The following is a 72,089-nucleotide window of genomic DNA, read 5'->3' as shown; positions in this document are numbered from 1 at the left end:
TAGGAAAAGGTTTGCTGATCATGACACCATGTCATAGCTGATGAAGAACATTCAGATCAGAGTTGGCTGTGAAATGAATGTCCCATGAAAATGTAAGGACCGTACCATAAACGATCTCTGCGGACAATGCAGACATATCTTCCTTTGGAGCCATGCACTCTCCCAATAGAATCCATGGCAACTCGTTGACCTAATTGAGACCGGTGAGTCAGGCCTTAAGTTTGACTTCAGTTGCCGGTGGAAATGTTCTATAAGGCCATTGGATTGTGGGTGAATTGTGCTCCGTGGTCTGAAGTAATGTGGGTCTGAAAACCAAATCTAGCCATCCAATTGACAATGAATGCTCTGGCACTTATCTCAATGTCACTGGATGGCAACGAGATGGCCTCTGGTCAGCGCGTGAAACGTTCAACAATATAAATATAAATATAAATATAAAGGTGGATAAGTCTCCGGGACCAGACGGGATCTTCCCCAGGACATTGAGAGAAGTGAAGGAGGAAATAGCAGAGGCTCTGGCGGTAATTTTCCAAATGTCATTAGATATGGGGATAGTGCCGGAGGATTGGCGCATTGCGCATGTGGTTCCGTTATTTAAAAAGGGTTCAAGGAGGAAGCCTGGCAACTATCGGCATGTAAGTTTGACGTCTGTGGTAGGTAAATTAATGGAGAAAATTCTTAGAGATAGTACTTATAAACATCTGGATAGACAGGGTCTGATCAGGAGCACTCAACATGGATTTGTGGGAGGAAGGTCATGTTTGACCAATCTGATTGAATTTTTTGAAGAGGTGACTAGGAATGTGGATGAGGGTAGCGCAGTGGATGTTGTCTATATGGACTTCAGTAAGGCCTTCGATAAGGTATCACATGGAAGGTTAGTTAGGAAGGTGCAGTCTTTAGGTATAAATTTTAAGATAGTCAAATGGATTGAACATTGGCTGAAAGGGAGAGGCCAGAGAGTGGTAGTGGATAATTGTCTGTCAGGTTGGAGGCCGGTGACCAGTGGTGTGCCTCAAGGATCTGTATTGGGCCCATTGTTGTTTGTTATATACATTAATGATCTAGATGATGGGGTGGTGAATTGGATTAGTAAATATGCAGACGATACTAAGATAGGTGGAATAGTGGATAATGAAGAAGGTTTTCAAGGATTGCAGAGGGATTTGGGCTGCTTAGAAAAGTGGGCTGAAAAATGGCAGATGGAATTTAATGCTGATAAGTGTGAGGTGCTTCATTTTGGTAAGAAGAATCAGAATAGGACATATGTGGTAAATGGGAGAGCATTGAGGAATACAGAAGAGCAGAAAGATTTAGGAGTAACGGTACATCGTTCCCTGAAGGTAGAAACTCACGTGAATAGGGTGGTGAAGAAGGCTTTTAGTATGCTGGCCTTTATCAATCATTGCATGGAATATAGGAGTTGGGAGGTGATGTTGAGATTGTATAAGACGTTGGTGCGGCCTAATTTGGAGTTCTGTGTGCAGTTCTGGTCGCCTAATTATAGGAAGGATATAAACAGAGTGGAGAGAGTGCAGAGAAGGTTTACCAGAATGTTACCTGGGTTTAAGCATCTAGAGTATAGGGAGAGATTGGACAGATTAGGTCTTTATTCTTTGGAGCGTAGAAGGTTGAGAGGGGATTTGATAGAAGTATTTAAGATTATGAAAGGGATAGACAGAGTGGATGTGGATAGACTATTTCCGTAAAGAGGAGGAAAGATTAAAACAAGAGGACATGAGTTAAGAATTAAAGGGCAGAGGTTTAGAGGTAACATGAGGGGAAACTTCTTTACTCAGAGAGTGGTAGCCGTGTGGAATGATCTTCTGGGAGAAATAGTGGCGGCGGAGTCAATTGTATTATTTAAGAAAAGGTTGGACAGGTATATGGATGAGAAGAAGATGGAGGGTTATGGGCATTGTGCAGGGAGGTGGGACTAGAAAGGGGTGTTTGGTTCAGTGCGGACTAGAAGGGCCTAATGGTCTGTTTCCGTGCTGTAATTCTTATGTTATGTTATGTTATGTTAGAATATATCTCAGGTTTTGAGATACTGGCAATGATCCGAGCTGGTCCACATGAACGTGTTCCAACTGCCTGCATACCGCCGGGAAAGGTTGAAGAGGTGTTTTAGTGTGCCATTGAATTTTGTCTGTCTGGCAGGAGGTACATGTGCAGACCTATGGCGCGACACTTTTTTCAGTCCATGACCTACATATTTATTTGACATGAGCTTGACAGATGTTCTGATGGATGGATGAGACAAGCTGTGTATCTGGTCCATAAGGCATTGCCTCCAAGATGGTGGAATCACTGGTCGAGTGTAGCCCAAAGACATGTCACAAAGTAAGGTTGGCCACCCAGTTGTGCTGCCCCATGCTGTATGTCCAGGTTAGTAATGGCCGTATTGTATGCCTGAACATCGGGATCCATTGCCTGGACACTGGCTAATTCAGGAATATCAAAGTCACCCTGAATAAGATATACAGTCAGTCTGGACAGAATATTTGTGATGCCATTGTTTTTACCAGAAATAGCGCATGTCCGTGGTAAATTCTGAAATGTATGAGAGTGGCCCTGCTGTCTTGCCGACCATGGATCTGTTATTTTGCTGAAGGTAAAGACGAGTGGCTGGTGGTCTGTGAACACAGTGAAATGCCAACCCTCCAAAACAAATCGGAGTGCCTTGTGGCTCGATGCAATGCACGATATTTCATCTCTGATGGCCATAGATGTTGGCTAAAGAATGTGAGGGGTTGGCAATGGCCATCGACATACTGCTCAAGAAACACACCCATGGCCGTGCTCGAGGCATTAGGACTAAATGTCAAGGATGTGTTGGGGTTAGGATGGGGGAGCATTTCTGCATTGACTAAAGCGTCTTTGGCATCACAAACGCAACCTTTGCTTCTGTTGTCCAGGGAACATCCCCGTGCTTTGTGGTGAGGATCGGAAACCATGGTCGAAGAATGTCAGCAGCTGCTGGAATGAACCGGTGATAGAAGTTTTTCCTGCTCAAGAATTTCTGAAGGCCCTGAATCGTGATAGGTGTTGAAAAAGCATGGACTGCCTCTACCTTGCTGGCTAAAGGAAAGACACCGTTAGGTGTGATCCTGGTCCCAGGAATCGATGGTGGACTTGCTAAATTGACATCTGCTAGGGTTGATGGGAAGACCAAATTCCTCCAGCCATTGGAACAGGCGGCGTAAATGCAGTTGGAGATATCCTGTTCAGTTTGACTGGCTATGAGGATGTCATCCAAGTGTATGGAAGCGATTCTGCCTAATGCATCTATAAGATGCTGGAAAGTTTCAGCGGCGTATTTCAACCCAAATGGTATCCTTAAAAAATTCAAATGGCCTTAAAGGAATAATAATGTCTTCCTTATACTCCGGGATCTGATGGTATCCCTTGACAAGATCAACTTTGGAGAAAACATGGAAAATGTGCAGATGGGCAGCGAAATCTTGCATATGAGGGAGAGGGTATCTGTCGGGTGTAGTTAATGAGCCTACGGTAATCACCACAGCGTCTACATCCACCTGTTATTTTGGGTACCATGTGTCACGGTGATGCCCAAGGACTGTTGGAGCACTGAATGATGCCTTATTTCTCCCTTGCAATAAACTCTGCCCTTGCCTGCCGCAGTGAATCAGTTGGAAGATGACGAGAACTGGCATAAATCAGCGGGTCTGAAGCGTCTATGTAATGGGACACACCCTGGGCTGTTTTGGAGGTGTTGAAATTAGGAGAGATAATAGCAGGATATTCATTGAGCAGGGCAGCATAGGCATCTTTGTGCAGGATATGCACCCCAAGATGGGAAACTCTTCTTTGGCTGCAGACCAGTGGGTATGTTTTCAAAGTGGTGGCATGACCCAATTTCCTCTGCTTCACGTCTACTGGCAAGTCATGCGACCTTCAAAAATCTACACCCAAAATGACCTGTGGAAATGAAGACAATATGCAATTCCAAAGGAATGTCGCACCTCCTTTCCCAATTGCGACCCGTCCTGTGCCAAAGCAGGGAATTGTAGTTCCATTTGCTGCTTGAAGAGCCAGGTGTTGTTATATATGTGTTTTTTTTTCAAAATAGGTTTGCGGGATATTTGTACTTACCAGCGTCGTCTTGAAGATACAATAGGCCAGTCGGTACTTGTGCCAGCTGTCGAGGCCCCAACTGGCAGCCGTTCTTTTCATTTCCTGCCTTTTTTTCTAATAGATAAATGGCGGGACACATTTATGGGCTTTTTACCCCATTGGCGATGGTAGAAACACCATTCTCACCGCCTGTCAGTGCATTCATCCTTCTTTAACTGAACTGCAGATATAGGAGGCTTGTAGGACACAGGAGATGGATCTACTGATCAAAGAGGCTGTTTGTGAGCAGATGCTTGCATTGCAGTATGATCGAGCCTGTCAGCCTCCCACGCTACATCATGGGGATGGCAGAAATCCATGTTAACGATTGGTATTGCGACACGACTCGGAAGTTTGGACAGGAATAGAATCTCAAAATGTAAACAATGAGAATGGCCATCTGCTAATACGAGCATCTCATTCATTAGATCAGATGGATCCCTGTCACTCAGGCCCTCCATATTTAAAAGCTCATGTCTAGTCAATTCCAGGAGAAATAGGCAGAACCTGGTTGAACTGCAGCCGTGGTGGCAGCAGCTGCAGTCGTTGTGTCCATGATCACTGGAGATTCAAGCTTCGGCTGAATCTTGCATTCGGGGGGTCACCATTTCTGGCGGCAACTTCAGTACAGCTACTAAAGTCATATACATACCCACGTTAGTCAACACAAGACGGGTGTATTCAAACTTTACAGACTTTTTTTATATTCCGCATTACTTGTCAGGGAAGATATTACAGCGGTGCTCAGGCAAGAGACTGGAGGTCTCATCGAGGGAGGCAGTGTGGGTAAAACTAAAAAATAAGAAGTGTGAGGTTACTATTATAGGGGTACATTATAGTCTGGCAAATGGGAAGGGAGAACTAGAAGAGCAAATGTGCAAGGAATTAGCTGACATGTGCAGTAGGAATAGGGTGGTGTGGGTTGGGGATTTCAATTTTCCTAACATCGATTGGGAAACACAGTCAGTGAGAGGGCAGGATGGCTTAGAGTTAGTACAATGTGTTCAGGACTGCTTTTTGCAGCAGTACGTGGAGATGCCCACTACAGGGGGGGGGCAATGTTCTATCTGTGGTTGGGGAATGAAATGGGATGGTTAACTGGGTAAGCAAATATGCAGATGATATGAAAATAGGGGGAGTGGTGGATGGTGAGGAAGGTTTTCTTAGATTACAGGATTTGGTTTGTTTGGAAAAGTGGACTGAAAGATGGCAGAAGGAATTTAATGACAACAAGTGTGAGGTGCTGCATTCCAGAAAAAATAAGCAAAATAAGACATATGCAGTTAAGGGAAGGGCATCGAGGAATGCAGAGGAAGAGAGGGATCTTGGAGTTACGGTACAGAGTTCCTTGAAGGTGGATTGCCAGGTAGACAGGGTGGTTATGGCAAAGTGGCCTTCATATATAATAGCATAAAGTACAGCTGGAAAATGATGCTGCGACTGTTGAAGGCATTGGTGAGACCAGGTTTGGAGTATTGAGTTCAGTTCTGGTCTCATTTGTCATAGGAAGGATATAGATAGGTGGAGAGAGTGCAGAGAAGATTTACAAAAATGTTTCTTGGCTTACAACATCTAGAATCCAGAGAAAGATAAAGGAGACTGGAGGGCTCAGCGAGGGAGGCAGTGTGGGTAAAATGAAAAAATAAGAAGGATGAGGGTACTATTATTGGGGTATATTATAGGCTGCCAAATAAGACATGGTGAGACATTATTAAGAGTTTGCTATCGATCCATGGAACCAGCAGGTTTAAATTAAGCCCTGTGAATGTCCTGCACCTACCCGCAGAAGACACCACAGATCAACGTGCCGTTCCTCAGCATGCAGCACCATGCACGTGTGGTCCATTAAATGGGTGAGTGCCCAGTGGTCTGTTTTATGGTATTGCGAGACGTCGGAGAACCGCGTCACCGACAGTTCACCACGTGGGCTGTGTGCCCGCTTGGCCCTCTACATATATTTATTTAGATTATTCATTTGGTCATGACGTGCTGCATATTGTGTGCTTTTGTGCAGGCACCATGGTAGTTTTGTTGGGTTGTAGATGTACGACCCAGTGCATCACCTCATGGATTCACAGAATATTACAGCACCGATACAGGCCTTTCACCTTTTCTAGTCTGTGCCAAACTCTTATTCAGCCTTGTCCCACTGACCAGCATCAAGTCCATCATCCTCCATCTCCCTTGTATCCCTGAACTTGTCCAAACTCTTCAATGCTAACATTGAGCTCACATTTCCTCATGCAGGTGGCAGCTTGTTCCACTTTCCCACCACCTTGTGTGGAGAAGCTCCCCCTCATTTTCCACTAAACTTTTCCCCTTTCATCCTTCGCCCATGTATTAAGGATTTCTCCAAGAGGCAGAGTCTCAAGAAAACAACCTCTATCCTCAAGGACCCTCGCCACCCAGACCAGGCCTTCTTCACACTGTGATCACCAGGGAAACAGGTCCAGGAGCATGAAGACGAACACCCAATGGTACAAACACAGCTTCTCCCCATCTGCCATCAGATTTTTGAATTGACAAGGAACCACAGTCACTCCCTCACTTACTCTTCATTTTGCACAAATGGATTTCTTTTTTTAAAATGTAATTTAGAACAATATTTGCACCTAAATTGTTGCCACAAAACGACAAATTTTCTGACATGTTCATCACAATAAATTTTTAATTCTGAACACCGCGCGTACATCAGAAAATAATCATAGCTCAAAAAACAATTTCAAAAGATGAATTAACTATCTCCATGCACCCTCCCCTTTTATGTCTATTTTTCTAAATCCACTCCATGATCGAGACTTCTCCACTTAAACCCAACCAACATTTCTTCTCCCATTCAAAGCACCAAGAAAGTAAAATAAACTCTCAATGCTAGAAATACTCAGCAGGTCATCTACTGGAAAAATAATCGGAGTTGAAACATTCAGGTCGATAACCTGTCACTGGGATTTAGAAAGATAATCAAACAAACCTGATTCTCTTTGCTGAGAAAAAGAAGAGGGGAAATAACAAACTGAATACGTGGGATGAACAGCCCAAGCAGCAGAAATGGCAGTGGTGCTGGATGAGTGGAGTCGACTCGTTGATTAGCACATCTGTCTGGATGGAGGGGTAAAGGATAAACAAGACAAACATGATGTCGTCACTGTGAGGTACAATACGACAGCTGCAGAGAATCTGAAATGAAGGAATGGTGAAAATACTTGTTTTTGGATCAATGTGACAAAATTTGACCTGACAAAAGAAAACAAAATTGTTTTGCCCTGCCAGAACGCTCTACATCAAGAGCACAATAAAATAGTCCAGAAGCCAACATTATGAAATTGAACAGAGAAGTTATACAAATCTGCAGCAAGAGATAAAACACAGTTACATAATTCCATGAAAGTGGTGTCACAGGAAGACAGGGTTCTAAAGACAGCTTGTCACCTTGGCCTTCATTAATTAACATATTGAAAATAAGAGTTGGGAAGTTATGGTGAGGTTGGATAAGATGTTGGTGAGGCCACATTTGGAGTATTGTGTGCAGTTCTGGTTTTTCTGATTGAAAAAGTGCAGAGAAGATTTACTAAGACGCTGCCAGGTCTTCAGGAGTTGAGCTGCAGGGAAAGGTTGAACAGGTTGGGACTTTATTCCTTGGAGTGTTGAAAAATGAGTAAAAGATTGCTTAAAGTGGCATATGAATGGGAAAAAACGCTGAGAAAGACTGCTGTTGACCTAATTAAGAAGGAAAAAAATTGCTTAAGAAAAGTTCTCATTGGCCCATTTCCTCTGGAGTTATGAAACCACGCACAGAACAAGTCAATGAGATACACTTAAAACAGTGGTTTTCAAACTTTCTTTCAACTCACCTCCCACTTTAAGTAATCCTTTACTAACAGAGCACTTTTGGCATAAGGATTATGTAGAATATGATCCGGGGGGAGGGGCTGGGGTTGGGTAGGGGGTGGGGTTGGGGAGGGGGTGGGGTGGAGGAGGAGTTTGAAAATCACTGCTCTAGATGAAAAGGTTTCTCCATCTCAGTTTTAAGCAGACATTCTTTTATTCTGAGGTTGTGCCCACTGATCCTAAACTCTCCCACTCCTGGCAAAATACTCTCCATCCAGCCCTTTCAATATTCAGATTTCAATGAGGTCCTGCCTCATCTTTCTAAACTCGGGCGAGTACAGGCCCAGAACCATCAAATGCTCCTCAAACATTATTCCTTTCATCCCCAGGATCATTCTTGTAAACCACCTCTGGACCATCAAATCCTCTCTTAGAAATGGGGCCTAAAATTGCTCACAACACTTATTAGATCAGGACTACCAGAAGGTGGTCACGTGAGGGAAGCCAGCTGCAGGACTGCCTCGAGTCCCTGCATTGGATCGTGTTCAAGAACTCAGCTGAGGAACTGAATCACTGTACCAGGACCATAGCGAACTTTATCAAAACAGCTGTGGACAAGGGTGTCCCCACTAAATTGTTCAGGGAGTTTTCTCAACCAGAAATCGTGGATGAACAACAATATCCAGAAATTGCTGAGAGCCAAATCACAGTTTGGTGATACAGATACACAAGGAGCCAATACGAACCATGGAAAGCCATCTCTCAGGTGGTGGAGATTCAGCACAAGAATGGTAACAGCAAAGGATACCCATCAGCTGTGACAGGGGCCTAAATGACATAAAGTGTTGCAAAAACAAATCTGGTGCAGTGGGAGGCGGCAAAGCCTCACTCCACATGAACTCAATGCCTTCTACACCTGATATGACCACTAGTACAGGGAAGAACCATCGCAAATCTCCCCTCCCCCACTACATATCTTGATGATCCGCTGCTATCAGTAACCAAAGATGACAACATGGGCTGCCTTCAGGAGAGTGAATCAAAGGAAAGGATCAAGCCTGGATGGAGAACCCAGCAGAGGACTGATAACCTGTGTTGACCAACTGGCCATGGATACCTTCAACATCTCACTCCGACAGGGAGTGGCACCCACCTGTTTCAAATAGGCATCAAACATACCAGTTCCAAAGAGTGGGGTGACCTGCCTAAATGATGATTGACGAGTGACACTCACATCCAGTGATGAGGTGGATTGAGGGGCTGGTGTTGAAGCACATCAGCTCCTGTCCAAGGGGCGACATGGATCGATTCCAATTTGGTTAATGCAGTACCAGACCTATGGCAGATGCCATCTTCACTGGCTCTGCCAAAACCCTGAAACACCCAGAAGACAAAGGTGCATCCATCAGAATGCTCTTTATTGACTAGAGTCTGGCATTCCATACCATCCTCCCATCAAAGCTGATGAGCAAATTTCAAAGTCCTGGGACTCCATAACATACTGTGCAATTGGATCCAGAATTTCTTCATCTCCAGGCCCCAATTAGTGTGGACTGGCAAGAACAACTCTTCCATAATCTCCATTAGCTCCCAAACACCAGAGGGTTGCATATTTCACCCCTGCTCGACTCGCTTTACATCTACAGCTGCATGGCTTGGTATGACGACACCATCTACAAATTCACTGACGATAGCACAGTCATGAGCTGCATGAGGAGGGCAACGAGTCAGCATTCAGGAGGGAGATTCAAAGCAGGGTTCAATCATGGACCAACAACAACCTCGCACTCAATGCCACCAAAACCAAGGAGATGATTGTCGACTGTAGGAAGAAAAAAAGATGGACCTGCCTGAATTGGAATGGTTTTGGTTTTGATACACACACACATACACACACACTCACACACACACACACACTCACACATATATTTGTGCAGAGTGGAGTTAGAGTGAAGTAAAAAGTGTTGTTATTAATCTTTACCAATTAAAATTATTGTTTGAAGATGCCATTGTCCTGTGAATTATCATGGACCGATTTGTGCGAATATTAATCTTTAAAGTTACAATAGTTTATATATATTATCATGTTATTTTGTGGGTTGGATTCAGGGTCACACACACAATCCTTTGAGATGCCAGAAGGCAAGTCATGTACGCAGATGAAACCTCTGCTCATTTAGCATCTGAAACCGAAAGAGGAAAACCTTCATGATGGTCCTTGAGATACTGGAGTGTTTGCTTTATTAAAAACGGAAGAATTTGTGTCATCAGGAAAGACTGCTGATCAAATCGAGAGACCATCTGTTGATTATCTGTGTTCTTAAAATTGAAACAAAGTCAATAGAGTGCTGAGAGATGGCAACTGTTCGAATAAGCGAGTTCTTGATTCAAGGCTGGAGTCCATTGGCTCATGATTCATACTTTTGAAGAGGGTGAATGGACTTCAAAGGCAGAAATGACGGCACGTGTCATGGGATGAGCCATTCTGGAGAAACATTACAAATGAGAGGCAGAAGATGTTGTCCATGCTGTGGGGAAGAGAGGATTGAAGGTACAGTCATCAGAGAAGGTACAGATACATCGTCTTCTCCTTTCACCAGGAGTAACAAGTGGATTTTGAAGGAGGAAGACCATTTCTAACCGTCTCTTTGAGATCAAGAGAGCAGCCTCGTTGAGACCGTGGAAATGGTCACTTTTGATGAATTAAGCCAAAGTAATCTTGCATTTGCAACATAACCAATTTTAAATGGAGACTTAGTTCAGCCCTTGACTGAGTTGATGAAATCTTGGTGGAAGAAAATAGCCACTCCACTGTCTCATTGAAAAGAGAACAGATTCATCATGTGGAACAGATTCTGAAACCTCCCTGCAAGAGAGGAAAATAATCTCTCGCAGAGTAAGTTTCAGAGCAATGATTTTTCATCCAAGAAATTCAGACGAGTTTGAAAGAGGACCGATGACGAGGTTCTGAAATCCTTCAGTTGCTTTTCCACAATTTAAAGAAATTGACATGGTGTCAAACGACTCAAATCCAGATACAACCCTTCACAAATTGAGCTCTTCCAGCTCCATTGGGTTCAACCAGCGAAAGATGAGGGGGTAAATCCACAGGGTTAGAGAGAGTCAGCAGGTCAAACAGGCATAGAGCAAAGAGAAAAAGACATCAAACACATTGTGGGTTTGTCCCTTCATCAAGGAAAGATGAGGAAGAGAAGGTCAGAAATGGGACCATTAAATTGTGGGGGTGGAGGGCAGGTGGAAGCCAACACACACAGAGAGGGGACTTGGGTACCTGGGGAAAACAGGCGGTTCCCTCCCCCCGCCCTTCTCCCCCCGCCCTTCTCCCCCCGCCCTTCTCCCCCCGCCCTTCTCCCCCCGCCCTTCTCCCCCCGCCCTTCTCCCCCCGCCCTTCTCCCCCCGCCCTTCTCCCCCCGCCCTTCTCCCCCCGCCCTTCTCCCCCCGCCCTTCTCCCCCCGCCCTTCTCCCCCCGCCCTTCTCCCCCCGCCCTTCTCCCCCCGCCCTTCTCCCCCCGCCCTTCTCCCCCCGCCCTTCTCCCCCCGCCCTTCTCCCCCCGCCCTTCTCCCCCCGCCCTTCTCCCCCCGCCCTTCTCCCCCCGCCCTTCTCCCCCCGCCCTTCTCCCCCCGCCCTTCTCCCCCCGCCCTTCTCCCCCCGCCCTTCTCCCCCCGCCCTTCTCCCCCCGCCCTTCTCCCCCCGCCCTTCTCCCCCCGCCCTTCTCCCCCCGCCCTTCTCCCCCGCCCTTCTCCCCCGCCCTTCTCCCCCCGCCCTTCTCCCCCCGCCCTTCTCCCCCCGCCCTTCTCCCCCCGCCCTTCTCCCCCCGCCCTTCTCCCCCCGCCCTTCTCCCCCCGCCCTTCTCCCCCCGCCCTTCTCCCCCCGCCCTTCTCCCCCCGCCCTTCTCCCCCCGCCCTTCTCCCCCCGCCCTTCTCCCCCCGCCCTTCTCCCCCCGCCCTTCTCCCCCCGCCCTTCTCCCCCCGCCCTTCTCCCCCCGCCCTTCTCCCCCCGCCCTTCTCCCCCCGCCCTTCTCCCCCCGCCCTTCTCCCCCCGCCCTTCTCCCCCCGCCCTTCTCCCCCCGCCCTTCTCCCCCCGCCCTTCTCCCCCCGCCCTTCTCCCCCCGCCCTTCTCCCCCCGCCCTTCTCCCCCCGCCCTTCTCCCCCGCCCTTCTCCCCCCGCCCTTCTCCCCCCGCCCTTCTCCCCCCGCCCTACACCGCCCCCCCTCCTCTCCTCCCCTCCTCTCCTCCCCTCCTCTCCTCCCCTGCCCTCCTCCCCTGCCCTCCTCCCCTGCCCTCCTCCCCCCGCCCTACGCCGCCCCCCCTCCTCCCCTGCCCTCCTCCCCCTGCCCTTCTCCCCCCTGCCCCCTCCCCTTCCCTCCCCTCCCCTCTCCTTCCCTCCCCTCCCCTCCCCTCCCCTTCCCTCCCCTCCCCTCCCCTCCCCTTCCCTCCCCTTCCCTCCCCTCCCCTCCCCTTCCCTCCCCTTCCCTCCCCTCCCCTCCTTGCCCAGCCTCCCCCTCGCCCTCCAACACCCCCTTCACCCTCCCCCTTACCCCTGCCTGGCCCCGCCCCCTCCCCTCCTTGACCTGCCCCGCCCCCTCCGCTCCCGCCCCTCCCATCCCCCTCCCTCTCCCTCATCCCCCTCCCCTACCCGACCCCTGCACCGACGCCTCGGCTCCACCCAAACACCCCGCCGGTACCGGCCGCTCCCGGATGGGTCCCGGCGGGCTGCGGGTCGCCCGCTTTCCCTGGACCGCGCGGCTGAGGAAGGTCCCGGCGCTGCCGCCAACTTCTTCCCTTTCGGCCCGCGGCGATGGACCCTGAGCAGACGACGCCGCCACCAACGTCCCGCCTCCTCACAGCAAGAGCCAATCAGCCCGCGAACCCACCCATCAATCCAACCCGACCCCAGCGTCTCATCCAATAGCGGCCTCACCGAATCAACCCTTGACTCGCGCAACTACTTGTCCTGGTGAATGTCTATTGCTGCTGGGTTTTGGGGTCCTTTGGGCTCATAACACCATAGTCTGGTGACGTACATGGACCTCCTTCCCACTCCATCCATTTTGGACCCCCACATGAAGAGGGAAACTGCTCTGGTAACTGCCAGGGCAGAGGTGTGTGAGATGGGCCTGGTGGGAGATGGGGGTTTGGAGATGGGCCTGGTGGGTGACAGGGGACAGTATTGGGGATGAACCCAGAGGATGGAGACCACCCCCGGAGCTCCGGTTCACCAATGGGTCACTCACCTTGGCCCACGGTCGTGCGTTGATCTGCGGGAATGTGAATTAGATGCAGTTGAGGTTCATCTCCCGGCTCTGCTCCCTGGTTGAGGTCCCCAACACCTGTTCGGACAGAAACCACTTTCACTACTGGCTCGGGGTGGAGCAACAGGAGGGTGACAAGGGGAGGGGATGCAATGTATGCGTACCAGGTCAGGGACATGGGACGAGCCCAAGAACTGGAGTGGTGGTGAAGGCTGAAATCTTAGGGGCATTTAAAAGGCTCACCAAGTGTCACAATTTCCCAATAACCGATAGGCTGCTTAGACTTTAAGAAATGTCTTCAATGAAAATTAAATATCCTTGGAATTCTCTACCCTATTTAATGTGACTGTGCACCTGGCTGGAGGTATTTGGACATACTATATAAACCTTGCTAAGTGCCAGTGCAGGTTGGAAACGTTCGACTTCCTTGGGGGTCAAATCAACAGGCACGGAACTAAATCCTGCTTGAAAAGGTAGAGGATGTTCAGTGCTTCCCCAAACCCCGCATAATGAAGGGGCTGCAAGAATTCACTGGTACCATTAATTTTTATCACCGATTCATACCGGTAGTCGCCCACATCATTCGGAGAAAGGTAAAGACATTACCTGGGACAATGAGGATTTGGAGGCGTTCCAGAAGGCCAAGGACGCACTGGCCAACACGACCCTTGTGGTACACGCCAGGCCAGAGACACCCACCACTCTCACAGTAGATGCTTCCAGCACAGCAGTAGGGGGTGCACTGGAGCAATTCATCGAAGGGGAATGGCAGCCTCTGTCCTTCTTTAGCAGACACCTCTGGCCACCTGAACTCAAATACAGTGTCTTTGACTGAGAACAATTGGTGCTGTACCTGGCAGTCAGGCACTTAAAGTATTTTTGGAAGGTAGACAATTCAGTGTCTTCATGGACTAGAAGCCATTAACTTTTGCCTTCCATAAAGTGTTGGACCTGTGGTCGGCCAAGCAGCAGCGACTCCTCTCATATGAGTCTGAGTTCACTACAGACATTCAACACATCGTGGGTGATGCACTGCCCCACCCCCGCAATCAAGTCTGACCAGGCCCTGTCCCAGTGAATAGACTATTTAGCCCTCGGCAGGGGACAGCAGGATGACCCTGATATTCTTGCAAGCAAGACAGCAGTGTCCAGGCTCAGGCTGGAGGATGTTAACATCGACCCTGGTAAGTAGACGCTCCTCTGCGGCATTCCAATGGCAAATCCCACCTCATCGTGCCGACAGCATGGAGATGGCAGTTTTATGATGAGGTGCACAACCTGACGCACCCGGCCATCAGTACTGTCAAAATGGTGGTCAATAGGTTTGTCTTGCTGAGCCTTCAGAAACAGGTTGTCAGTGGGCCAAGGCCTGTACACTCTGCCAGATGACCAAAATGCAGACATACGTGAAGGCACCACCCCAGACATTCGAGCCAGCATCACATAGGTTCAGCCACATCTACAATGACATTGTGGGGTCACTTCCGGCCTCCCGCGGGATGAGTTACCTTCTCACCATGATTGACTGCTCCATGAGGTTCCCCGAGGCGGTCCAGCTGGCTGACACAACCACTTGTGTCCTCCATTAAATTGGAAGCGGTAATAAATATGAACGAAAGTTTGATAATAAATAGTCTCCCTTGCAGTTGGGGTACAATGTATTTCTTAAGATCAGAGGAATCCTGGAGCCAAGACAAAGTGATCCTGTGTTTCCCAAGGATTTGATTGAGTTGTTGGGGTAGTTGAAAGTGAAAGGTCCAAAAGGTCTCCTGCTCCTTCCACTGCCTTTGTGTTCTGTCTTGCGATGCTGATTGGGTTCACCTGTGTGTTCGCTCAATCGCTCGCTGATTGGTTGCTTCAGTTGCGCGAGCCAATGGGTTGATTCGGTGAGGCTGCTATTTGATTGGACGCTGAAGTCGGGTTGGATTGATGGGCGGATTCGCAGGCTGATTGGCTTGTGCTGTGGGGAGGCGGGACGTTTGCGGCGGCATCGTCTGCTCAGGGTCCGTCGTGTCCCCGCTGGCCCAACGGGAAGAAGTTGGCGGCGGCGCCGGGATCCACAGCCGCGTGGTCCAGGGAAAACGGGTGACCAGCAGCCCGCTGGGCCATACCCGGGAGCGGCCGGTACCGGCGGGGTGTTTGGGTGAAACCGAGGCGTCGGTGCGAGGCCTGATGGTGTCGATAGGGCGAGGCTGGAGGCTGCGGTGTTACTTGCAGCGGGAGGGGGCGCGGAACGTGATTGGCAAGTCTAGTTGGCGCATGCTTGATGAGTTTGCACATATCTTGCAGATACGCATGTGCCGATTGAGGGCCACGAAGTGAACTGTTTGCGCAAGCGCCAACTGACGTCTGGCGCATGCGTACAGAAATTAAGATGGCTGCCCCAGCCAATGGACCCTGAGTCACAAAGTCAATCCGTACATTTTGGGTCTTTTGTGCCCTGTGTCTCTGTTCTCGTTTGTCAAATCATTTGATTTTAAAAATAGGCTCTAAGACTTCAGGGGTCCTCACACGCGGTCAAAACCCCGACTTGCGACCATCGTGGGCACCCTCCCAGGACGCGACCATTGTGGTACTACGGTCGCAGGTCGGTGAGGACCTGTCGGGGTCATTGGGTCGCCTTGGAAGAGATGGAAAACCAATTCGTTTTTCTTTGCTTCCCAATGCTCATAGAATGTGTCTGATTCCATCCGTTGTTCCCGTTGTAGCATCACATTCTTCATCAAGTTAGATGTTATTTTTTAAAGTTGTGTCACTTGAACAATAATGCTCCAATCCTTCTGATCTTGACGTACCAAGTGTCTAAAATGTAATTTTTCTCAGTTACTTGTCCAAATTCCTTGAAAAATATAGGGACTTTGGTGTTATTTTGGCCACATTTCGAGTGTTTTCTGCAATTCTAGTTGCTGCATGACAAAAGGAGTTTATCAGGGGGTTGCTTGGGATAGAGCATTGGGTCTGAGGAGAGGATAGTTTGGATAGTTTTCTCTGGAGCATTGGAAGCTGAGTGATGACCTGGTTGAAATTTATCCAATTATTGTAGTCCTGGAGAAGGTAGATTTCTTCTTCCCCCTCCCCTGTGGGAGATGTAAAAATACTACGATGCCTATATTGAACATGAGAGGGGAAAAGGAGAGAAGTGAGGCAGGTTTTTGCACAGTGCGGTGGGAGTCTGGTCCACGCTGCCAGGATAGTGGTGAAATCACCACGATTTAAGAGGGTTTTGGTTGGGCACATGAACAAGAGGGAATGGGTGATGTGTATGGACCATGTGCTGACAGATGGGATTAATTTAAATGAGCATCATGGTCACCACAGACATTGTTCACCAAATGTCCTATTCCTGGGCTGCTCTGTTGGGTGATGATTCATCTCTTTTCAAGGATTGTTGTCGATGGGCAGTAAATATTTCACAGAGGTCTATCTCCAATGAACATTTCCATGAGTTAATTCCCTGTAGAAACAGCAGTTTATCATTCAAGCTGTGTAGCCACAGCAATAATGCAAAGTTGAAGGCCATCATTACTGAATCCATTTTAATCGGCCTTCACCTTGTACAATGTTCAGTTGAGACAACAAAATCAAAATGCAACTTTTAACCTCTAGGAAAGATGAGTAATCCTCTGTACCACAGAATTATTGCTGAAAAAATATTTGGAAAATTTTGTGAATTCAGCTTCCAAAAAGGTGATGAAAAGGAACCACAACATGATTTAAAAAAATTAAACCCAGAACATTTATTCGAAGATGTTAATGACCAGGTGAAATTAGTAATGAAGAAAGCGAATGCTATGTTGGCATTCATTTCAAGAGAAATATGTACAAGAGTAAAGAGGTGTTAATGAGGCTCTATGGGGCACAGGTGAGACCTCATTTTGAGTCTTGGTGCAGTTTTGGGCCCCCTATCTGAGAAAGGATGTGATGTTGTTGGGGAGGGTGCAGAGGAGAATGACGAGAATGATTCCCAGAATGCAAAATATAATGTATGAGGAGTGTTTGACAGCTCTTGGGTTATATTCATTGGGATATCGGAAATTAAAGAAGAAATCTCATGGAGACATTTTTTATTTTGAAAGGTTTAGATAGGGTGGATGCGGGTAAGATGTTTCCCTTGGTGGGTGAATCGATGACAAGAAAATTAGAGGTTATCCATCCAAAACAGAGATTGGGAAGAACTTCTTTTGCCAGAGGGTCATGGAGCTGTGGAACTTAATGCCTCATACAGTAGTGGAAGCCAGATCACTGGGAGTATTCAAACAAGAAATAGACAAGTATCTCGTTAGTGAGGGCATGAAGGGATATGGGGAAAAGTGTGGAAATTGGAAGGAGTGTAGAGTAGCTCAGTGTGTATTTATGGAGCAGGCTCAATGGGCCTGGTGGCATGGTTCTCCTCCTTTGTTTTGGGATCTTGTTCTCATTTGAGAGAGATTATCGAAGGCAACTGAGAAAAATGGAAACATTGGAGGAAATTGTTGGAGTAGGTTATTTGTTTGCCATCTCTATGTAAAAGTTCAAAATTTTCTGTCAGTTTCGATCGGTGCCGGTCCCTCCAATCCTTGAGGAACATAGTCTTTCTAATATGTCATGTGTTCTTTCAGCTACAAATTATTCTCTTATTCAAACATGGCCAGAGGTTACTCATGCTTCATTTTAGTCTTGCCATCTTTTTGGGTAGTTTTTCAGTTGTAAATGTGGCAAATTCCATTTTGGGAGTGAATTACTTGTCACATTTTTCCGTGATGTATTTGAAAAAACGTTGTGTGGACTGCAGCTCTTGAATGCAAGTGAGCTGCATTTGTTGTCCTTCCAATGCCACCTGCTGCCTGACAAACCTTCAACCTGATTCCTGCCCTTTCCAAGCCTTACTCGTGTTTTCCTTGCCTCATGACCCCATCGTAACGGTGTACAGACATGCAATAAGCCACCATATAAAGGCAGGGTCTGAGACGCAGGCTTGTAATACCCCCAGATTATCTTAAAATCGCAAGATTGGATTGGCAAGAGTTGGGCGTATTCCACAGATCTGACAGCTGCTGGGCTTCACGGTTGCATATGGTTCTGAAAAAAACTAGGGATTGGCGGCCTTGCAGAGATGATCGTCCCCTGAACAATTCCACCAAGCCTGACTGATAAAATATTCCAAATTTACAAGACTTCTCAGCAAACCTCCACAGCAAATATGCATTTGCCAAAATAGATCTAGTACCTACTTACTATTAGATTCAATTTGAGTCTCCGGATGTCACGAAGACAGCAGTGATGCTCCCGTTCGGCATTCAGTCTATGAAATGCAGCTCAGACATTTCAGTGGTTCATGGACCACTAATTCACTGGCCTTGGGTTTTTTTGGTGCTTGTGTTGATCGATCAGATTCTGGTTGTAAGTGTGGATGAAGAGGAGCACAAGAGCCACCTTATCTCATTGTTTCCGAGGCTTGAGGAATGTGGCATCGTGATCAATCCCAGGAAAGTGTTTCTGGTGCTTCTGATCTTGTATTTTTGGGACCTAGAGTTATGCAACATGGTATTTTGCCTGATGAATGGGAAATGCGTGAATTTTGAGAATTTCCTCCCCCCTTTAAGGTTGGCCAGTTGTGATGGTTTTTAAGTTGGAGGAATTTTTATTGCTGTTCCCTGGTGAATGCCACAACATCTCTATTACCTCTTGCTGAATGACTCAAAGGATCTGATGCCTGTTTCAAAAAGACCTTAACTTTGGGAGATGATGCTGTGTTATCTTTCCATGATGTGAACACTGTTCTTACAAAGGCCACTAAGCTTGTACATCAAATGCCCAAGGCCTTGCTCTCTTACCACAGATGCATCTGTCAGTGCTGTGGGACCAGTGTTCGAACAACGAGTCTGTGGGCAATTGGAAACTTTGACATTTTTTTTCCAGCCAAGTGGTCACCAGCTCAGGAAAATATAGTACATTTCGGCAATAACTCTTAGCTATCTATCTCGCAGTGAAATATTTCAGTTTTTAAAAAAAATATATGTATAGTTTTCTATACAGTTCAATATAATTATAGAATCGTATCCAAATGAAACTTACAATTATGAAAATAGAATAAAAAAAATAAATGGTTGAACTGTATAGAAAAGTGAGAAGAGAAAAAAGTATAAAAGATAAAAAATACAGATCTAGGTGCAAAGCTACTGTGATAACTATTCCCTCCCAAAAGGAAAGGCAGGATATTAATAAAATAGTAGAATGAAACCAACATGATAAGTTTCAACCATTAAGATTAAAGAAAAGTGGTGGTGGGGTGGAGAAGTGAATACATTAGATATCCAAACCCATATCTAAATATGGTTTCCAAACTTTGAAGTATGTATCATACCCAGTTCGAATATTATAAGTCACCTTTGCTAAGGGACTACAATTTTGCATTTCCCCACAATCAATTTTAAGATTGGATTCAGATTTCCATGGAATTGTTATACATATCCTGGTAACTGCCAAAGTGACATAAAAATAATTAATTGTTCTTTGAGAAATTGAATTAGGCTTCCAAATCATATACATTTCCCAAAAGTAAAAGCTCAGGTGTTAATGGTAAACATTATGATAATTTGTTCCAAAAACCTGCCCACATTTTTCCAAAATGATGTCACCTTGAGATATCTCCAGATACAATGTATAAATGTACCAGTTTATGTGCCACATCTAAAATATGAATTTGAAAAATTAGGAATAAATTAATTGTTGTAGCTTTAAATATAATTGATGAATAAAGTTATAATTAACTAATCTATCAAAAACAATAATTATTGTCCCAACAAACGTCAGACCAGCAAAAAGGGTCAATTTCAGTTCCCAAATCCAATTCCCATCCTTCTTTTGATTTATTCAAGTTTGGATTTGGAGATTCCTCTTGATATAGTAGATACAATTTTGAAATAAATTTCTTTGTAATTCTCTCATGAATCCCATTTTCCAATTCGATATTTCAGTTTTTTTATTGGAAGGTCATTCTTTGACCATTTGTACAGACCACCAGCCTCTTCTGCATACTGCAAGTAGAAGCACACATCTCTATTTGCCCAGAGAGATTCGGCACTTGGACTTCATCCTACAATTTTCATCGGACACACAGCACATCTGAGGAAAAGTGAATGCTGTGGCTGGTGCCCTATTCAGGCTCGACATTACATAAAACTACTGCCATCAATTTCAGTGCCATGGCTCATGCATGGCACACTGATGCCGATTTCATCCGGTGAAACCAGATCAACTCTGGTCTCCATTTTCAAGATGTGATGCTGGATTAATCAGGTGAAAAGTTGGTTTGTGATTTTTTTTCCCCCAACAGAAAGGACGAGGCTGTTTGTGTGGGTGGCTATGAGGCAGGAGATTTTCTCTTCACAATCTATCTCTTCCTGGTAGAAGAGCATCAATCAAACTGGTTAAGGAACATCTTACCTGGCTTCGTGTTAAACAGAATGTTGGATTATGGGCAAGGACTTGCTTGCTAAGTCAACGCCCTAAAGTCTCCAGGCACATGAAATTCAAGCTGGGGGATTTTGTTGTTTTGGATTCCCATTTCCAGCACATGCACCTTGTGGCTTGGAAGGTCCACTTCCGCCATCTCGCCAATGTACTTCTCTGCTCACGGGTGAGGACAGGACTACCAGGTGGAAGGACGAAATTCCTATCATCGGCATCTCTGCAGAGACAATTGCTTGGGCTTTTGTGGATCATTGGATTCCATCTTTTGGTGTTCTGGGCACAATTACAACAGATCGAGGGTCTCAGTTCGAGTCAGCATTGGTCTGAGCTCTCACTGATCCTCTGGTCACTACCTGAATTACGGCTAAGCATTTCAGGCCAACAGCTTCTTTGAGCATTTTCATTGACGATCGAAAGCACCATTGACAGCAGGTGGCAAATCATCTACATGAAGCGAACGTTTGCCCATGGTTCTCCTTTGCGTGACTACAGCTCTGAGGGCAGATCATAGATGTTTAGTGGTAGAGCTAGTCTATGACTGTATGCTGACCTTGCCAGGTGAGTTTGTGAATCTGAGTCCAAACACAGTGCTCCATGAACCGGTCAGTTTTCTTGATTTTCTTTGAGAAAATGAGATAACTCTGATGTTCTCCTATGTGGCAGCATCTTCTGCAGTGGATGTGCCAAATGATTGTCAACACTGTACTCGTGTGTTTCTTTGACATGATGTTGTTCGTAAACCACTTTAGCTCATTTACGATGGTTCTTTCCAGGTCTTATGACACCATTCATAGTGTTTTGTTATTGACAGGAATGGAAAAGGTAACACTGTTTCCATCAACAGGTTGTAGCCAGTGTATTTCGAATGTCCACATTCTGCATCAGGGCCAGAGCAAAAGGACCAGTCGTACCCCTGCATCGCCTGTCTTCCAGTATCATACGAGATCAGGTGAACTGTCAACCCTCCAGACCATTACACTGGGGACAGTTCCATTCAGTCGCCTCCTTGCATGGCTCGGAGGCTGGAGGTGGGGGGGGAAGGGGGCTGTCACGGTGATGCATCTGCCTGCTTTGGGAACGGTGCCATTTGCCGCTGATGATGTATTTGAAGCATCGCGCTGGAGGAATAGCCCATGTGTCCGAGTGTGTTAAACATCAGTGTATGGGTGATGGATCTCCGATGCAGGAGGAGTAGAGAGAGAGGGTCAGGATTACAATGTAGCAATGAGCCAATGAGAAGGTCAAAGGGGTTTGGCTGGGTGGTCTTTCGGGAGTTGAAGAATGCAATGTTGTGTCTGAGGAGGATAAAGAAGGTCGACTCCATTGTCTTCTGGAAGAAACGAGTGAGGGTATTCTTTAATTGTTTGATCAGTGCCATTACAAATCTAACTCTTCCCTACCTCACACTCATTACCCTCTTTTATTTTTCCATCCATGTATCTTAGAGTGTTTTGAATGTCCTTATTGTACCAGCCCCCACCTCCACCCCAGCAATGCATCCCAGACCCTCACTGCTCTGTAATTTTTTTAAACCTTGTTTAGACGATCAAATCAAAAGATGAATGAAGTTCTACTGCTTCATCTCGTGATCTCATCATCATTTCTTTGCAGATTATGTTTGTCTTAAATAGACACTATGAAGGAGAGGGGGAAGGGTGGATCCCTTATTATATCTGCTGTGCAAATACTGCGAGCTGCATTGTTACACCTCATAGCAACACATGTAACACCTCATCATCAGATTTTTAAGAATACCGGGGAATATTAATGATCTAAAATGCCCAAACTGGGGAAATAAGTCAAGATAAATGCCTCGTATTCCCAAATCGGAATGCACTTTGGAAGGCATCATTGGGTTTTTGTGACTTGCTCGTGAACCAGAACTTCTCTTACATGGGTTCTTGCTCCTAAGACCATTCTCTTGCTTCCATTTCAATGAAGTGGCTACTTTCCCTTCCTGGCTCCCATGTAAGCTCGCTCTGGCTTCTTTTGTACTGACTGTCATTATGTTGTTGCAAAGTATTGTCCATCCATCTTTTCTCAAAATCTGAACTAATCCGTACCAATTCACGAAATATTGATGCTCTCCATTTATTGACTTTCTTGATTTGAGTTTCTTCCTGTCCAACATGGTTCGACAGTGGATGGCACAATCGCAACTCTGTTGCGCTGCCAGTGATAGGGATGGGGTTCAAATCCTGCTCTCTCTATGAGGAGTTTCTATGTTCTCCCTGTGTGTGCTTAGGTTTTCCCCAGGGTGGGGGAGGGGCCTCCAAATTTTTCCCACTGTTCAAAAAGTATGGGGGTGTTGAAGGTCAACTGGGAAGCACAGGCTTGTGGGCCTAAAGGGTCTGTTACTGTGTTGTATCTAATCTTAAAGTATTGCATTGACTCTGATATGTCACCAATGTAAATCTTGGTAGTAATGGTGTTCATGATTCTGCTTTGTCTTGATCTCTGCGGCTATTGGCCTCGTCTCTCATGTGAAACCCTATAACTTGGATGATTTTGAATTACCTAGTTGTAAGCAGTATATTTGAATGAATAGCTTTGCTAATTCCTCACCATGTTCATGTTTAAAGTCTATCTATCCTTGTCTGCCCAGGCTGGACTGGAAAATTGTAAATGTTACTCCACTCTTTAAGAAAGAAGAGGCAAAAGACTGTAAATTTTAGACCACATCTTCACATAAAAAAAATAATTATCACGTAAATTATGTTATCTCTTCCAAACAAATACAAGTTTTCATTTTGCCAACGATTCATATTTAAATCCACATCATTTTTCCACAAAATAACAATACATTCCCCAACCAATGCTAATGCGAACCGAATAAACTCAATTTGAGATTTATCCATTCTTAAACCCATTGTTAAAGTTGTAATATACCCCATTTAAAAAAAAAGCAGTGGATCTAACATTAAAGTAGTCTCTAATAAATCCGCCTTAAACTCTTTAATTTTTATCCAAAAAGACTTATTTATCACACAACCAGACAGAATTGGAAAAAAAAAAGTACCAATTTGAGTCCCATAATTAAAACATAAATCTGAATGACTAAATCCATATCTTTTTAACTTTTCTGGTGTTTAATTCAACTGATGTTGAAAATTGTAGTTCACCAAATTTAGTCACACTCTCTTCACACATAGTAGTCCATCCTTCTTGGGATAATTCTAAGGATAAATCTTTCTCCCATTTAAGCTTTGATTTATCTCAATCTAGATTACCCATTTTCTCTTGCAAAAAAGAATACATTTCTGAAATAAATCAATTTCTGCCTCATTTACAATTAAATTTTAAATTTAGTTAACTTAGACATGTTCGATTCCCGCCCAAAACTCTTCACTACTGGAGCATGTACTTGAAAATATGCAAGTAAAGAATTTAACGGTACCTCAATATTTTCCTGAAGCCTAACATAAGAAAAAATATCCCATCTTCAAAACAATCTGCTAACACTTGAACACCTATCATCTGGCAAATCTTTAAATACTGAGATTACCCATCGAGAAGGATATGTATTTATCCTGATGTAATGGAATTTGTAATGAAACCTTATCTCCAGTTGCTATTGACAGATTTCTTTTATACCAAGTATTGCATAAATGTCATCATACTGCCACATTATAATAATGCAAAAGAGGAGGAGTCCATCTAAATATACATTGATGTATAATAGAATGAGAAATCTGTGCTAATAACACTTTAACCCAGTGTGGAGGTTGATTAACATCGAACATCCTATTAATAAATTTTAACTGATAATAAACTAATAATTTAATGAATAATTCTGAAAATGAGGCCATTGTCATCCCTAATGCATATTGCCATGTTAAATTTTGCAACAATACTCTAGCCAATGAACCTTTCTATAAAAATATTCTGATTGCTACATAACTCTTTAAAAAATATGTTTGGACACAAACATGGAATTGATTGAAAAAGATATTGAATTCAAGGAAAAATATTCATTTTTAATACAATTCACATGTGCCATTCATGTCAAAGGAAAATCTTTCCATTTAATTAAATCAGCTTGAATTTTATCAATAGAGAAACATAGTTAAACTTACACATAATCCACATCAACCATTACCTTTAAATATTTAATTTTCTTAGTCCATCTAAGCTGTGTAATCTGTTTACAAGCAGGATAATCTTCCTGTGTAATTGGTAATATGTTCCTCTTATCCCGATTAACCTTATAACCAGACATTTTTCCATATTGAACCAAACAGGTTTGTCGATGTCATAATGATTACTGAGGATTTGTTAAATATATTAGTACGTCATCTGCAAACAAATTAATCTTACGTTCCTCTTCATTTATTTTAATCCCACTAATTTTATCATTTTGTCTTATTAGCTTGGGCTAGCGGTTCTATCACCAATGGTGACAAAGGACAACCTTGCCTTGTGGAGTGTGTTAAATTAAACGTATCTGAAATTTGTCCATTTGTCACCATACTCACCAAAGGCCTTTTATACAAGGCTTTAAAACAACCAGGTAAAAAAGTTCCAAACTTAAATCTTTCAAGTATTTTAAATAAAAAGTACCTTTCAACTCGATCAAAGGCTCGATTAAACGTGTTAAATACTTCGCAAGTCTATTGGCCAATACCTTAGTTACTAACTTATAAACTACATTTAATAAAGATATTGGTCGATATGAGGCAACTTTCAATGGGGCTGTTTCTTTTTTGCAATAACTAAGTCTAGGTCTACAAAAGGATTCTGGAAATGCTTTTGCTCTTCTGTAGCTTATTTAAGAACATCCACCAAAACAGGAGACAAGACTTCATAAAATTCTTTATAAAACCCTCCTGTAAACCCATCTTCTCCAGGTGATATTCAATATCGCTTCTTCAATTTCTAAATCACTGAAAGGAACTTCCAATTCTGTCCTATCTTTATCGTCCAAAACTGATACGTTCAAACTACCTAAAAAAGACTCAACACGTTCCTCATCCTGACTTACTTCAAAAGGATATAAATTCTGGTAAAATGAGTGAAACTCATCATTCATTTCCTGAGGTTTAAAAGTAACTCCTGATTTAGTTCTTATCACATTTATTGTCCTTGATGCCTGTTCAGTCTTTAATTGCCGAGCGAAAACCTTATGTTCTCTTTCTCCTAACTCATAATAACGCTATTTGGATCATTGTATTAATTTTTCATATTTATATGTTTGCATTATATTATAACAGTTTCAACTGAATCAAAAAAGTCTTTTTATCCACAGTCGAATTTCGTTGGAATTCCTTCTCTCAAATTGTTATTTCCTTCTCCAAATTTTGCCTCTCTGCCAAATGCTGTGTCTTAATTCTTGCAGTATAATTGATTATCAGACCTCTTAAATAACCTTTTAAAACATCCCACAAAACAAATTTACTTTGTACTGAATCTGTATTAATTTGCAAATAAGACTGAATATGGTCTTTGATATAACTTAGAAATTTTGGTTGCTTCAATAACATCCCATTAAACATTCACCGATAAGGGGTGTGTACATTATGCAAACCAGAACATGTGCAGGTGCACAATCCTTTATCCAGAACCCTTAGGGGGGGGGGGGGTCACTGTGTTCAGAATTTCAGATTTTTCTAGATTTCAGAAACCCAGATTTAAGCCCACCCAAATTGTGTTGCTGTATCCACCCCCAATCACTTCCAGTCATGCTGCCATTTTCCCCCACCCCTCTCCCTCCTGCCTCGCACTGCCGTCTCTCTCCCTACTTGCTGGTGTTTGGAACTTTCCGGATTTTAGATGTCCAGATAAAGGATTGTGTACTTCTACTTAACAATGAGGAATGATCAGACAAAATCCTACTCTTATTCTCTGCATGTATAAATCTACCCTGTAATTGTACTAACATTAAGCAAAAGTCAATTCTCAAAAAAGGATAATGTCTGGGTGAATAAAGAGAAAAGTTATTCTGTCAGATTTAATTTCCTCCATATTTCTACCAAATTCAAATCTTTCATTGAGTCTAACATCCATTTAGCTATTTTGGTTCTTTGTACAGTTTTGGAAATTTATCCAACACACAATTAAAATCCCCACCAACCAAAATATTTTCATTAGCTTGACCCAGATTCCAAAAAGTTTCAGAAATAGCGTCTTCATCATTTTCATTGGGTGGATAAACATTCATCAAAGTCCATGCTTCAGCAACAAATTTACATTTCACCAACAGCTCTCGACCCAATGTGGCAGAGAATGATTCCAACTGTAACGGAATCTTCTTATGAACCAAAGTAGCAACTCACCTCGAGCTTTCGAATTAAATGGAGATGCAAAATCATGTCCGACCCAATCTCTCATCAATTTCATATGTTCTTTCTCAGACAAATGAGTTTCTTCCAAAAAAGCAACATCAACCTTCATTTTCTTTATATATGCCAATATTACCTTCCTTTTCATCAGATTATTAAGTCATTTAACATTAAAGGTCACATAATTTAAATGAGCCATAACTTAATTTCCTCCTGAGATTGACACTTCACACAGCAATTACAATTAGATATAAATTTTTTAAAAACCCAAACCCCCCTTTCAAACAATAAGAAACCCCTGTAAAAAATGTAAAAATCTACAAGTACAAGAGTCGGACCAGCTGCAGTTAATACCACAAGTGGCAGACGACTTTAGAAGTAGTAGAGTCAACCACCACCCCCCAACCGACCATTAAAACCCATCAGTCATCCCAGTGATAACACCCACATTGAGCTTGAGCTTCATCTTCAACATCATTCACCGATTCCCATTCCCTTCCCAATCTTATCCTCGGGCATTTTCCCCATCAATTCCTTCAAATCTGGGAAGGAATTTGCAAAAGATAATGCACCATAAGGACTCTCAAAACATTGAGACTGATCTCGCCCATAAATCACCTTAAATATAATCGGATACCAAAAAGTAAACTTATACCCTTTCTTCCACAGCACTGCTTTGACCAGATTAAACTCTTTCCATCACTTAATAATCTCCTGACTTAAATCAGCTTAAAATAAAACCCTATTGCCTTGATACATCGTAGGGCTTTGATCAAGGCGACTTTCTGATCCGCAAGCCACAATATAATTTCTCTATCCTGATATCACAAACATCTTAAAAGAACCGCTCTTGACATTTGACCCAGAAAAGGTTTTCTCCTTCACGCCCTATGAGCCCGATCTCAAAAGACTCGACTCCCAACATCTCTGGAATCCATTTCCAAAAATAATTTTACAGGATCTGAACCTTCAATATCTTCCGGCAGACCTCGCACTCCTCCTGACCCGCCGCCAGGCCAAACAACTTGAGGACATCTTGCGTCACTGGATGCGCAGAGGATGTGGATGTTTCTTCCAGCTTCTCCCGAGTTCCACATTGAGGATTCGGATCTATCTCTAACTGCTCCCGAGGTTCCTTCTGGAAGGTCGGCCTTGCTTCTTCTGCACTTTTTACAGGTTGAAAACCTAGGTTTTTTCTAAGTTGCTGGTAATGAAATGGTATTGTATGTACTTATCAGTACAGGCATGGGATGGCCCACCCTCCTGATGTCATCCTCTCCTCGACTCCTCCCTAAACTCCTCCACTGTGACCCGGCCATAAAGGTCGAGCCACCTCTTCCATCCCTTCACTTCCCTCACTTGGACCCGGGCCTGCAGTCTTGTGATTAATAAAGCCTATCGTTCCCCTCATTCTTTGTCTCTGTGATTATTGGGGCAACTGGCAGTGCCCAACACTGCTTTTTTCCTTTCTTCATTTCCAGAATCCTACTGTAGTAAATTACTGTTCAAAACATTGATAAAAATCAAAAAAGTCACTACAGTTCGAGTATTGAACAGTTTAGTCAGGGAGAGGTGTCTTCTCACGTCATTTTCCGATGCCATTCTTCCACGACAATCCCCCCTCCCCTCAGCTGACTCCTTGAACACCATCAAATCCGTGGACTCTAGGCAGCCCTGCAGCTGTCTTCCCTCCCGTGACCACCTTCTTGTTGTCCTGATCTAATAAGTGTTGTGAGCAATTTTAGGACCCATTTCTAAGAGAGGATGTGATGGCCCAGAGGTGATTAACAAAAATGATCCTGGGGATGAGAGGAATAATGTTGGAGGAGCATTTGATGGTTCTGGGTCTGGACTCGCCTGAGTTTAGAAGGATGAGGCAGGACCTTATTGAAATCTGATGAATAGTGAAAGGGCTGGATAGAGAGGATTTTGCCAGTCGTGGGACAGTTTAGGACCAGTGGGCACAACCTCAGAATAAAAGGATGTCTGCTTAAAACGGAGATGGAGAAACATTTTCATCAAGAAACTCCTCCTTCACACCCTCCCCCACCCCCCGGATCATATTCCACTTAATCCCTGTGCCAGAAGTGCTCTGTTAGTAAGGGATTACTTAATGTGGTATGTGATTGGAAAGAAAAAGTTTGAAAACCAATGTTTTAATTTTCTATTTACGTCATTGACTTGTTCTGTGCGTGGTTTCATAACTCCAGAGGAAATGGGCCACTGACAGTTTTTCTAAAGCAAAATATTTCCTTCACAATTGGGTCCACTGCAGTCTTTCTCAGCCTTTTTTCCCATTCATGTGCCACTTGAAGAAATCTCTTACTCATTTTTCGACACTCCAAGGAATAAAGTCCCAACCTGTTCAACCTTTCCCTGTAGATCAACTCCTGAAGATCTGGCAGCGTCTTAGTAAATCTTCTCTGCACTCTTTCAATCTTACTAATAACCCTTCCTGTAGCTAGGTGACCAGAACTGCACACAATACTCCAAATGTGGCCTCACCAACATCTTATCCAACCTCACCATAACTTCCCAACTCTTATTTTCAATATGTTAATTAATGAAGGCCAAGATGACAAAAGCTGTCTTTAGAACCCTGTCGTCCTGTGACACCACTTTCATGGAATTATGTAACTATGTTTTATCTCTTGTTGCAGATTTGTATAACTTCTCTGTTCAATTTCATAATGTTGACTTCTGGACTATTTTATTGTGCCCCTTGATCTAGAAAGTTCTGGCAGAGCAAAACAATTTTGTTTTCTTTTCTCAGGTCAAATTTTGTCACATTGATCCAAAAACAAGTATTTTTACCATTCCTTCATTTCAGATTCTCTGCAGCTGTCGTATTGAACCTCACAGTGATGGCATTGTGTTTGTCTTGTTTATCCTTTCCCCCTCCATGCAGACAGATGTGTTGATCAAAGAGTGGACTCCACTCATCCAGCACCACTGCCATTTCTGCTGCTCGGGCTTTTCATCCCACGTATTCAATTTGTTATTTCCCCTCTTCTTTTTCTCAGCAAAGAGAATCAGGTTTATTTGATCATCTTTCTGAATCCCAGTGAAAGATTATCGACCTGAAGGTTTTAACTCCGATTATTTTTTCCAGTAGATGATCTGCTGAGTATTCTCAGCATCGAGTTTTTATTTTACTGCCTTGGTGTATTACTGAGTGCTTTTAGAAAAATAGACGTAAAAGGGGAGGGCTCATGGAAATAGTTAATTCATCTTTTCGATTTTTGGAGTCTCCTGCCGGAAAGCGCGGGATACTCACGGGGCTTCATTCAAACCCGCTGGCAGCAAACTCTTAATGATGTCCCACCTTGTCCCGTGGAGCCCAGCACATATAACCATATGACAGTTTACAGCACTTTGAGTCTGTGCCAGTTCACATGAACAACTCCACTAGTTTTCCCCTCCAATACTCTGGCCATATCCCTCCAACCCCCTCATATCCATGTACACATCCAACCTTCTCTTAAATGACAGAAAGGACCCTGCCGCAATTATCTCTTCTGGAAGATCATTCCATTCTTCCACCATTCTCTGAGTGAAGAAGAATCCTCTCACATTCCTCCTAAAATTTGCCCCTTACCTTGAACTCATGCCCTCTTGTTCCAACCTCTCCTGCCCTCAGGGGAAAGAGTCTACTCACGTGCAGTCTATCTATTCCTTTCATAATTTTGAATACCTCTATCATAACCCCCTTCATCCGTCTACGTTCCAATGAATAAAGTCGCTGTCTCCTTAATCTTTCTCTATACTCGAGATGTTGTAAGCCACATAACATTTTTGTAAATCTTTTCTGCACTCTCTCCACCTTATCTATTTCATTCCTATATATGGAGACCGGAACGGAAAACAATTCTCCAAACCTGGCCTCACCAATGCCTTAAACAGTTGCAGCATCACTTTCCAGCTATACTCTAGTCTATGCTATGATTTATGAAGGCCAGCAGACCATATCTCAGGATAAGACCCACTGTCTTAACATCCCCTCATATGGAAGATTTTGCCTCCCATCTGCACACTTCTGTGCTTTCTCCACGGTTGATCTTATCATGAGATACCATCAGATCCCATCCATAAGGAAGACATTCCTAAAACGGTGATTATTACCCCTTCTGGGCTTTTTGAATGTCTTAGGATGCCTCTTGAGTTGCAGAATGGTGTTCAAACCTGCCAGCGGGTTATAGACACTTTGGGCAGAGATTTAGAGTTCCCTTAGATCTACTTGGATAACATCTGGTAAAAACAATCTCGTCATGAATATTCTGTCCAGACCGACTGTATATCATACTCAGTGTGACATTGATATTCCTGAATTAGCCAGTGTACAGGCAATGGACCCCGATGTTCAGGCATACAGTATGGCCATTACTAACCTGGACATACCGCAGGGGGCAGCACAACTGGGTGACCAACCTTACTTTGTGACATGTTTTTGGGCTACATTAGACCAATGTTTCCTGCATCTTGGAGGAAACACCTTATTGACCAGATACACAGCTTATCTCATCTGTCCATCAGAACATCTGTCATGCTCATGTCAAATAAATATGTATAGCATGGACTGAGAAAAGGCGTCATGCAATGGGTTTGGATGACTATCTCCTGCCTGACTGCCAAAATTCAGTGCCACACTAAGGCACCTCTTCAACATTTACTGACAGTATGCAGGCAGTTGGAACATGTGCATGTGGACCTGCTGGGACCATTGCCAGAATCTCAAAACATGACATACATTCTAACAGTTGTAGAACATTTCACGCGAGGCCAGAGGTCATCCCGTTGCCATCCAGTGACACTGAGACAAGGGCCAGAGCATTCATCGTCAACTGGATGGCCAGATTTGGTTTTCCCACATTAATTCAGTCACGTTCCCACCGGCAACTGAAGTCTACTTTTAAGGCCCGACTCACTTGTCCCAATTAGGTTGATGAGTTGCCATGCACTCTTTTGGGAGTGCGCACAGCTTCAAAGCAAGATATATCTGCATTGTCCGCAGAGATGGTTTATGGTCTGGTCTTTAAAATTTCATGGGACATTCATTTTACCACCAACTCTGATCTGAACATCCTTCAGCAGTTTCGACATGGTATCGTGATCAGCAAAGCTTTCCTACCCATTGGCTTGGATCCCCTTAACAGAACGTGCCCCACCACTCCTGGACGCTGATTTTGTTTTGTGCGCAGACAGGACCCAGGAGTGCTGTTACAATGACCGTATGAGGGCTTTTTCTGCGTGGTGAAGAAGGATGGGTTTGAGTATACTTTGGACATTGTGGGATATTCACAGCTGTTTAGTTTGGACAGACACAACGTTGCCCATGTGGATCCCGCTTCACCCATTCAATGCCCCCAGCCCAGACAATGAGGGTGTCCACCTAAGGTGCATGCAGCTGCTGTTTTACTTTCTGGCGACGGTTCTGGGGGAGGTGTAGCAGCTGTGTAGCGGGCCGAGAGGGAAAGGTTCTTTGGCAGGCACATGAAATCATAAGGCAGACAGCTGGGAACTCATCCATTTATTTGACCGCATGCACGTGGTGCTGCGTGCCGAGGAACGGCACGTTGATCTGTGATTTCCCCTGCCGGAAGGTACGGGACACTCACAGGGCTTAATTTAAACCTGTGGTCCTGTGGATCTGCAGCAAACTCATAAATGATGTCGCACCTTGACCCATGGAGCCCGGGACACGCTGTAAATAGAAGAAGCCTGTAAAGAATGAATAAAGCAGTCTTGTGTTGACTACCCTGGTATGTGTGTGTTGCTTTAGTAGCTCTATTGAAGTAGCCGCTACATATATAAATATTTGGAGGATTATTGCACTTAGAGGATACTTTTCATCCATCTCACAGCCTGTGGGAAGAAGCTATTCCCCAGCCTGTAAGTCCAGATTTTGATGATGGACGTGGTGAAAGATGCTGTTCACTAGATCAAAATGGTCTTTGCACTATTCCTTGAGCCTATTTTGAACAACACTCCTAGTGAATGTCATCTACAGAAAAAGGGAGGCCCCAGTGATCCTCACTACTCTGCATCATTGCTGTCTGATGCTTTACAGCAACTAGATCATCCAATGGTGCAGCCAGACAGGAGACTCAACAGCGCTCCTGTAAAATCTCAGGATGAGATCCATTGGCCTTGACCTCCTCAGCCACCTTGGGAAGTGTAGGCACTTCCTGACCGATAAGGAGGTGTGATTGTTTTGTGCTGTATGGATGGGAATTTTACGTGATTGTATTGTCTATTCTTGCTCTTTAACAATCTTTAGTGGATAGAAGTAGTCATTGTACTTTAGGATGTACAATCATGTACAGATTGTCCTTAAATAGCCATTTGGCCCAGATGTCTATTCAGTCCAAGAATACTTTCGATCTCAGGAAGATTTTGAACAATAACACCATTCATTCTTAAACAAACATTGTTTTTAATTTTCTTTAAACAAAAAAAAAAACAGGATCAAACTTTAACTTATCACTATTAACAGCCTTCCATTACCGCCTTCTAATTTTAAGTGCAGGTGTATTTAATGTGTATAAAGTTCTTTGACACAACTCCAAGTTCACCAGTGTCTATCAGTTCTTATACTGTGCATAGAATTCAACATTTATGAATTTTCACCAAGCTCTGGTGCTTAAAAGTAAATGTTTACCCTCCAGGAAGGTTCTTGTTGGTTTCAGAGAGGGATTTCATGCACATTGGACACACATAAACTGATTCCCTCTGATCAGCCACTTTGGTGTCTTGCCAAAGAAACTTGACCAATCAGGATATTCCAGATGATAACCTCTTCTGCAAGTCACCATTGATCACCTTTTGTTTCCCTTATTTCAGGTAAAACATAATTTCTAGCCTGCCATTTCCTCTTGTATGGACAACAAAGTTTTTCAACAGGCTGAACTAAGAACTCACAACCTGTCTTCAAAACAAGATGCCATCTTGCCATCTCTCTCTCTCTCTCTCATTTTTTTTTAGAAAAAGCCTATTTGGTCTCTCCTCTCTGCTTGCAAACTGGTACCAGCCAGATGACTGCACTGGACCCATACTTCTGAGTCCATTCATCTGTTGCTTTAAAAACAATAATCCATTTACACCTGCTTTTGAAATTCTTTAGCAAAACAGTCTCCTTGTTTTGTCTTTGCAAAGGCTCTCGGTGCCTGAATGACTCACTCTCAGCAAAGCTCTTGCATTTTAAATAAGAGCTGTTTTGTGAAGTGTATGTGTTTGTTTGTGACCTTAACGACTCCTACAATCCATCTCTTTCAAAAACATCTCTATATAAAATGTAAAATATATAATCTGTCACAGGACAGATGCAGCAGAGGAGTTGTGATAAAATCAATGGTGTCCTTGCAAAAAAAAGTGGGAAGAGGTATAATCTGGTGAGTGGAGTTTGTAATAGATTGAAACTTGAACCTCTCTCTATTTCAGGAGACAATTTACTGTCATGTAATTAAAAAGTGTAATAAAAGTGAAAATTGCTTTTTTCCTGCTATAAGGCAGACAGACGCACCCTCTAGCAGAAATTGCCTGAAATGCCTCTTGCAGTCAGAGAAAGACTGAGTGCTTTCCCTCACCTCCCCCCAACCACCCAAAACCCTGGGCGAAGTCACTGAGTGTGTGTGAATTCTCTTTGAATGCTCACAGACCATCCAAGTCATTGGCAATGTGAGCTCCACTTTTGAACCTCTGACATAATTAGGAACCATTTAGCACTCGCTCGTATCCCAGGTCTGATATCTGACACCCTTTTAGCCAGTTTAGACCCAGTCTCTAACATTTCACAGCCTGGTGTGAGTTCCTTGACTGCTATGTCCAGAAGCCCGCAGCCTGCGTGGGTTCCTCTCCTCGAGTCACCAACAACCTGCCACCTATGTGGGTCTTTCAGTTGCAGAACCCCTCACTGGTCTGCTTCCTTGGTCACTGACCTGTGGATTGAATCCTCTGCTTCTGAGATGTTGGTGGGGTGTGGTCTTTCTGTTTTTTGGTGCCCTGCACTAGTTGTCCGCTTCCCCAGAGTTCACGGTGGCAAGGAAATCTAAAAAATCTAAATAAAAAAAATTAACTAAGAGGAGAATCTCACATGTCTCGAGGGATGGAAAGGGCATTATTACAAATTGAAGCCTGATATTTGAATATTCATGTGCCAAATTTGCAAAAGCATGGAGTATATATTTCTCAAGCTATTTGTAATTTTTTCCAAAGGAATACAACCTTGAATATTTGCATGTCATCTTGGCATCCCTAAAAATATATGTATATCTGATTTCCAAGTAAGTGCAATACATGTCCTCATCACCGCTAACATTAATTTAACAAATTTCAATTGATATTTTAATAGATTTAATTTGGGCCTTGTTCATTCAATGTTTCCTAATAAAAATAAGGTCAGATTCTGTGGAAAAACATCTCCTATAACTTGTTCCATTAATATTGTAATTCTCCCCCAAAAACATCTTGCATTAGGACAAAGATAAGTTGAATGCAAGAAAGTTGCGACATCTTCATCACACGTAAAACATTGATCTGATAATTCTGATTTTATTCTATTCAATTTCACTGCTGAAAGAAATAACTGTAGAAGAAAAACTAGTTGTGAATTCCTTCCTCACTGCTGCAGTGTGAAACTCTGCTCAATAGTTCCAGATTGCTGATTTGAAGTGAATTAATACAACTCCCCTGGATCACGTGATCTCTATTGCCAAATCAGCTTCCTGAGGAGCTTTTCAAATCCAACAGCCTGAGTCACCTGACTCCAGGTGCAGCATTCAAATAAAATCCTTGCTGACATCTACTACATGACTGATGTAAAAACAATTATACTGAACTAATTTATATCTTGCATTGAGATCCTTATATAGATCTGCCCATATTTGCCAATCAATTACAATATTCAGATCCATTTCCCACCTTTGTCTCAACTTATGAACTCCTCATTTAAAGGTTCCTACTTGTAATAAAGAGGACATTATCAAATATTTTTTTTAACAATTCCTATTATAAGGAATTTCTATTTCAGTACAACATGGTTGGTCCTAACGTATCCTTCAAATATGCTCTAAGTTGGAAATAGCAAAAAAAGATTGCTATGAGTTATATAATATTTATTTCTCAGTTGGTCAAATGACATTAATTGACCCCTTTCATCACAATCTTCAACATTTATTATCCCCTTACGAAACCCGCTGTCCAGAAATTGATGATCCTTTGAAAAAGATACGAGGATTTTGAATCCAAGCCATTCTAGGTGATGTACATCCACTTACACCAATTACATCATTTATTTTATTCCATATATTAATCAAATGTTTCAACAATTGTGTATCTTTATCACCAACCATTAATTTTGATTCCCAGTTGTACATAAATTCTTCTGCTTTTCCCTTTCCTATTTTATTTGATTCTATTTTAACCCCTTCAAAAAAAGAAGCAAGAAATCTCATTTGAGCTGCTCCATAACAATTTTTAAAATGAGGAAGCTGCAATCCTCTCAATTCAGAATTTGCAATGGGTTATTTGTAACATGGGATTCAATCTGAAATGGGTTCATGTGACATAAAACCATGATGCAGAATGTTTTCTAAGAATGGAATACAAGAGGAGGATTTGTCTAGTTCTTCAGCAGGATATAGATCACAAGATATAGGAGCAGAAGTAGGCCCGTCAAGTCTGTTCCACCATTCACCCACTCAGCCCCACTGCCCAGCTCTCTCCCCATTACCCTTAATTCCTTGATGTATCAAATACCTGTTAATCTCTGCCTTAAATACAGCCAATGACCTCACGTGGGTTTCATGACCCACTGACGAAATCAATTTTTCCACATTTGTTTTAAATTGACACCCTTTTATCCTGAAATTATGCTCTCCTGTCCTAGAATCCCCTACCATGGGAAACATCTTTGCCATATGTACTCTGTCCAGGCCTTCTAGCATTTGAAATGCCTCTGAGGACCCCCATATCCTTCTGTACTCCAACTAGTACAGTCGAAGAGTCGACAATTGTTCCTCATACACTAACCCTTTCATTCCTGATATCATTCCAGTAAATCATCTCTGACCTTCTCCAACAACAGCACATCTTTTCTCAAATATGGCACCCAAAACTCTAATTCTGATTGAATGGAAATGCAATTCTCAAACGACACAAACACAATGGTTACATGATATTATGTCTTGTTGATATTTACCACTCGGGAAGGTTCTTGTTGGTTTTCAGATAGAGGTGTGTTGTTCAGGGAATCATTAATGTTTTTGTGACTCAACGTCCAAGCATCTGAAGTCCGTTATCTCTTCCGTAAAGGGGTGTGTACATTATGCAAACCAGATGCGATTCAGTTGCTTGCAAGTTTAGCAAGTGGGATTTTGATGTGAAATTGCAACTCACAGCGTCATTTTTGTGTTTGAAAATGCCAATGTGAAAATTTTAACTTCAGTCTTCTTGGTTTGCTTAAGTTTACAGAGGAGACGTTGCGTCAAGCTGAGAAGACAGAGTTGGATGCCCATTTGGCAAATCGGCTGGGCAAAGCAGAAAGCACAAAACGAGGGGCTGAAAAAATAATGAAGCAGACTGAAATGCCGTTGAACCAAACCCAGGTAAAGAATTTAATTTTGTGCAGCGTACTTAAGAGACCAAACAATTTGGGATTTTAGTGGTGACCTATTTAAATGAACAAAATCTGATTAGAATAGAAGTTTATGGAATGTTTGGAAGTTGCCACAAAAAAATGGAGCATATAAATTAGATAAATGAACAATACAATGAGCCTGGTGTCACAGTATCTGCCTCCCTCTACCGTACATCACTGTTGAACCTTCTCCCCAATATGAACCTGATGTCACAGTATAGGTCAGAGTTTATTGTACATCACTGTTAAACCTTCTGACTACAGTGAATCCAGCGTCAGTATATCTGTCCCAGTCTACTGTACATCACCATTAAACATTCTCCGCACTGTGAACTTGTTGTCACAGAATCTGCCACAGTTTATCATACATCTCATTAAACATTCTCCCCACTGTGAACCTGGTGTCATAGTACCTGACACAGTGTATTGTACATTACTGTTAAACCTTCTCACTGCTGTGAAGCCAATGTCACAGTAATGATCTCAGTCGTCCATACATCAGCATTAAACCTCTCTCCACTGTGAATCTGGTGTCACTTTGCCTGCCACCCCAATATGAACCTGATGTCAAAGTATCTGACACTGTTAATCGTACATCAATGTTAAACTTTCTCCCCTCTGTGACCCTGGTGTAATAGAATCTGCCTCAGTGTACAGTCCATAACCATTAAACCTTCTCCCCACTGTGAACCTGGTGTCACGGTGTATATCCCAATTTACAGTATATCACCGTTAAACCTTCTCCCCCCCCCTGTGAACCTGGTGTAATAGAATCTGCCTTAATCTACCGTCCATCACCGTTAAACCTTCTCCCCACTGTGAACCTGGTGTCACGGTATATATCTCAATTTACAGTATATCACCGTTAAACCTTCTCCCCAAAGTGAACCTGGTGTCACAGTATCTGCCTCAGTCTACCGTACATCACCGTTAAACCTTCTCACTACTGTGAACTTGGTGTCACGGGATTGATCTCAGTCTATCGTACATCACTGATAAACCTCTTCCCCACTGTTCACCCGGTGTCACGATATCCATCTCAATTTACCGTACATCACTGTTAAACATTCTCCCCAATGTGAACATGATGTCACAGTATCTGACACAGTTTAAAGTAAATCACTGTTAAACCTTCTTACTACTGTGGAATCCATCTCACATTTTCTGCCTCAGTCTACCGTTCATAAACATTAAACCTTTTCCTCCTGTGAACCTGGTGTTAAAGTATCTGCCTCAGTTTAACGCACATCACCATTAAGCCTTCTTACTGCCCTGAACTCAGCGTCACAGTATATGCCAACATCTACTGTACTTTACCGTTAAAACATCTCCCCACTCTGAACCTGGTGTCGCAGTATCTCACACAGTTAATTGTACATGACTGTTAAACTGTGTTAATGTTGTGAACCCATTGTCTCAGTATCTCTTATCAGTCTACCATACATCATCGTTAAACCTTTACACATCTGTGAATGGGTGTCACTGTATCTGATACAGTTTATCGGACATTACTTTTCAACTTCCTCACTTCTGTGAACCCAGTGTCACAATAACTGTCTCAGTCTACCCTACCTCATTGTTGAACCTTCTCCAACTGTGAACCTGGTGGCACAGTTCTGCCTCAGTCTCCCGTATATCACCATTAAACCTCCTCCCCACTGTGAACCTGGTGTCACTGTATCTGCCTCAGTCTACCATACATCACCATTAAACATTATCCCCATTGTGCACCTGGTATCACTTTATCTACCTCAACATACCGCACATCACCATTAAACGTTATTCTCATGTGAATCTGGTGTCACAGTATCTGCCTCAGTCTACAGTACATCACCGTTAAACCTGATCCCCACTTTACTCCTGGTGTCAAATTATCTACCTCAACATACCATACATCACTGTTAAACCTTCTCGCTCTGTGAACCTAGTGTCACAGTATCTGACACAGTTCAAATTATATCACTCTAAAACCTTCTAACAAATGTGAATCCTACTATAAAATAATACTCCCCTTCTAAGTCTCACTGTATACGAATCTCACCTATTTTAAAAATTCCAAAAAAAAGAGAAACATCAATCCCAAAACAAGATACTCAAAAGTAGTAGCCCCCTAAAAATCTGGGTGTGGTAAAGTCCACAAGTAGCAGGTGACTAAAGGACTCAGTGTCACCCACCCCCAGTCAGACTTTCACAAAGTCCTGAAACAAAAACATTCAACCCAGTGATTCCAGTCCCAATGATTGTTCCGGATCGTCAATATCGAGAAGACTTTGCATCCATTCAACTTTTTTCCCATTCTTTCCATATTTTCCAATCTTCCCATTTCCATTCCCATTGACCCTTCCCTTTGGTGACAATGGTGACGATCACCCATTTCCTCGTACATCTGGCAATGAATTAGCAAATATTAAAGCATCATGGTCATTCTCAAAAAACTGAGATTGAAAATTCCCATAAAAATCTTTCAATACTGCCGCATAACGAAAAGCAAATTTATATCCCTTTCGCCACAATACTTCTTAGGCTGAATTAAATTCTCGGTCTCTTCTGATAATTTCTTGACTCAGATCTGCATTAAAAAACCCCTATTATTTTGAACCATCAGTGGAGTCTGATTTTGCCATGTTTTCTGCACCACCAATCGGAGTATCACCTCTCTGTCTTGTTATTTAAAACAGCGAATCAAAACTGCTCGTGGTAATTGGCCTGGAAACGGTTTATTCCTTAACGCTCTGTTCACTCGATCTAATTCCAGTCCATCTGGAACGAATTACCTGCCCTTCACTTCTGGGATCCATTTCTTCAAAACCTTCACCGGATCCGAACCTTCCATATCTTCCGGAAGACCTACTATCTTAACATTATTTCTACGACATTGGTTGTCTAATGAGTCAAACTTCTTCAATAATTCCTTCTTCTGAATCCCCCAATCTACAAAAGGATCTTCCACTATTTCCATTTTTTCTCTATTACGCTCCACTTGACTCTTGCATTCAAGAAAGCCTCCTCAATCTTTTTAAAATGATCTTGCACAGTATCCACTGATCGTGTCCATCTCGTAACATCACTCTTAACTACATTAATATCTTGCTTCATAAAAGTTATTTCTTCACACACAGTGTTCATTTTAGTTTTCATTTCGAAAATCCTTGAGTCATCTGATGAGTCATCTGCATTGACATATTTGCCATATCTTCCATGAGTTGAGCAATCCCTTCCAGAATTGGAAACACAGAATCCAGTCCAGGATCCATCACCTGCCTTTGAGGCTGACCTTCTTTTGCCGCAGTCCCCAGTTCTTCAAATTCTAATGAAGTTGAGCTCTCTTCTTGTTCCAAAGCAGTAGGTCCTCTTCCAGTGCGGCTGCAGGTCTGGACACTCAACAACAGCATGCCTATCTCAACAGTGAGCGACCTCGTCAGTTCACCATCGCTCAGGCTCCCCCACAGCCCACACCTTCTCCAAAGGTTTGTATACCCTTGACGCACTGCACATGCCCGGTAGGGCCACCGACTGCGCAGGTGCGTCATCTGATGCTACACTGTACCTCTCCTGACCACCAGGCAATGCTGCAGGCTCACGTGCCTGTCCTCGTTCAGCTGGCTCGCCCTCACGCCTGTGTTCACGAGTGCACGAGTCGAAACCGCTGAATTCATCGCTAAGCTAGCGCCGACGAAATACTTAGCCGGGCAGGAATCCTCTGAGGCTTGGAGACTCCAGTCGACAACTCTGTTACTTCAACTTGAACTTGGCCTCAGTTCTTCAACACTTTTGTAAGGTAATTTCTTCTGTAACTGAGTTTTCGATTTTTTCACATTTGCAGCCATTTCGATCCTCCACTATTCCAAAGTCTATAAACAGTATTTTTAATCACTTTTACAACTTTTAAAATCGAGCATTTAATAGTCTAACTGCGAAAGGGTGGAACCACACGTCTACCCTCTGCACCATCTTGTCACAGTATCTGACATAGTTTATGACACTTTTAAACTTTCACATTACTGTGAATGCTGTCTCTCAGTTTCTGTCTCAGTCTACCGTTAATCAACGTTAAACCTTCTCACCCTGTTAACTTGGTGTTAAAGTATCAGCCTAAGTTTACCACACATCACCATTAAACCTTCTCCCCATTGTGAAACCGGTTTTACTGTATCTGCCACAGTTTATCGTACATTACTATTATACCTTCTCACTACTGTGAACTCGGTGTTACAGAGCCTGCCAGTCTACCGTACATCACCAGTAAACCTTCTCGTCAATGTGAGCCTGGTGTTACTGTATCTGCCACAGTTTAGTGTACATCATCATTAAAAATTCTCCCCAATATGAAGCTGGTGTCCCTTTATTCGCCAAAGGTTATCGTACAGCTCTGTCAAACATTTTCCCCACTATGAACCCAGTGTCACAGTAACTGCCTCAGTTTCCCATACATCACCAATAAAGCTTTTTTTTCCTATTCTGAGCCCAGTATCAACGTATCTACATAGTCTCCTGTACATCACCATTAACCTCCTCCCCACTGTGAACCAAGTATCAGTATCTGCCAGTTTATTGTACATCATTTTTAAACCTTCTCACCACTGTAAACCTGGAGTCACAGAATCTGCCTTATTCTACCATACATATCTGTTAAACCTTCTCAGTACTGTGAACACAGTGTCACAGTATCTGCCAAAGTCGTCGACTGTACATCACCGTTAAACATTCTCCCCAAGTTGACCCATTCATCACTGTTTTTTCCACCATTTATCGTACATCACAGTTCAACCTCCCCACTGTAAACTTGGAGTCACAGTATATTCCACAGTTTATTGCACATCACTGATATTCTTACTCCTCGTTGTGAATGCGGTGTCACCATATCTGCATCAGTCTTCCGTACATCACCATAAACTTTGCACCAATGTGAACCTGGTGTCACTTTATTTGCCACAGTTAATATTACATTACCGTAAAAACTTCTTCCAACTGTGAACCTGGTATCACAGTATCTACCACAGCTTATCATGCATTACTGTTAAACCTTCTCACTACTGAAAACTTGGTGTCAAAGTATCTGCCAAAGTCTACTGTATCTCACCGTTAAATATTCTCCCAACTGTGAACCTGGTGTCACAGTGTCTGATACAGTTTATCGTACATTACTGTTAAACCCACCAGATAAGCTCCAGATAGCGAAAGAGAAGTTCTCGCATCTGCAGGAACTGGGGATCATTCGTCCATCCGACAGTCCTTGGGACTCGCCGCTCCACCTGGTCCCAAAAGCCTCCGATGGCTGGCGCCCCTGCGGAGATTATCGACGGTTTAATGACATGACAGTACCTGACCGTTACCCCATCCCTCACATTCAGGACTTTATGGCCAATCTGCATGGTGTGAGAGTATTCTCCAAGGTCGATCTGGTGTGCGTGTACCATCAAATCCCATTGCACCCAGATGACATCCCCAAAACATCCATCATCTCCCCTTTCGGCATGTTCGAATTTTTATGCATGCCTTTCAGGCTCAAGAACACCGCCCAGACATAATGCACCTCATTGTTACGGTGCGCAGGGATTTGAATTTCGTGTTCATTTATCTGGATGACATTCTTGTCGCCAGCAGAGACTGGACACAACACAAGTCTCACCTGCACACCCTCTTCTCCCGACTGGCCGAATTCAACCTAATGATCAGCCCGGCCAAATACCAGTTTTGTGCAGAAGAAAATTTGGATGGGATGAAACTAATCCAGAATCCATTGCACAAGATTGGAAAAATTAGATTGAGCGTCTTCAAATACTTGGACGTTTTGACGTCAACAGACTTTGGAGTGGCCACATTTGCTCAGTTACACCATTTTTCTGATGTAAGTGAAGGTGGTTTTGATCCTGTCAGTTACTGAGTCCTGTGAAATAACCCAAGTGCGAGTAGATGGTGGATTTGTAATGGGAAAAGCCAGAGTGGCTCCATTAAAGTCAGTCACCAGACCTTGAATGGAATTGACTGCTGCTATTATGGCGAGCAAAATGGACGCTATGTTAAGAAGAGAATTACAGATGGAGTCCGCAGATCCTGTGTTTTGGACTGATAGAACATCAGTGCTTAAATATATTAATAATGAAATCATGAGGTTTCATCTCTTTGTGACTAACAGAGAGAATGAAAACCTGGACAACAACAAATGGCAGATTTACCACATGACAGAGTTTCACCTGATGAATTCCCATTTACATCCGTGGAAGTTGATTATTTTGGTCCTTTGCAAGTAAAGTGCGGACGAAGTGTTGAAAAACGATATGGAGTTATTTTCACTTGTTTGACTATGAGAGCAATTCATATTGAAGTAGCGTCATTGCTTGACAGAGACTCTTTTATTAATGTTCTTTAGCGTTTTATTCCTAGACATGGTCAAGTAAAAGAATTATGTTCTGATAATGGATCTAACTTTAAAGGAGCTGAACGAGAATTATGAAAAGTTATTCAAAATTGGAATCAACATCAAATTCCTGATGCATTATTTCAGAAAGAAGTTAATTGGATATTTAATCCACCCATAGTTATGGGTGTGGTACGGGTAAGGGTTAGTTGGTTGTGGAGAACGTTTACAAAGGTCTGTACTGGGCAGTACTGGGCAGCAATGCTTAATGTTGTAATGGATGCGGAAGCTCTGGGAAGGGGTAAGGGAGGGACTGGCCAGGAAGTCTGCAGATGCTGGGGCCGAGGGCAATGGACAAACATGCTGGGGAAACTCATGGATAGTTTTGTGAGGAGCAGGTCCTGCATCACCAGTCAAATTGAGTATTTCGAGGAGGTGTCAAAGGAAATAGATGAAGGTAAAGGTGTGTATGCGCTGCACGTGGATTTTAGTAAGGTGCTTGACGAGGTCGTCACGGTGTCCTCATTCAGAATGTCGGGAGGCATGGGATCCATTGAGCCTTGGCTGTATGGATTCAGAATTGGCTTGTCTGCAGAAAACAGAGGGTCGTAGTAGATGGAACAATGACTAGTGGCGCTCGAAAGGGATCTGCTCTGGGACCCCTGCTCTTTGTGATTTTTATGAATGATGATGGGAGTGGAAGGGTGGGTACGTCAGGGGATGACACAGAGGTAGAGATGTTGTAGACAGTGCAGAAGGTTGTCAGAGGTCATCCAGTTTGCAGAGAAGTGACAGATGGAGTTCAATCCTGTAAATCAGATGTACTTAAACAAGCAACTGGTACAGGTTTATTTCCAGAGTCAGTTTCAAGGGCACAAATAACAGTTATTCCAAAGAAGATTGGAGACCCATTAAAAGTAGCTTCATATAGACCAATTTCTTTATTGAATGCGAATTACAAGAACGTGAGGGCAGAGCACTTGGTTAATGGCAGGATTATGAACAGTGTGCAGGAAAGAGAAATATTTAGATCCTGCTACATAAATCGCTCAATGTTGCTGTGAAAATTGAGAGGGAGTTTAAGATGGTGTATTGTGTGCTGGCTTTCAGGAGTCAGGGGATAAGTTCAAGAACTGAGAGGTAATGTTGCAGATGTATAAAATTCGAGTCAGACCACTCTTGGCATATTGTGTGCATTCCTGGGGCGAGAATACCAGAAGTCGTCTAAATAAGGTGAGAGGAGGGAACTTTAGGAAAGATGTGAGGGGTACATTTTATTCACACAGAAAGTAGTGGGTGCCTGGAATGCATTGCCAGGGGTAGTAGCGGAGGCTGGTCCATAAAAGGCATGAAAATTATTTTAATATGGGGACAGGAATAAAAGAAAAACAGAAGGTACTGGTGTGAGGGAGGGAAGGGTAATATCGTTGTGGGGTAGGTTCATATGGGTCAGCTGAAGGGATTCGACCAATCCATCCATGATTTGTCCAGCATCTTGCTGCCATGTCGTGGTGAACCAGGGTGTTGCCTGATGGAGACACGGTGCTCTGAGCTCTGCAGAGATAGATCGTGCTTTTCTCCAAAACACACTTCCTCAGGTAAAGCAGAGGAAGGGGAAAGGCCCTAGTGTGCAGGGGTAGGGAGGGGGATGAAGGGGGAAGAGTTGGGACCCTCCAAAGTCATCGTGATCAGGCATCACAGACAGCATCTCTATCACCCATATTTCTCTTCCCAGGAGAAGGAGCGATCTCAGAGACAAGACACGAGTCCAGAAGAACATTGCAACCCAGCTGATCAGAGGTCGGACAACATCATGATGTCCTGAATCCCTCCCCTTCTTCTCCCTCTGGCCCTGCCAACCCCATTCCCTGCATCTCCCATGTCCTGTCACCCACTCCCCCCCCTTCTGCTCTACCCCTCCTCGATCCCAACCCCCTCCTGCTCACCTTGCCCTTCCCTCACACCTATGCCCTAACCCCAGCTCTCCTCCCTTCACCTCCCCTCCCCCCTCCCCCTTTCCCCTTCCAACCTTAACCTAGGCGAAGGAGGGGTCAGGGAAGGGGGTAGGAGAAAGGGGGTAATGGAAGCGGGTAAGGGTAGGAGTAAGGGGTAGGGTTGTGGGTGTGTAGGATTAGGGTGGGGTTAGGGGACAGCATAGGGGAAGAGATAGAGTTAGGGGACGTGGAGAATAGGGGGTATCAGTAGTGTTAAGGTTAGGGTTTGTTAGGGGTTAGAGTTAGGAGTAGGGGAATGGGAAGGGGAGGGGAGCTGGGAGGCGAGCGGGGGAAGGAAAGGGGGAGGGGAATGTAATGGAAGATTTAAACCGTGTTTTATACTCTTGCAGACTTTGCTTCTGCAAGGCTGAGAACCTGCTTGTTTTTTACAATCAGCAGACATAAGCTAAATTCCACCAAGGGGCCAGAGATGCAGTTATCTGACAAGAGGACATCTGTGTACCAAGAACATTTAATGTTTCTACTTGTTTTGGTCACAGACTGTCAGAGGCCTAGCCTTGATGCAAAATAACATTGTATTCAAAGTGATAAGCTGAGAATTATATTATTCAATCGAAGCCTAATATGCTAGCTTGCTCGCTTATCTTTCTTACTGTGCTGGGAATTGGTGCTTGGGTAAGCAGTTTTTGGGTAATATAAGCCATGGTCCCGCTGCTGAAGTTTGAGACTCTCTGAGAGGTGGCAACATCTGTCAGCAAGAAGAAGAATTTCTGGAGTCCAGCTAACATCCTGGTCGAGGGAGGTGGAGAAGCTGCTACCGGCGCCCGACAACCTACTACAAGTGTGCAGTCGTTGCCTCGCTTCGGCAGTTGGGACCAGTCCAGGCGTTGATAAGTATAATTGGGAAGGGCTTGCATATTGTAGTTTGAAATCAGCTTTTGAATTTGTAATAAACCTTTGTATAAACTGAACTGCTCTCAGTGCGGGTGTCTATTTTCTTTCGGTAGCTTAAACACTGTGACCAATCTCAAACGAACAAAGTGAGAAGTACAAGTTTATGCAGGACAGGGAACGGGGTGGAGGAAAGGGGAGGTGAACGGAGGAAGCCATCCCTACCCCCTCCCCTCTCCACCCCTTCCCCCACATTATCCCTGCTTATTTTCTCCTCATTCTAGCAGAAGTCGGGCCTCAGTCCGGCCAGAACCTCCCATGGTTTCAGATCCTCCATTTCAGGAAGTGCCTTAGACGCTCGCTGCATGACAGACATCTTGTCTCTTCATTCATTCTGTACCGTTATTATTAAATTTAAAAATGGTTGGGTTTTTTTAAAGCTAGAATCCAAAAGGCTGGTCCAGATAGACAACACAGAATCAGGCCCTTCGGCCCCTCTCTTCTGCTGGCTGAGTTGTAATCAGTCCATATTCCTCTCCCCGTTTTCATTCTTTGCTCCCATCCAGTTCAGGTTGCCTTGTCAATCTCATGACCTGTGGGAAGAAGCTGCCTGGCTGTCCTGCTTTTATTCCATATCTCCTTCGTGATGGCAGGGGGACAGAGATGCTCTGTGCTGGATATCTATGAGTCTATTTACAAATCCCATCCCTGCAAACAATCAGGGGTCGCTTGCCTTGAGGTTCCACCCATGTTACCTCTCCCTCAGCACTCTCTCATCAGAACACTACTGCACCCTCCTTCCCCTCCTCTACCAAGTCTCAGTATCCCGCTGACAATTCCAGTCAGCTGCCATATCAAGACTCTGGCCCACCTAAACCAATGGATCGATCAGCGCCTTCTCCCCTCAAGTGTTCGAGGAATCCACTCTCTCGCAATGTCTTGCTAATGAATGACCTGCATCCTCCTTCCCACTTGGTTCCTCCTGTTATCAGGCACCTGGATAGACCCCACCCTGTTGAAACTACCTGTGTTCTCACTGATCTCTCTGCGCCTCTACCCTCCATCCAAGGGTCTTGGTTGTCTTGTGGGGATGGTGGAGAACAAAGTACCAACTCAAGGAGATGGGGAGCAGTACAGAGACCCCCAGCTCTAGGAGACAGGGAGAAGCACAAAGATGCCCAACTCTTTCAATCGGATAAAACCTGATCATCAGTTGCAAGGTGAAAGGAACTCTCAGTACTGCTGCACGTGGGGCAGGTTTGGCCCATCCCCACACCTCCACCCTGGCAATTCCCAAAACAGTTTTCCTATTCTTGTGGGGGTCCATGTACGTGGTCAATCAATGGGGACAAGGGTGTAACCAGCATGGCCATCATTGTGTGTGGCTGTGCATGGAACCAAAGTGCAAGGGCACCAAATGGCGCTCTGTGCTGAGGTTCTACCTGGCTCAGGTGTTGCGAAAGATTGGTCTGGCCCTGGTGCCGCACAATGTCCCAGTCAGCAGGGCTTTGCCCCATCACCTTCCAGGGAATGGTTTCATAAACAAACACATTTGACCACAAAGCCATCAGCCAGTGTTCAGCAGAGAATTGCTGACACAGAGACTCTAGGCTTGATGGGATACTGTGGGGTGGTCCACTGAGCAGAGCATCCAGAGACATCCAGGAGGTGTTCCAGAGGGCCAAGGACTCACTGGCCAACACCACCCTTCAGGTACACGCGAGGCCAGAGACACCCACCACTCTCACAGTAGATGCTTCCAGCACAGCAGTAGGGGGCGCACTGGAGCAATTCATTGAAGGGCAATGGCAGCCCCTGGCCTTCTTGAGTAGACACCTCTGGCCACCCGAACTCAACTACAGCACCTTTGGCTGAGAGCAATCGGTGCTGTATCTGGCAGACTGAGGCAGGTAATCTGACCTCAGCTTCACAGTGGGGAGAATGTTTCACGGAGATGTACGAAAAACTGTCACAAACATTGTGACACTGGGTTAACAGCAGTGAGAAGGTTTAACACTAATGTATGATAAACTGTATAAGATAATGTGACACCAGGTTCACAGTCGGGAGACGATTTAATGATAATGAGATAGATACTGTGACAATGGGTTCACAGCAGTGAAAAGGTTTAACTGTGATGTACGATAAACTATGGCAGAAGCAGTGACAAATGGTTCACATTGGGGAGAACTTTTAACTTAATGTACGCTAGATATGGCAGATATTGTGACAATGAGTTCACAGTAGTGAGAAGGATTAACGGAGATGTACGGTGGACTGTGCTGGATACTGTGAAACCGGGTACACATTAGTGAGACAGTTTAATAGTGAGGTTCAATGAACTGTGGCAGGTACTGCGACACCGGGTTCACAGTGTGGAGGAGGTGTAAAGGTGACACGTGATAGATATATTGTTGCAGATACAGAGACACAGATTTAACAGTGGGGAGAAATTTTAATGGTGATTTTTGGGAGACTGAAGCAGATAACTATTTCACCGGGTTCACTGTGGGGAGAAGGTTTAACGCTGATGTATGGCTGACCGAGATAGATACTGTGAAACTGGGTAAACAGTGGGGAGAGGATTTAGCGGTGATATATGATAGACTGAGGTAGATATTGTGACACCGGGTTCACAGTTGGGAGAAGGTTTATCAGTGATATAAGATAAACTGGGGAAGATACTGTGACACCAGGTTCACAGTGGGAAGGGGGTTTAATGGTGATATACGATTCAATTTTGCAGATACAGTGATACCGGTTTCACAGTAGGTTGAAAATTTATCATTAATGTACAGTAGACTTAGGCAGATTCTGTGACAGTGGGTTCACATTAGGGAGAAGGTTTAACAGTGATGTCCGGTAAATGTTGGCAGATACCATGAAAATGAGTTCACCGAAGTGAGAAGGTTTAATATTGATGTACGATTAACTCTGGCTGATACTGTGACACCAGGTTATCAGTTGGGAGAAGGTTTAATGGTGATGTACAGCAGACTGAGGCAGACACAGTTACTCTGGGTTCTCAGTGGGGAGAAGGTTTATCAGTGATGTATGTTAAACTGTGGCAGAAAATCTGACAACAGGTTTCCAGTGGAGATAAGGTTTATCAGTGATGTATGATAAACTGTGGCAGAAAATCTGACAACAGGTTTCCAGTGGGGATAAGGTTTTACGGTGATATAAGATAAACTGTGGCAAATACTGAGACACAAAGTTAACGGAGGTGAGAATGTTTAACAGCGCTGTACGGCAAACTGAGGAAGATACTGTTACACCGAGTTCACAGTCGGGAGAAAGTTTAACGGTGATATACGGAGGAATGAGGAAGATACTGTGTGACCGGGTTCACAGCAGTAGTTAGAAGGTTTAACAGTGATGTACAATAAACTACAGCAGATGGTGTGGCATCAGGTCAACAGTGGGGAAAAGGTTTCATGGTGATGTATGTTATAATGTGGAAAATACTGTGACAATGGATTCAGAGTTGAGAGATAGATCAACGGTGATGTATGGTAGACTGAGACAGATAATTTGACAACAGGTTCACAGTGGGAAGGAGGTTAAACAGTGATACACGATTCAATGTTGCAGATACAGTGATACCTGTTTCACAGTAGTGAGAATGTTTAATACTGATATCCAATAAACTGTGTCAGATACTGTGACATCAGTTTCACAGTAGGGAGAAGGTTTAATGTTGTTGTCCAGTGGCTGAGACAGATACTGAAATGCATGTCCTTCAATGCAAAAAGCAGAGTGACGAGGTAGATGAGCTTAGAGCCTGGATTGGCACTTGGAATTATGATGTGGGGGCAATTAGTGAGACCTGGTTACGGGAGGGACAGGACTGGCAACTCAATATTCCAGAATACAAATGTTTTAGATGTGATAGAATAGGGGGTATAAAAGGGGGAGGAGTTGCTCTACTTGTGAAGGAGGACATTACTGCCGTGAGGTGGCAGGATGGTTTGGAGGGATCGTCCAGTGAGGCAGTTTGGGTGGAATTGAGGGGTGGAGGAGGCATGAGGGCATGAATAGGAGTGTATTATAGACCACCAAATGGGTCAAGAAAATTGGAGGAACAAATTTGTAAGGAGATAGCATATATGTGTAATAAACATCAGGTAGTGATCATGGGAGATTTTAACTTCCCTCACATTGATTGGGATACCCATACAGTAAGAGGGCTGGAAGGGCTAGAGTTTGTCAAATGTGTACAAGATAGTTTTCTTAATCAATACGTAGAGGAACCAACTCAGGATGGTGTAATACTGGATCTCCTGTTAGGGAACGAGATAGGTCAGGTGTCTGAGGTTAATGTTAGAGTACAAATTGAGTCTAGTGATCACAACTCTATTAATTTTAGGGTAGTTTTAGGGAAGAGGAAGGAGGGGCCTAAAGTTGAGGTTCTGGATTGGAGAAAAGCAAATTTCAAAGGAATAAGAATGGATTTGGGGAGTATTGAGTGGGACATGATTTTTTCAGGAAAGGAAATAAATGAAAAATGGAGAATATTCAAAGAAGAAATGTAGAGAGTACAGAGTAGATGTGTCTCAGTGAGGATGAAAGGAAAGGCTGGAAGTCAGACGGAGCCTTGGTTTTCGAGGAATATTAGAAATTTGGTTAGGAGAAAGAGGGAGGTGTACAAGAGGTATAAACAGCAGGGTGATGAGAAATTGAAAGAGGACTTCAAGGAGTGTAGAAAAAAATCTTCAGAAAGAAATTAGAAAGGCCAAAAAGAGGCATGAAGAGGCTTTGGCAGGCAGAGTAAAAATAAATCCAAAGGGTTTCTATAGGTACATTAAAAGTAAAAGATTAGTGAGGGATAGAATTGGACCCCTTGTAGATAGAATTGGACCCCTTGTTAGAAGTCAGAGGAGATGGGGGAAATTTTAAATGATTTATTTTCCTCGGTATTCACTCGGGAAAAAAATATTGTACCAGTTGAAGTAAAGAAAAATAGTGGAGAGGTCATGAATCATATAAGGATAACCGAGGAGGTAGTGATGGCAGTGTTAAAAAAGATAAAGGTGGACAAATCTCTGGGTCTGGACAAAGTATTCCCAAGGACACTCAGGGAGGCTAGTGTACAGATAGTGGGGCCATTAACAGAGATATTTAGGATGTCACTGGTCATGGTGGTAATGCCAGAGGATTGGAGGGTGGCTCATGTTGTTCCGCTGTTTAAGAAAGAGTCCAAATGTTAGCCTGGAAATTATAGACCTGTGAGTCTGACGTCTGTGGTGGGTAAGTTAATGGTAAGTGTTCTGAGGGATGGCATTTACAAATATTTGGAAGAACAGGGATTGATCGGTAGTAGTCAGCATGGTTTTGTCAGGGGTAGATCATGCTTAACAAACATTATAGAGTTTTTCTTGGGGGTTACAAAAAAGATTGATGAATCGAAGACTGTGGATGTTGTCTATTTAGTCTTTAGTCAAGCTTTTGACAAAGTTCGCCATAGGAGGTTAGGCAAAAAGGTAGAGGCATTAGATATAAATAAGGAGGTAGTGAAATGGATTCAGCAATGGTTGGATGGGAGGTATCAGAGAGTAGTGGTAGAAAATTGTTTGTCAAATTGGAGGCCAGTGACTAGTGGAGTTCCTCAGGGATGAGTCCTGGGTCCACTGTTGTTTGTTATATATATTAACGATCTGGAAGAAGGGGTAGTGATGTGGATAAGTAAGTTTGCAGATGATACAAAGATTGGTGGTATTATGGACAGTGAAGAAGATTACCATAGCTTAAAAAGAGATATAGGAAAGCTAGAGGAGTGGGCTGAGAAATGGCTGATGGAATTTAATACGGATAAGTGTGAAGTGTTGCATTTTGGAAAGGCAAATCTAATTAGGTCATTTACATTGAATGGTAGACAATTGAGGAGAGCAGAGCAACAAAGGGATTTAGGAGTTATGGTAAATAGTACCCTCAAAGTTGATACTCGGGTAGATAGAGTGGTGAAGAAGGCATTTGGAATGTTGGCCTTCATAAATCGGAGTATTGAATTCAAGAGTTGGGATGTTATGATGAAATTGTACAAGGCATCGGTGAGGCCAAATTTGGAGTACTTTGTGCAGTTTTGGTCACCGAATTATAGGAAAGATATAAACAAAATAGAGAGAGTGCAGAGAAGGTTCACGAGAATGTTGACAGGATTTCAGGGTTTGAGTTACAGAGAAAAGTTGAGCAGCCTGGGGATTTTTTCTCTGGAGCGTAGAAAATTAAGGGGGGATTTGATGGAGGTGTTCAAGATGTTAAAAGGGACAGACAGAGTAAACGTTGATAGGCTTTTTCAATTAAGAGTGGGGGATATTCAAAGCAGAGGCCATGGTTTGAGTTGAAGGGGGAAAATTATAAAGGGAACATGAGGGGGAATTTCTTGACGCAAAGGGTGTTTGGGATGTGGAATAAGCTTCAAACAGAGGTGATTGAAGCAGGGACGTTATTTACATTAAATATAAGACTGGATAATTACATGGAGGGGAGAGGATTGGAGGGGTATGGACCAGGTGCTGGTCAGTGGAACTTGGAGGGTGGGGATTTGTTCAGGCATGAACCAGTGGGGCCACACTGGCCTGTTCTGTGCTGTATATGGTTATATAGCAATGAGAGGTTTAACAGTGTTGTATGATAAAATGTGTCAGATAATGTTTCACTAGGTTCAGAGTGGGGGGAAGCTTTAATGGTGATGTATAGTGCATGGAGACAGATAATATGACACCCGGTTCAAAGTGGGGAGGTTTACCAGTGATGTATAATAAACTCTGGCATATACTGTTATACCCAATTCACAGAGGGGATGGGAGACTGAGAGGGATACTGTGAAACCGGGTTCACATTAGTGAGAAGGTTTAACAGTCAGGTTCAGTTAACTGTGGCAGGTAGTGTGACACCAGGTTTAAAGGTGACACGCTATACAATGTTGCAGATACAGAGACACAGAGTTAACAGTGGGGAGAAATTTTAATGTTGATTTTCAAAAGACTGAGGCAGATATTATTTCACTGGGTTCACAGTGGGGAGAAGGTCTATGGGCTATATAACTTATATTGAGGTGGATACTGTCACATCAGGTTCACAGTGGGGAGAAGGTTTAACGGTGATGTACGGTAAATTGAGATAGATACTGTGACACCAGGTGCACAGTGGGGAATAAGGTTTAACAGTGATGTATGGTAGCCTGAGACAGATACTGTGACACTGTATTCACAGTGGGGAGAAGATTTAATGATGATATACAGTGAATTGAGGTAGATACCATGACTCTAGGTGCACAGTGCGGAGAAGGTTTAATGGTGATGTACGATAAACTGTGGTAGGTACAGTAAAACCGGCCTCACAGTGGGGAAAAGATTTCCTGGTGATTCACGAGAAACTGAGATGCTGGGACATGGACAGGGTTGACGGTGGGGAGAATGTTTAACAGTTCTGTTTGATAAACTGTGACAGAGAAAGTGACACTGTTTTCACTGCTGGGAGAATGTTTAACGGTGATGTACGATAGATGTATGCAGATACTCTGACACCAGCTTCACAGGGGGGAGAATGTTTATCGGTGATGTACGGTGAACTGAGATAGATACTGAGATAATGGGTTCACGGGAGTGAAAATGTTTAACATTAATGTACGATAAACTGTGTCAGATACTGTGACACCAGGTTCGCAGTGGGGAGAATGTTTAACAAGATGTACAATAAACTGTGGCAGATACTGTGACACTAGATTCACAGTGGGTAGGTTTTAACGGTGATGAACAGTAGACTTAGGTAGGTATTGTAACACCAGGTTCACAGGGGGGAGAAGGTTTAACATTGATGTACATTTGAATGAGGCAGAATCTGTGAGACAGGATTCACAGTCATGAGAAAGTTTAACAGTGATGTTCTATAAACTGTGTCAGATACTGTGACAACAAGTTCACAGTGCGAAGAACGTTTAATGGTGATGTACAGTAGACTGGGACAGAAACTGTGACACCGGGTTCAGAGTAGGAAGAATGCTGAAGGTGATGTACAGTTAACTTTGACAGATACTGCTGACACCGGATTCACTGTAGTGAGAAGGTTTAACAGTGATGTACAATAAATTCTGGCCTATACTGTGACATCAGGTTCATATTGGGGAGAAGGTTTAATGGCGATGTATGGTAGAGGGAGGCAGATACTGTGACACCAGGCTCATTGTATTGTTCATTTACCTTAATTACAACATCTAATTTATATGCTCCATTTTTTTGTGGTAACTTCCAAACATTCCATAAACTTCAATTCTAATCAGATTTTGTTAATTTAAATAGGTCACCACTAAAATCCTAAATCGTTTGGTCTCTTAAGTACACAGCACAAAATTAAATTCTTTACCTGGGTTTGGTTCAACGGCACTTCAGTCTGCTTCATTATTTTTTCAGTCCCTTGTTTTGTACTTTCTGCTTTGCCCAGTCGATTCGCCTAATGGGCATCCAACTCTATCTTCTCAGCTTGACCACGTCTCCTCTGTAAACTTAAGCAAACCAAGGAGACCAAAGTTAAAATTTTCACATTTGCATTTTCAAAAACAAAAATCACGCTGTGACTTGCAGTTTCACATCATAATCCCACTTGCTAAACTTGCAAGCAACTGCACCGCATCCTACAGCTGGAAAATTGCAAGAGAACTGCTTGGTTAAAGCAAAGATTCCACCCAGACACCCCATTAAAGGCCTCCAAGTTAACAACAGATAGCAACCTGAAAGTTAAATACAAAGACCTGTATCAGGAAGATTACGGGCTTTTTAAAAAAATTATTTCCACGATTGAAAGAAAACTCCTCAGGGAACACCAGGCTCTTGTTGAACAACTCCTGTTCTATTCCTCAAAATGGATTGAATCTTGATTTCAAGAGGTGTCATTTGGTGAGATTTTTGTCCAGAACAAAGCCTGCCCACACATTCCCTTAAATACCTGCGCAATGCTGGCTCAACTCTGCTCCATGCTAAAGCTATCTGAACTTTTCTGAAGAGATAACGGACTTCAGATGCTGGTATGTTGAGTAAAAAACACCCTAATACTTCACTGAACAACACAGCTCTCTCTGAAAATCAACAAGAACATTTCTGAACAGTAATTATTTACCTTTCAAGCACCAAACCTGGTGAACTTTATATATGTTAAATTCTGTGCACAGTATAAGAATGGCCTGCAACCAGTGAACTTGGAGGAATGAGAAGTGAGATTGGACTGTGAACCAAAGAACTTTTCTGAACTTACACACAGGTGCACTTAGAATTAGAAGGGGGGTAAGTTAGGTAAAGTAAGTAAGTTAAAGTGTAATTCCATTTTCATGTTAAAAGATAATTAAAATCAACTTTTGTTTAAGTAACCATTTGTCTTGGTGAATATCTATTGCTGTGGGTTTTGGGATCTTCTGCTCTCATAACACAGCAGAACAACCCGAATTCTTTCGGTTATGATAATGGTCCATAAATGAGCCCCGGCATCTTTTGAAATTTTTATTTGACTCTTTAATAATTTTTTGTAATTTTCAACAAGACATAATATCATTTAACTGTTGTGTTTGTGTTATTAGAGAATTCCCTTTCCATTCAAACTGAATTAGAGTTTTGGGTGCCGTATTTGAGAAAAGATGTGCTGGTGTTGGAGAAGGCCAGAGATGATTTACTGGAATGATATCAGGAATGAAAGGGTTAGTGTATGAGGAACAATTGTCGACTCTTCGACTGTACTAGTTGGAGTACAGAAGGATAAGGGGGACCTCAGAGCCATTTCAAATGCTGGAAGGCCTGTTCAGAGTACATTTGGCAAAGATGTTTCCCATGGTGGAGGATGCTTGGACAAGAGAGCATAATTCAGGATAAAAGGGTGTCAATTTAAAACTGATGTGGTAGAATTGATTTTGTCAGTGGGTCATGAATCTGTGGAAATGAGGTAATTGGGTGTATTTAAGACAGAGATTGACAGGTATTTGATTCATCAAAGAATCAAGGGTTAAGGGGAGAAAGTTGGGCCGTGGGCCGACTTCTGCTCCTATATCTTGTAATCTATATCCTGCTGGAGACCTAGTCAACCTTCCTCTTGTATTCCATTCTTAGAAAACAGTCTGCATCATGAGTTTATGTCATGTGAACACATTTCCGAATGAATCCCACGTTATAAGTGACCCACACTCCTCCGGGACATTTGCTCTCATGTTCTGCCATTTTAGCCAATTCAATGAGGTAGCTAAAGACAGCTGCGTTTCTCTCAATGCAAATTCTACATTGACACGACTACAGCTTCCTCATTTTAAAAATTAGTGTCCAGCTGCTCAAATGAAATTTCTTGCTTCTTTGTTTGAAAGGGAATAATTGCCATGGGTTAAAATTATATCAAATAAAATAAAAGAGAGGAAAAGCAGAAGAATTTATATCTAAGTGGGAATCGAAATTAATGGTTGGTGATAAAGATACACCACTGTTGAAACATTTGATTAATATATGGAATAAAATAAATGATGAAATTGGTTTAAGTGGATGTACATCACCCAGAATGGCTTTGATTCAAAATCTTCGCCTCTTTTTCAAAGGATCATCAATTTCTGGATAGCTGGTTTCGTAAGGGGATTATAAATGTTGAAGATTGTTATGAAAGGGGTCAATTAATGTTATTTGAGCAACTGAGAAATAAATATCATATAACTCAAAGCAATTTTTTTTGCTATTTCCACCCAAGAGCATATTTGAAGGATAAGTTAGGACCAACCATGTTGTACTGAAATAGAAATTCCTTATAAAGAGGAATTGTTAAAAAATTTACTTCGATGTGTTCATAAGTCCAGACAAAGGTGGGAAATGGATCTGAATATTGTAATTGATTGGCAGATATGGGTAAATCCATATAAGGATCTCAATGTAAGATATAAATTAGTTTAGTATAATTGTTTTTACAACATGCATGTAGCAAATGTCAGCAAGGAATTTATCTGAAAGCTGCACCTAGAGTCAAGTAACTCGCACTTGGATTTGAAAAGCTCTACAGGAAGCTGATTTGGAAACAGAGATCATGTGATCCAGGGGAGTTGTATTAATTCACTTCAACTCAGCAGTCTGGAACTAGTATCCAGCGTTCCACACTGCAGCAGTGAGGACGGAATTCACAACTAGTTTTTCTTCTACAGTTACTTCTTACACCAGAGAAAATGAATAGACTAAAATCAGAATTATCAGATCAATGTTTGAGGTGTGGTGAAGATGTCGCAACTTTCTTGCATTCAACTTAGCTTTGTCCTAATGCAAGATCTTTTTGGGGAAAATTACAAATTTTGTGGAACAAGTTACAGGCGTTGTTTTTCCGCAAAATTCAACTTTATTTTTATTAGGAAATATTGAAGGAATAAGGCCCAAATTAAAACTATTAATATATCAATTGAAATTTGTTAAATTAGCATTTGCGGTGATGAGGAAATGTATTGCACTTACTTGGAAATCAGATATATTTTTAGAGATGCCAAGATGACATGCAAACATTCAAAATTGTATTCCTTTAGTAAAAATTACATTTAGGTTGAGAAATATATACTCGATGCTTTTGCAAATTTAGCACCTGAATATTCAAATATTAAGCTTCAATTTGTAATAATGCCCTTTCCATCCCTCTAGATATGTAAGAATCTCCTCTAAGTGGTAAAATTTTTATTTTTATTTAGATGTGTTAGATTTCCTCGCCACCGTGAACTCTGGGGAAGTGGAGGACTAACACAGGGCACCTGAAAACAGGAAGACCACACCCCATCAACATCTGAGAAGCAGAGGATTCATTCCACGAGTCAGTGACCATGGAAGCAGACCAGTGAGGGGTTTTGCAGCTGAAGGACCCATATAGGTGGCAGGCTGTTGGTGACTTGAGGAGAGGAACCCATGCAGGCTATGGGCTTCCGGACAAAGTAGTCAAGGAACTCACACTAGGCTATGGATTGCTAGAGACTGGTTCAAAACTGGCTAAAAGTGTATCAGGTATCAGACTTGGGATACGAGTGGGTGCGAAATGGTTCCTAATCGTGTCAGAGATTCAAAAGTGGAGCTCACATTGCCAATGACTTGGATGGTCTGTGAGCATTGAAAGAGAATCCACAGACCCTCAGTGACTTGGCTCAGGGTTTGGGATGGTTGGGTGGGGGGGTGGGGGGGGGGGAGGGAGAGCATGACTCTCTTTTGCTTCTTTCTCAGACTACAAGAGTCATTTCAGCAATTTCTGCCAATGGTGAATCTGTCTACCTGACAGCAGGAAAAAAGCAATTTTATGTGATATGACACTTTAATTACTTGACAGTAAATTGTCTCCTGAATGAGAGAGAGAGTTTCACGTTTCAACTATTACAAACTCCACTCACCAGAACTCACTGTATACCTCTTCCCACTTTTAGTTTGCAAGGACACCATTGGTTTTATCACAACTCCTCCAATGATTATACATTTTACATTGTATATAAATATGTTTTTGAAAGAGATGGATTGTAGGAGTCGTGGAGGTCACAAACAAACACAAACACTTCACAAAACAGCTCTTATTTAAATTGCAAAGGCTTTGCTGAGAGTGAGTCATGCAGGCACCGAGAACATTTGCAAAGACAAAACAAGGAGACAGTTTTGCTAAAGAATTTCAAAAGCATGTTCCAGTTTGCTGTTCTAAGAAGTTCATGTGGTTTTGCAAGCAGAGAGATGACACCAAATAGACTTTTTCTAAGAGAGAGAGTGAGAGAGAGAGAGAGAGAGAGCGAGAGAGTGAGATGGCAAGCTGGCATCTTGTTGAAACCCATTTTGAACACGGGTTGTGAGTTCTCAGTTCAGCCTGTTGAAAAACTTTGTCATCCATACAAGAGGAAATAGCTGGCTTGAGTGTTTCACCTGAAATAAGGGAAACAAAAGGAACTCTATGGTGACCTGCAGAAGAGGTTATCATTTGGAAAACCATGATGGGTTTCATTGGCAAGACCCCAAAGTGGCTGATCAGAGGGAATCAGTCTTTGTGTGTCCAATGACCAAGTAAGTCCTCTCTGAAACCAACACGAGCCTTCCTGGAGGGTAAACATTTACTTTTAAGCACCAGAGCTTGGTGAAAATTCATAAAAGTTGAATTCTGTGCACAGTTTAAGAATTGATAGACACCGGTGAACTTGGAGTTGTGTCAAAGAACTTTATACATATTAAAAACACCAGCGCTTAGAATTAGAAGGGGTTAATATAAGGCTATTAAGTTAATAGTTTTAAATTAAAGTTTGATCCTGTTTTTTTGTTTAAAGAAAATTAAAAATGATGTTTGTTTAAGTATCCATTTGTCTTGGTGATTTTCTATTGCTGCCAGCTTTTGGGGTCCTCTGGGCCTGTAAAAATCCCAAGTTTAGGTCCTCATACCAGGATACCCAAAATGTCTTATTTCTTCAATAATTGCCGAATCCCCCATACTGTCATTGAAAAAGCCTGCACCCATATCTCCAATTCGCTTTCTGCCCTTACCCCACCTCCTCTCCAGCAGAACAATGACAGAATCCCTCAGGTTTCTCACTTACCACCATCAGCTGCCACATTGGACATGTTATCCTCGGACACTTCGAACTTCAGCACCATCCTATAACCTGCTACATCTAACCTGCTTCACTCATATCCTCTTTTAACAGGGTTATGTCTTTCTGTGACTCCCTCGACGGCACTACCCTCTCCTCCCACCACCACCTGATGCACTCTCCATTGGAACTGCAGAAATTGCCAAACATGCCCTACATCTCCTCTCACCTCCATCCAAGGCCACAATCAGACCTTCGAGGTGAGGCAGTGTTTCACATGCATCCCATCCAACCTAATCTACTATATTTGGTAGATTCAGTTGACCTCGATATCAGCAAGACCAAATACAGACTGGGTGGCCATTTTGCTAAACACCTGTGCTCTGTGGTTCGAAACTTGAGCTTCCTGTGGCCTACCATATCAATTCTCGAACCCTTCCAGCAACATGTCTGTTGGCCCCATCCTTCGCCAGGGTGAAGGCACACAAACTTATAGAAAACACATTATATTCCTCCTGGGCAGCCTTAAACTCTATAGCATGAACACGAATGTTTCTAATTTTAAGCAGCCACTCACCTCTGTCTGATTTCACTGTTTCCATCTCTTGATCTACTGCCCATTTGAATATATTTACTCCTTTAAGGTAGAAGAGTTGACAGTGGTGTTTTCCCCATATAGTTTACCTTTGAACAACTGGGAAAATTAAGTGGCAGTTGTTGCAGAATGAATGGGGTTATTGTTAAAAATCTGCCTGTGATCGAAAGTATTCTTGGACTGAATAGACATCTGGGCCAAATGGCTATTTTACGACAATCTGTACATGATTGTACATCCTAAAGTACAAAGACTACTTCTATCCACTAAAGATTGTTAAAGAGAAAGAATAGACAATACAATCACGTAAAATTCCCATCCATACAGCACACGTATTAATACACAAAACAATCACACCTCCTTATTGGTCAGAAGTACCTACACTTCCCAAGGAGGTTGAGGAGGTTAAGGCCAATGGCTCTCATCTTGAGATTTTACAGGAGTGCAGTTGAGTCTCCTGTCTGGCTGCACCATTGGATGGTCTAGTTGCTGTAAAGCATCAGACAGGAATTTTGCAAAGAGTTGTGAGGATCACTTGGGTCCCTTTCTTCTTCAGATGGCATTTACTGGGAGTGTTGTTCAAATAGGGCTCAAGGAATTATAAAATGACCATTTCAATCCAGTGAACAGCATCTTTAACCATGTCCATCATCAAAATCAGGACTGACAGGCTAGGGAATAGCTTCTTCCCACAGGCTGTGAGATGGATGAAAAGAATCCTAGAAGTGCGATAATCACCCAAAATATTTATATATGTAGCAGCTACTTTGATAGAGCTACTAAAGCAACACACATACACACACCAGGTTAGTCAACACAAGACTGCTTTATTCAGACTTTACAGGCTTTGTTTTATTTACAGCATGTCCCGGGCTCCATGGGACAAGCTGGGACATCATTATGAGTTTGCTGCCAATCCACGGGACCACAGGTTTAAATTAAGCCCTGTGAACGTTCCGCGCCTTCTGGCAGGAGAATTTACACAGAACGTGCCATTCATCAGCACGCAGCACCATGCACGGGCGGTCAATTAAATGGATGAGTTTCCAGCTGTCTGTCTCATGATTTTTCACGCCCGCCAAAGAACTTTGCCTGCCCGGCCACTCGACAGTTGCTACACCCCCACCCCAGAACAGTCACCAGAAACAGCTGTGAATGTCCCCCAATGTCCAATGTATACACAACCTCATCCTTCTTCAACACGCGGAAAAGGCCCTCATACATTCATTGTAATGGCGCTCTTGGGATCTGTCTGCACACAAAAACAAAATCAGCGTCCAGGAGTGGTGGGGGCACATTCTGTTTAGGGGATCCATGCCAGTGGAGAGGAAAAGGTTTGCTGATCACGACACCATGTCGAAGCTGATGAAGAACATTCAGATCAGAGTTTGTTGTGAAATGAATGTCCCATGAAAATGTAAGGAGCATACCATAAACCATCTCTGCGGACAATGCAGACATATCTTCCTTTGGAGCCATGTGCACACCCAATGGAATCCATGGCAATTCGTTGACCTAATTCGGACCGGTGAGTCAGGCCTTAAGTTTGACTTCAGTTGCCGGTAGAAATGTTCTATAAGGCCATTGGACTGTGGGTGAATTGTGCTCCATGGTCTGAAGTAATGTGGGTCAGAAAACCAAATCTAGCCATCCAATTGATAATGAATGCTCTGGCAGTTGTCTCAATGTCACTGGATGGCAACGGGACGGCCTCTGGTCAGTGCGTGAAATGTTCTACAACTGTTCAAATATATCTCATGTTTTGAGATACTGGCAATGGTCTGAGCCGGTCCACACGAATGTGTTCCAACTGCCTGCATACCGCCGGGAAAGGTTGAAGAGGTGTCTTAGTGTGCCACTGAATTTTGGCTGTCTGGCAGGAGGTACATGTGCAGACCCATGGCGCGACACATTTTTTCAGACCATGACCTACATATTTATTTGACATAAGCTTGACAGATGTTCTGATTGATGGATGAGACAAGCTGTGTATCTGGTCAATAAGGTGTTGCCTCCAAGATGGTGGAATCACTGGTCGAGTGTAGCCCAAAGACATGTCACAAAGTAAGGTTGGCCCCCCAGTTGTGCTGCCCCATGCTGTATGTCCAGGTCAGTAATGGCCGTACTGTATGCCTGAACATCGGGGTCCATTGCCTGGACACTGGCTAATTCAGGAATATCAATGTCACCCTGAATATGATATACAGTCAGTCTGGACAGAATATTCGTGATGCCATTGTTTTTACCAGAAATATAGCGCACGTCCGTGGTAAATTCTGAAATGTATGAGAATGGCCCTGCTGTCTTGCTGACCATGGATCTGTTATTTTGCTGAAGGTAAAAACGAGTGGCTGGTGGTCTGTGAACACAGTGAAATGCCGACCCTCCAAAATAAATCGGAGTGCCGTGTGGCTCGACATAATGCACGATATTTCATCTCTGATGGCCATAGATGTTTGCTAAAGAATGCGAGGGGTTGGCAATGGCCATATTGACGTACTGCTCTAGAAACACACCCACGGCCATACTCGAGGCATCAGGACTAAATGTCAAGGATGTGTTGGGGTTAGGATAGGGGAGAATTTCTGCGTTGACTAAAGCGTCTTTGGCATCACAAACCTAACCTCTGCTCCCTTTGCTTTGTGGTGAGGATTGGAAACCGTGGTCAAAGAATGTCAGCAGCTGCTGGAATGAACCGGTGATAGAAGTTTTTCCTGCTCAAGAATTTCTGCAGGCCCTGAACCATGATAGGTGTTGGAAAAGCACGGACTGCCTCTACCTTGCTGGCTAAGGGAAAGACACCATGACCCATGATCTTGTGTCCCAGGAATCGATGGTGGACTTGCTAAATTGACATCTGCTAGGGTTAATGGGAAGACCAAATTCCTCCAGCCATTGGAACAGGCAGCTCTTGCAGTGCGAGATATCCTGTTCAGTTTGACTGGCTATGAGGATGTCATCCAAGTGTATGGAAGCGATTCTGCCCAATGCCTCTATAAGATGCTGGAAAGTTTGAACGTCGTTCTTCAATCCAAATGGTATCCTTAAAAAATTCAAAAAGCCTTAAAGGAATAATAATGTCTTCCTTATACACCGGGATCTGATGGTATCCCTTGACAAGGTCAACTTTGGAGAAAACTTGGAAAATGTGCAGATGGGCAGCGAAACCTTGCATATGAGGGAAAGGGTATCTGTCAGGTGTAGTTAATGAGCCGACGGTAATCACCGCAGGGTCTACATCCACCTGTTATTTTGGGTACCACATGTCACCGTGATGCCCAAGGACTGTTGGAGCACTGAATGATGCCTTATTTCTCCCTTGCAATAAACTCTGCCCTTGCCTGCCGCAGTGAATCAGTTGGAAGATGACGAGAACTGGCGTAAATCAGCGGGTCTGAAGTGTCTATGTAATGGGACACACCCTGGGCTGTTTTGGAGGTATTGAAATTAGGAGATAATAGCAGGAAATTCATTGAGCAGGACAGCATAGACATCTTTGTGCAGGATATGGACCCCGAGATTGGAAACTCCCCCTTTGCTGCAGACCAGTGGGTATGTTTTCAAAGTGGTGGCATGAACCCATTTCCTCCGCTTCACGTCTACTGGCAAGTCATGCGACCTTCAAAAATCTGCACACAAAATGACCTGTGCAATGGAAGACAATATGCAATTCCAAAGGAATGTCGCACCTCCTTTCCCAATTGCGACCTGTCCTATGCCAAAGCAGGGAATTGTAGTTCCATTTGCTGCTTGAAGAGCTCGGTGTGGTTATTTAAGTGTTTTTTTCAAAATAGGTTGGCAGGATATTTGTACTTACCAGCGTCGTCTTGAAGATACAATAGGCCAGTCGGTACTTGTGCCAGCTGCCGAGGCCCCAACTGACAGCCGTTTTTTTAATTTCCTGCCTTTTTTCTCTAATAGATAAATGGTGGGACACATTTATGGGCTTTTTACCCCATTGGTGATGGTAAAAACACAATTCTCACCGCCTGTCAGTGCATTCATCCTTCTTTATCTGAACTGCAGATAGAAGAGGCTTGTAGGAAACAGGAGATGGATCTACTGATCAAAGAGGCTGTTTGTGAGCAGACACTTGCGTTGGAGTTTGATCGAGCCTGTCAGCCTCCCACGCTACATCATGGGGATGGCAGAAATCCATGTTAACGATTGGTATTGCGACACGACCTGGGAGTTTGGACAGGAATAGAGTCTCAAAAAGTAAACAATGAGAATGGCCATCTGCTAATACGAGCATCTCATTCATTAGATCAGATGGATCCCTGTCACTCAGGCCCTCCATATTTAAAAGCTCATGTCTAGTCAATTCCAGGAGAAATAGGCAGAACCTGGTTTAACTGCAGCCGTGGTGGCAGCAGCTGCAGTCGTGTCCATGATCACTGGAGATTCAAGCTTCGGCTGAATCTTGCATTCGGGGCTCACCATTTCTGGCGGCAACTTCAGTACAGCTACTAAAGTCATATACATACCCACGTTAGTCAACACAAGACTGCTTTATTCAAACTTTACAGACTTCTTTTATATACCGCATTACTTGTCAGGGAAGATATTACAGCGGTGCTCAAGCAAGAGACTGGAGGTCTCATTGAGGGAGGCAGTGTGGGTAAAACTAAAAAATAAGAAGGGTGAGGTCACTATTATAGGGGTACATTATAGTCTGGCAAATGGGAAGGGAGAACTAGAAGAGCAAATGTGCAAGGAATTAGCTGACATCTGCAGTAGGAATAGGGTGGTGTTGGTTGGGGATTTCAATTTTCCTAACATCGATTGGGAAACACAGTCAGTGAGAGGGCAGGATGGCTTAGAGTTTATACAATGTGTTCAGGACTGCTTTTTGCAGCAGTATGTGGAGATGCCCACTACAGGGGGGGGCAATGTTCGATCTGTGGTTGGGGAATGAAATGGGATGGTTAACTGGGTAAGCAAATATGCAGATGATATGAAAATAGGGGGAGTGGTGGATGTTGAGGAAGGTTTTCTTAGATTACAGGATTTGGTTTGTTTGGAAAAGTGGACTGAAAGATGGCAGAAGGAATTTAATGTTGACAAGTGTGAGGTGCTGCATTCCAGAAAAAATAACCAAAATAAGACATATGCAGTTAAGGGAAGGGCATCGAGGAATGCAGAGGAAGAGAGGGATCTTGGAGTTACGGTACAGAGTTCCTTGAAGGTGGATTGCCACGTAGACAGGGTGGTTATGGCAAACTGGCCTTCATATATCATAGCATAAAGTACAGCTGGAAAATGATGCTGCGATTGTTGAAGGTATTGGTGAGGCCAGGTTTGGAGTATTGTGTTCAGTTCTGGTCTCATTTGTCAAAGGAAGGATAGAGATAGGTGGAGAGAATGCACAGAAGATTTACAAAAATGTTTCTTGGCTTACAACATCTAGAATCCAGAGAAAGATAAAGGAGACTGGAGGGCTCATCGAGGAAGGCAGTGTGGGTAAAATGAAAAAATAAGAAGGATGAGGGTACTATTATTGGGGTATATTATAGGCTGCCAAATGAGACATGGTGAGACATTATTAAGAGTTTGCTATCGATCCATGGAACCAGCAGGTTTAAATTAAGCCCTGTGAATGTCCTGCACCTACCCGCAGAAGACACCACTAATCAACGTGCCGTTCCTCGGCATGCAGCACCGTCCACGTGTGGTCCATTAAATGGGTGAGTGCCCAGTGGTCTGTTTTATGGTATTGCGCGACATCGGAGAACCGCGTCACCGACGGTTCACAACGTGGGCTGTGTGCCCGCTTGGCCCTCTACATATATTTATTTCGATTATTCATTTGGTCATTACGTGCTGCATATTGTGTGCTTTTGTGCAGGAACCATGGTAGTTTTGTTGGGTTGTAGATGTACGACCCAGTGCATCACTCCATGGATTCACAGAACATTACAGCACCGATACAGGTCCTTCAGCTTTTCTAGTCTGTGCCAAACTCTTATTCTGCCTTGTCCCACTGACCAGCATCCAGTCCATCACCCTCCATCTCCCTCGTATCCCTGAACTTGTCCAAACTCTTCATTGCTAACACTGAGCTCACATTAACTCAAGCAGCTGGCAGCTTGTTCCACTTTCCCACCACCTTGTGTGGAGAAGCTCCCCCTCATGTTTCCACTAAACTTTTCCCCTTTCATCCTTCGCGCATGTATTAAGCATTTCTCCAAGAGGCAGACTCTCAAGAAAACAACCTCTATCCTCAAGGATCCTCACCACCCAGACCAGGCCTTCTTCACACTGTGATCACCAGGGAAACAGGTCCAGGAGCATGAAGACGAACACCCAATGGTACAAACACAGCTTCTCCCCCTCTGCCATCAGATTTTTGAATGGACAAGGATCCACAGTCACTCCCTCACTTACTCTTCATTTTGGACAAATGGATTTCTTTTTTTAAAATGTAATTTAGAACAATATTTGCACCTGTATTGTTGCCACAAAACGACAAATTTTCTGACATGTTCATCACAATAAATTTTTAATTCTGAACACTGCGCATACATCAAAAAACAATCATAGCTCAAAAAACAATTTCAAAAGATGAATTAACTATGTCCATGCACCCTCCCCTTTTATGTCTATTTTTCTAAATCCACTCCATGATCGAGACTTCTCCACTTAAACCCAACCCACATTTCTTCTCCCATTCAAAGTACTCAGTAATACACCAAGAAACTAAAATAAAATCTCAATGCTGGAAATACTCAGCAGGTCATCTACTGGAAAAATAATCGGAGTTAAAACCTTCAGGTCGATAACCTTTCACTGGGATTCAGAAAGATGATCAAATAAACCTGATTCTCTTTGCTGAGAAAAAGAAGAGGGGAAATAACAAACTGAATACGTGGGATCAAAAGCCCAAGTAGCAGAAATGGCAGTGGTGCTGGATGAGTGGAGTCGACTCATTGATCAGCACATCTGTCTGGATGGAGGGGTAAAGGATAAACAAGACGAACATGATGTCGTCACTGTGAGGTTCAATACGATAGCTGCAGAGAATCTGAAATGAAGGAATGGTGAAAATACTTGTTTTTGGATCAATGTGACAAAATTTGATCTGACAAAAGAAAACAAAATTGTTTTGCCCTGCCAGAACTGTCTAGATCAGGGGGCACAATAAAATAGTCGAGAAGCCAACATTATGAAATTGAACAGAGAAGTTGTACAACTCGGCAGCAAGAGATAAAACACAGTTACATAATTCCATGAAAGTGGTGTCACAGGAAGACAGGGTTCAAAAGACAGCTTTTGTCATCTTGGCCTTCATTAATTAACATATTTTAATTAGGAGTTGGGAAGTTATGGTGAGGTTGGATAAGATGTTGGTGAGGCCACATTTGGAGTATTGTGTGCAGTTCTGGTCAACTCGCTATAGGAAGGGTATTAGTAAGATTGAAAGAGTGCAGAGAACATTTACGAAGACGCTGCCAGGTCTTCAGGAGTTGAGCTACGAGAAAGGTTGAACAGGTTGGGACTTTATTCCTTGGAGTGTCGAAAAATGAGTAAGAGATTGCTTAAAGTGGAATATGAATGGGAAAAAAGGCTGAGAAAGACTGCAGTGGACCCAATTGTGAAGGAGAAAATTTCCTTGAGAAAAGTTGTCATTGGCCTATTTTCTCTGGAGTTATGAAACATGCACAGAACAAATCAATGAGGTACGATTAAAACAGTGGTTTTCAAACTTTTCAAACTTTCTTTCCACTCACCTCCCACTTTAAGTAATCCCTTACTAACAGAGCATAAGGATTAAGTAGAATATGATCCTGGGGGTGGGGGTGGGGTGGTGGAGGAGTTTGAAAATCACTGCTCTAGATGAAAAGGTTTCTCCATCTCTGTTTTAAGCAGACATCCTTTTATTCTGAGGTTGTTCCCACTGATCCTAAACTCTTGCACAACTGGCAAAATACTCTCTATCCAGCCCTTTCACTATTCAGCAGATTTCAATGAGGTCCTGCCTCATTCTTCTAAACTCGGGCGAGTACAGGCCCAGAACCATCAAATGCTCCTCAAACATTATTCCTCTCATCCCCAGGATCATTCTTGTAAACCACCTCTGGGCCATCACATCCTCTCTTAGAAATGGGGCCTACAATTGCTCACAACACTTACGAGATCAGGACAACCAGAAGGTGGTCACGGGAGGGGAAACCAGCTGCAGGACTGCCTAGAGTCCCTGGATTGGATCGTGTTCAAGAACTCAGCTGAGGAACTGAATCACTGTACCAGGACCATAGCGAACTTTATCAAAACAGCTGTGGACGAGGGTGTCCCCACCAAATTGTTCAGGGAGTTTTCTCAACCAGAAATCCTGGAATGACAATATCCAGAAATTGCTGAGAGCCAAATCACAGTTTGGAGATACAGATACACAAGGAGCCAATACGAACCATGGAAAGCCATCTTGCAGGTGGTGGAGATTCAGCACAAGAATGGAAACAACAAACGATACCCATCAGCTGTGACAGGGGCCTAAATGTCATAAAGTGCTGCAAAAACAAATCTGGTGCAGTGGGAGGCGGCAAAGCCTCACTCCACATGAACTCAATGCCTTCTTCACCTGATATGACCACTAGTACAGGGAAGAACCATCGCAAATCCCCCCTCCCCCACTACATCTCTTGATGATCCGCTGCTATCAGTAACCAAAGATGACAATATGGGCTGCCCTCAGGATAGTGAATCAAAGGAAAGGATCAAGCCTGGATGGAGAACCCAGCAGAGGATTGATAACCTGTGTTGACCAACTGGCCATGGATATCTTCAACATCTCACTCCGACAGGGAGTGGCACCCACCTGTTTCAAATAGGCATCAAATATATCAGTTCCAAAGAGTGGGGTAACCTGCCTAAATGATGATTAACGAGTGACACTCACATCCAGTGATGAGGTGGATTGAGGGGATGGTGTTGAAGTACATCAACTCCTGTCCAAGGGGCGACATGGATCGATTCCAATTTACCAGACCTATGGCAGATGTCATCTTCACTGGCTCTGCCAAAACCCTGAAACACCCAGAAGACAAAGGTGCATCCATCAGAATGCTCTTTATTGACTAGAGTCTGGCATTCCATACCATTCTCCCATCAAAGTTGATGAGCAAACTCCAAAGTCCTGGGACTCCATAACATACTGTGCAATTGGATCCAGAATTTCTTCATCTCCAGGCCCCAATTAGTGTGGATTGGCAAGAACAACTCTTCCAAAATCTCCATTAGCTCCCAAACACCAGAGGGTTGCATATTTCACCCCTGCTCGACTCGCTTTACATCTACAGCTGCATAGTTTGGTATGACGACACCATCTACAAATTCACTGACGATAGCACAGTCATGAGCTGCATGAGGAATGGCAACGAGTCAGCATTCAGGAGGGAGATTGAAAGCAGGGTTCAATCGCGGACCAACAACAACCTCGCACTCAATGCCACCAAAACCAAGGAGCTGATTGTCGACTGTAGGAAGAAAAAAAGATGGGCATTGCCTTAATTGGAATGGTTTTGGTTTTTATATATACACACACACACACACACACACACACACACACACACACATATTTGTGCAGAGTGGAGTTAGAGTGAAGTAAAAAGTGTTGTTATTAATCTTTACCAATGAAAATTATTGTTTGAAGATGCCATTGTCCTGTGAATTATCATGGACCATTTTATGCGAATATTAATCTTTAAAGTTACAATAGTTGATATATGTTATCAAGTTATTTTGTGGGTTGGATTCAGGGATACACACACAATCCTTTGAGATGCCAGAAGGCAAGCCATGTACGGAGATGAAACGTCTGCTCATTCTGGATCTGAAACCGAAAGAGGAAAACCTTCATGATGGTCCTTGAGATACTGGAGTGTTTGCTTTACTAAAAACGGAAGAATTTGTGTCGTCAGGAAAGACAGCTGATCAAATCGAGAGACCATCTGTTGATTATCTGTGTTCTTAAAATTGAAACTAAGTCAATAGAGTGCTGAGAGATGGCAGCTGTTCGAATAAGCGAGTTCTTGATTCAAGGCTGGAGTCCATTGGCTCATGATTCATACTTTTGAAGAGGCTGAATGGACTTCAAAGGCAGAAATGACGGCACGTGTCATGGGATGAGCCATTCTGGAGAAACATTACAAATGAGAGGCAGAAGTTGTTGTCCATGCTGTGGGGAAGAGAGGATTGAAGATACAGTCGTCAGAGAAGGTACAGTTACATCGTCTTCTCCTTTCACCAGGAGTAACAAGTGGATTTTGAAGGAGGAAGACCATTTCTAACCGTATCTTTGAGATCAAGAGAGCAGCCTCGTTGAGACCGTGGAAATGGCCACTTTTGATGAATAAAGCCAAAGTAATCTTGCATTTGCAACATAACCATTTTTAAATGGAGACTTAGTTCAGCCCTTGACTGAGTTGATGAAATCTTGGTGGAAGAAAATAGCCACTCCACTGTCTCTTTGAAAAGACAACAGATTCATCATGTGGAACAGATTCTGAAATCTCCCTGCAAGAGAGGAAAATAAACTCTCGCAGAGTAAGTTTCAGAACAATGATTTTTCATCCAAGAAATTCAGACGAGTTTGAAAGAGGACCGATGACGAGGTTTTGAAATCCTTCAGTTGCTTTTGCCACAATTTAAAGAAATCGACATGGTGTCAAACGACTCAAATCCAGATACAACCCTTCACAAATTGAGCTCTTCCAGCTCCATTGGGTTCAACCAGCGAAAGATGAGGGGGTAAAGCCACCGCGTTAGAGAGAGTCAGCAGGTCAAACAGACATAGAGCAAAGAGAAAGAGACATCAAACACATTGTGGGTTTGTCCCTTCATCAAAGAAAGATGAGGAAGAGAAGGTCAGAAATGGGACCATTAAATTGTGGGGATGGAGGGCAGGAGGAAGCCAACACACACAGAGAGGGGACTTGGGTACCTGGGGCAAACAGGCGGTTCCCTCCCCCCGCCCTTCTCCCCCCGCCCTTCTCCCCCCGCCCTTCTCCCCCCGCCCTTCTCCCCCTGCCCTTCTCCCCCTGCCCTTCTCCCCCTGCCCTTCTCCCCCTGCCCTTCTCCCCCTGCCCTTCTCCCCCTGCCCTTCTCCCCCTGCCCTTCTCCCCCTGCCCTTCTCCCCCTGCCCTTCTCCCCCT

The 72,089-nt window shown here is 43.5% G+C and overlaps 1 long non-coding RNA gene across 2 annotated transcripts; it reads left to right on the top strand.

The window, feature by feature from the left end:
- Positions 1 to 37,521: 37,521 nt before the first annotated feature.
- LOC138745286 (uncharacterized) lies at positions 37,522 to 46,884 on the top strand. Of its 2 annotated transcripts, none has more exons than XR_011346137.1 (3): positions 37,522 to 37,568; positions 45,694 to 45,758; positions 46,303 to 46,884. It is a non-coding gene; the product is annotated as an uncharacterized lncRNA (long non-coding RNA). The 2 variants fall into 2 exon arrangements; XR_011346138.1 differs by lacking the exon at positions 37,522 to 37,568 and adding an exon at positions 41,093 to 41,378.
- The last annotated feature ends 25,205 nt before the right edge of the window (positions 46,885 to 72,089 follow it).

The sequence above is a fragment of the Narcine bancroftii genome, chromosome 11 (assembly GCF_036971445.1).
Source record: "Narcine bancroftii isolate sNarBan1 chromosome 11, sNarBan1.hap1, whole genome shotgun sequence".
In the NCBI taxonomy this organism is placed as follows: domain Eukaryota; kingdom Metazoa; phylum Chordata; class Chondrichthyes; order Torpediniformes; family Narcinidae; genus Narcine; species Narcine bancroftii.
This window is presented reverse-complemented; position numbering and strand designations above follow the sequence as displayed.